Source organism: Carassius carassius, chromosome 12 (genome assembly GCF_963082965.1).
Source record: "Carassius carassius chromosome 12, fCarCar2.1, whole genome shotgun sequence".
In the NCBI taxonomy this organism is placed as follows: domain Eukaryota; kingdom Metazoa; phylum Chordata; class Actinopteri; order Cypriniformes; family Cyprinidae; genus Carassius; species Carassius carassius.
In genome coordinates, this window is record NC_081766.1 from 30,261,073 (window position 1) to 30,333,161 (window position 72,089).

At 37.2% G+C, this 72,089-nt stretch overlaps 2 protein-coding genes across 3 annotated transcripts; both read left to right on the forward strand.

Moving 5' to 3' along the window:
* Nucleotides 1-38,461: 38,461 nt before the first annotated feature.
* Nucleotides 38,462-47,405, forward strand: LOC132155203 (regulator of G-protein signaling 21-like). 2 transcript variants are annotated; one of them, XM_059564068.1, is made up of 6 exons: nucleotides 38,462-38,660; nucleotides 38,802-38,893; nucleotides 39,679-39,777; nucleotides 39,936-39,997; nucleotides 40,655-40,821; nucleotides 46,894-47,405. In XM_059564068.1, exons 2-6 carry the CDS (start codon nucleotides 38,841-38,843, stop codon nucleotides 47,137-47,139), a joined length of 627 nt encoding a protein of 208 aa, XP_059420051.1. In that variant the 5' UTR covers nucleotides 38,462-38,660; nucleotides 38,802-38,840; the 3' UTR covers nucleotides 47,140-47,405. The 2 variants fall into 2 exon arrangements, with proteins under 2 accessions (XP_059420051.1, XP_059420050.1); XM_059564067.1 differs by lacking the exon at nucleotides 38,462-38,660 and having other exon boundaries at nucleotides 38,735-38,893.
* Nucleotides 47,406-55,345: 7,940 nt separating this feature from the next.
* On the forward strand, nucleotides 55,346-58,647 carry LOC132154365 (regulator of G-protein signaling 21-like). Its single transcript, XM_059562894.1, has 4 exons — nucleotides 55,346-55,361; nucleotides 56,785-56,910; nucleotides 57,467-57,633; nucleotides 57,799-58,647. Exons 1-4 carry the CDS (start codon nucleotides 55,346-55,348, stop codon nucleotides 57,973-57,975), a joined length of 486 nt encoding a protein of 161 aa, XP_059418877.1. The 3' UTR covers nucleotides 57,976-58,647.
* The last annotated feature ends 13,442 nt before the right edge of the window (nucleotides 58,648-72,089 follow it).

Genomic DNA, 72,089 nt, shown 5'->3' on the forward strand with positions numbered 1-72,089 from the left:
GTCAGCTGTTTGGACTCTCATTCTGACGGCACCCATTCACTGCAGAGGATCCATTGATGAGCAAGTGACGTATAGTACTAAGTTTGTGTGGATAGTATTGCTTACTATAGGTAAACTATAGGTCACTGCTCTATATTCTGACTGAGGTATTTCTGTGCTCAGAATGAATTTACATAAATTATGTAAATATAAAACATGGCCTCAGAATGCAAAAAGATTTAGCGCTGTGCTGTAAAACTTAACTGGTGTGAGTGTCAGACAGAGCTTTGATAACTGCAGTTATCTGATAATGGTCTACTATGTTTACCCAGATTTGTTAATGAACTTTACATATTAGATCAAGCCAAATATTAAAAAAGCCCTTTAGTGAAATCACATTTGTGCTAAATCTGTGTCTTTGTTCATGTGAAGTTTTATCAGAACAGACGTTTCCTTCAGCATTTCAAATCTTTTGCACTAACTCTAAAGATCAAAGTGAATCACAATTCAGAAGCCAACGAACAAAGTAACATCCCTGCAGCAATTTCCTAACCCATAAATGCGAATAAGAAGCTATAAAGCCGCAATTCCTATGAGACGCAGTGGTGGAAAACAATATTCTGTAACACGCAGAAACAATATGAATTGCTGTCTGTTCTGTAGCATGCAAACTATCCAGATCTAAACCTGTGTGCAATGAGAACACTCGATCCAATTATAACGCATCTCGCAGATGTCCGTGTTGTTTGTGGCTCACCCGATGTAGGGTTTAGAAACTGTTACAATACATCATTGTCATTTCTTTGGCGAGCGAGGATGTGTATTAGCAATTTTCACTTTAACCACATATATTTTCCGATGTCTCAGACGGGAGCAATTATGCACAAAATGTGGTTTTGGTGCTTTTTGTACATCCTGCTTCTTTTGTGTGCATTTCAGCCTGTTCTACATTACTGTCTTGTAATCAAACACTGCATGAAAAAGAAACCGACATTGGAACAAATTGCATTACATTCTTGGAGCAAGATTACATGTCTTGTTATTGAGAGAGACACTCAGACTGCTGCAGACAAACATCAGTCAGACCAAAATGATGTCCCATCATCATCTGCTCACACTGGAGCTGTGTCATCCTGTCCATGGCAGGCCCTCTGCGCTCGCCACCCTGTACGAAAAGCGGTGAAGTGGAGCGAATTGCTGTCACAACTCGGACCAGCCTTTTCATCATTCTTCAAAGAGGTGTGAAGCATGGAGTGATTTCACTTTGGAGAACTGACCATGACGACATCTCTGGGCAAGAAGGCATTTCAGGTGTCAGTGTCTGAGGGTACAGCTTTGTGCAGGCAGGAGAGTGTCCAAAATGATGAAACAGCAATGTAGTTTGACATTGTATTTGTGTAAGAAACCTTTTTCTCCTTTTTGGGGAAGAAACCTTTGTTTTTGTGTTTTTTGTTTTGTTTTGTTTTTTCACTTATAGACTTTTGTTTGGAAAAGATCATCTTTTGATAGATTTGAAGCATAGTACATCATCCCAGTGCAAATGCTATTACACACAGGGATATTAAAACAGAAAAATCCAAGATGGCAGACAAACAGTTTAGCAACATGTAATACCAAACTTTCCTGAAATCAGTAGCGAGCCGAGTCTCCAAGGGAATTAATGGATGTAACTTTTTAAAAGAATACAAAGAATAAAATATATAATACAATTTTATATATTGTATTACAAAATATAATGTAAAGAATAAAAGATGTAATAATAGATCCATCAGTGGAGTTTGAGCATCTTTTAGTTGTTCAATGTAGCGGATTCATGTGAACATCTTGAAAATGAGCAAAATCTGCTTGGGGAAATTTTGACCTCTTATGGATTCATATTGAATGCATAGATAAATGTGACACGCACTTCACTCTCTTTTATCCAAATTCTCTTGTATTAATGTAAATTATGCCAATTAATAAATCAAGAAACCATAACAAACTTCAAATAAAGTTTTGAGTTACTTAGTAAAACTGTTTTCTAAGACTAAACTGTTGTCATTGACATTTGTAACTTGAGCTGATCATGTATCTGCACTTATTACTGTAGAATATCCCCCCAAAAATTCAATGGTGAAAATACAAAATAAAATGCTTAATAAATTAACATAAACATGTAATTTTAAGATAAAACCCATGAACACTCTTGAAATAAATGTTTTGACTCAGCGAAGAAAAGTAATGCAACATCTTTAATTAAACTTCTAATGAAATTCTAATTCAACCAACCATCTATATTGATTAAGAACATCATAAACACAAGCATAAATGCACATTTTTAAGTTTATTACTGAAATAAATAAGTAGTTTTAACTAATTTAAACAATTATTTTGTGGCCTGAGAAATAATGTATTATTTTAAGCCAGTTTTACAGCTAACATACAGCTAATGGTAAGTTTGATTTATTTAACACAAAAAATGATTGTAATGAACAGTATATTACTTGTCCCTGAAGTTGGTGTAATGATCAACATTGTGTCAACAAAAAAGTTTAAAACTTTTAGTTAAATAAATTAATTTAAATTTTAAACTTGCAACTCTGTGTTTATTTAAATGGGTCATATGATTGTGATAATGATCGTATAAATAGAGAAGAAAGAAGTCGGAGTTGGCGTTACTGAGGGTCGTGGCAATTTATTCGTGAGAACAAAATAAACAATATAAGCGTGGTCACACGCAACACACTAAAATAAACTCTGGGCACGTTGGTTTCTAACGAAGTCCCATCAGCACACGACAGGGAAACGCATAGAATTTTTACAAAGCTCATTGTTCTGAAAAGTGAGGTGTACTCTGATTGGCCAGCTATCCAGTGCTTTGTGATTGGCCGAATGCCTCAAGTGTGTGATTGACATGTTACGCCCCTTGCCATACTGTGATGTGTGTCCCGGTCAGAACACCAGCGAGACAGGACAAAAACAATGAAACCCATTACAAACAAGGCATTTGTTGCATCCATTTGGGACATAATTATAGACTATAATGAGTTATACTGTCTTTTTACGTGTTGCATTGCATCACGCTGCGTAAACATAAAACCATGTCTACGTTTGTGATTGGAGAAACGATAAACAACAAGCGTTACTCTACATTACTCAAAACTTAAGTTTGAATCATCAGTGGTAAATCCTTTACATATGTAAATGTACTTACAGACGTGAGTCAGAAGTGCCAGCATTGTAGTCTTCTCTCCAAGAATCAGGAGACAGTCCTCCATAAAATGTGCAGCATACATCTGAATATTTGGGTTGAACTGTTTTGGAACAGTGTTGTAAATACAACTTAACCATTGATTTCAAGTTTTGTCCTCTTTTGGAAGGCCAAACAAATATTTTTGCTTTCACATCAAAACAGCGTATCCACAACATGGTGTCGGCGGTAACAGCGAGAATCAAAGGCTACGCCTTCTTTCTTCGCGTGAACACTTGTGCAGTGTTAAGCAAATCTTCCTACATCGTGACGTAGCCATGTGGGGACATGTTTTATCAAGGCATTTTAGGAGGGTGTGGACGAGTCTTAAATTTAGCGGTATATAGAGTTTGTACGATATATTGATATTTTCTTTATAAGCGATTCGATATAAGGCAATACCGTGTATATCAACACAGTAGATATATGAGCGCATCTGAAAATATATCGAGGACACAGACTGAGCTGCTGCGGAGAAAGTGCTTAATCCAATTTGTTCTTAACATGTGACAAGTTTCATATTAAGACCTTAAAACTGGTAAGACAGTTTATAGTTTCATTTTCGCAGTAGTTTAAGCGTATTGGCCCGTCATATGCTTAGACAGAAAGGCTGTGTGTGCCTCTGACTGAGAAACAGGCTACACACGCTGTTTAATGTGTTTGAGATGTGCTGTCTTCCTGAATGCATAACTTACATATCACATGTATATCCTCCATCTGTAAATGTTAGAAAGGCATGGAAATATAAAAAAATTTCTGTCAGAAATACATGAGCCTTCTGTTCTAGGATTCTCCGCTAAACTTCAGTGAACGAGCACCACCTCGCGCATGCGCACCAAACAGACAGAGCTCAATTAAATAGGAGTGCTATAATTATAATTACACAAGGAGGCCTAAGTATAATTTTATGATTGCACTGACTGTAAAGAGTCTGCGATTGAATAATCAAAGTAGCCTAACACAACTCTGTGCTTTTGTTCTCATATTTTTTCATTTTTAATTTAGTGAATTTAACTTCTGCTTTAAAAGCCTTATTTTTGTTTTTAGATTGTAATGTTACAATTTTAGAATGAAATGTGATTTTATCCCTTTTTTGCACATAATATAAAGGCTTACATGGTTACATTAACTTTATTTGATTTCGTAGCCTTTAATATTTATCGTTTTGCTGGACATTTTGCAGTAAGTGAAATAAATATTAAATAGTTTTTTTTTTTTCTTTATCCAAATACAAAAATGAAAATACCAAGATAAATATTGGATATCGCAAATCGACCAAAAAATTTTTATAGCCCAGTCCTATCTCTCAGCATGTGCACTTGTTAGCTTTTTGGCAAACTCCGTAGAGCTCGCATAGAATTTTTTTTTTTTTAGTTTACAGTCTCATATTAAAACAAGATGCATTTTTGGATGAAATAAGAGTGGTGTTTGTCTGTTCCAAACTTGGCACTGCATGGCTAGGATGTTGGGAATAGATGGTAAGGCAGTAATTGCTGGAGTGTCATTGGAAACACATGCACATGGCAACATTTCTGTAAAACGTTTCTACTTGCACATTTCATAAAGTTATATGTCTAGAGAGTCACATTAAAAGCATGTTCTATCCAAAACAGGTGAATCTGGAATGTTTTTTTTTTTATTATTATTTTTTTTTATTGTTGGTTGATATTTGTATCACAGCAATTCAGAAATAAATAAAATTTACAGTGAGTTAATATTCCTGTTTCAACCGTGCCAAGTCTTTATTAATGACTAATTTGGTAACACTTTGCAATAAGGCTCCATTTGTTAACATTAGTTAACCACATTAGTTACCATAAACTAACAATTAAAAATACTTGCATTTATTTATTAATCTTAGATAATATTGATTCCAACATTTACTAATGCGTGATTAAAATCAAAAGTTGTATATATTAATGTAATTCAATGTAACTGAACAGTATTTTTTATTAAATAAAACTATAACAAATGTATTGCTCATTTTTGGTTACATCTTGTTTATGCATTAAATATAATTACTAAAAGAACCTTATTGTATATTTTCACCAAATAAATGAATAAAAATAAAAGGAATAAATGTGCATTTTACTGGCATTTATTTCAGCTGGAAACTGCAGTGAATTGTATTGGTATGTTTTTGGAATTTTGCTATCAATCAATCAATCAATCAATCCATCAATTCATCAATCAATCAATCAATCATCAGCCAAGTCAGTCAGTCAATAAATAAATAGTCCACATTAATACCAGCCTGACAAAGTAGTTTTCCTCATTAAGCCACATCATTTCTGTAGCAGAAGGCTTATTAAACAATTATCCAGTTAGTAAATATTAATTTTAGGTTTTATGTTTATAGAATTGAATGTTTATACAATTTCACAGACAGCTAATTTTCAATTCATAATTCACTACTGGTTAGGAGTCAAAAAATTCATGGAACTTTAAATGATAAAAAGAGTCTGTATAAGAAACTATTTGTGCACACATACCTCAAGAAGCTGCTCTCACGTACTGATGAGATGGTCCATGACCAATTAAAGAAAAAAAGCGGCAAGAAGCATTCCAAAGAGATAACAATGCTGCGTCTGTAATTGAATTCTCATTTTATAATGCAGTTCAGAAAGCTTGCAGCATCCTTACAGCATGGCATGTATTTGTTTATTAATTGGGGTGATGAAGAAAGAAAAAAAATCATCAAAATGTATTTGTGTAAATTCAATTATTCACTGAAACAATAACCATTTCTAGAGGCCATTTTGTCTTGACTCTAAAAATACTTAAAAAATACAGCAACTGAGGATCTGCTGAGTGCATCATCAAATAAGGTCTATTTAACGTCTGTTTGTTTGCACAAGCTGAAAAACTCTCTTAACACTTTCAATTTAATTAGCAAGGATGTGCAACAAAAGGATAGTAAAATCCTAATTAGAGATGCATTGAAAATGTTTGTTTTAATGGAAGTTTCTGGCTCATTTCTCGGTGTGAGATTTTCATGACACGTTCCAACCTACTTGCCCCAAAGAGCTGACCCACCCGGTAATTCAATTTGTGAAAAAGTGGCATTTATGGGGTTATTTCCCTGTCAAATGTCGAGAGCGCATAATTGTAGCGCAAAAGTACATTTATATAATGCGCGAGCGTGAATCTCTCTGCTCGCACACGGAATATAATGTGCGCGAGCGCAAATCTCTCTGCTTGCGCGCGGGAACTGGGCGCGCGCTCTCAGATACACGTTGCTCTTGTAAGAATGTTCTCTGGGCTCGCTCAGAGAGTATGCCTGCACTTAAAACGTGTTCAGTGCAATCGTGAATCTCTCCTCTTCGCTTAAAGTAAGCGTGTACGTGCTTAGACTGCGTCCTGTGCGTTCGCATTACATTACATTTACATTTATTCATTTAGCAGACGCTTTTATCCAAAGCGACTTACAAATGAGGACAGTGGAAGCAATCAAAAACAAGAAAAAGACCAATGAAATATAAGTGCTATAACAAGTCTCAGTTAGGTTAACACATACATGAAGCATGGGCTTTTAAATAATATAATAAATAAAAAGAAAACAGATTTTAAATACACACACACACACACACACATATAAACATATATATATATATATATATATATATATATATATATATATATATATATATATATATATATATATATATATATATATGTAACAATGTTCGTATGGCAGAGAAGGAAGGAGACCAGGGTCGGCGTACTGAGGCTCGTGGGAATTTTATTTACTCAAAATCAAAAAGAAAACAAACTCGCGCCACATGCGCATAATCAACAATATTCACTTTGATACTCTCAATGGCTTCTCGCGCTCTGTCAGCTGCTTCCTCCCACGAGTCCTCAGGTCTCTCTCTCGTCTCCGGTTAGCGGCTGGCTTAAATACTGCTTCCCCACACCAATCACTGCAATAAGAAGCAGGTGTCACTTGTCTCTCACTTAACCCACTTACCACTGCTGATCTCTTCACTCTATCTCCCATCGCAGACCTCGCTAAACCACGCCTCCCCTGCCACATACCCCCACCGCCCGACTCAGGCCGGGGAGCCGTCCGGCCTGCAGACCCCCCCCCCCACATTCCTGGAGAGGAAGTCGGCCACAGCCATCTGCGCCCCCGGCCTGTGAATCACCTTGAACTTAAATGGCTGTAAAGCTAGATACCAACGGGTGATTCGCGCGTTGGTATCCTTCATGCGGTGGAGCCATTGGAGGGGTGCATGGTCCGAGCAGAGGGTGAACTCCCGGCCCAGGAGGTAGTAGCGAAGGGTGATGACCGCCCACCTGATGGCCAAACACTCCTTGTCTATGGTGCTGTACTTAGTCTCTCTCTTAGAGAGCTTCCGACTAATTTACAGCACCGGGCAATCCCCCCCCCCCCCCCCCCCACCTCCTGGGACAGGACCGCGCCCAGCCCCCTGTCCGACGCGTCAGTCTGCAACAAAAAGGGGAGAGAAAAGTTAGGAGAGTGCAGGAGCGGTCCACCACACAGGGCAGCCTTAACTCGGGTAAAGGCCTGTTGGCACTGCTCCGTCCATTTGACCAAATCTGGTTGGTAAGCATCCAATTTTGACAATGCGTTCACCCTGCGATAGTCCACACAAAATCGCACCGAGCCGTCCGTTTTAGGGACCAAAACAATCGGGCTCGCCCAATTACTGTGGGACTCCTCGATTACTCCTAATCCCAGCATCGCTTCTAATTCTGTCTGAACCACTTTTTTCTTGTGTTCAGGTAATCTATATGGCCGGCTGCTAACCACCACGCCCGGCTCCGTCTCAATATGGTGCTATGTGATATATATGGTGCGATTTGTGAAAAAAACAGAGGGGGGATGTTTTGAAACATTTTAATTCATAAAAATAAACCATGAGGACATGAAATAGATGATGTCATGCGCTAATTAACATATTTTATTTATGACATAAGTGCGTCGTATTGTATTGCCTCCCTATGCTCACATACTGCAATTTAATTTAGCCATTTAATTAAATTCTCAATAAAACATTTTTTATTACTATATTTTAATGTTTCTGTTGTCAGACAACGAAATGAATATTATAATGCACGCCAGCCAAACAAGCGCATTTTAAAATAAAATTTACTTAATCAAACCACGGATCCGTGATAAGTTTTGTGATCCATTTCGCCACTAGTGTAGTAGCACTGATCACTTTGAGGGGGATAAATGTATCCCCACCGGGGATAAAAATAATTAAGCAGAGGCAGGGATACATTGACCAGAAAGGGGGAAATCCCACGCACCTAACCCCCACCCCCGGCAAATCGCACCCTGTATATATATACATATATGAGGGGTGTAACGGTTCACAAAATTCACGGTTCGGTTCGATACGATACACTGGTGTCACGGTTCGGTTCGGTACAGTTCGGTAAGTTTTAGATACAGCAAAAAGAAAAAATTGGCAGATAAATTTCCTTGATTTTTAAAAAAAAATGTTTTATTTATTAAAACTATCAAAGTATGTTTTAATTTTACATTGAACAATGATGGAGCTATTCTTTACCCATCTTCTATGGTGTTTTCTTAGCAGCATACTGTATAAAACAAAAACAGCTCCTTATAAAAAAAAATGAAAATGTTATATTATTGTAGTAGTTATGAACAAATACAAAGATGTAACTTTTTATATGGAACTTTAACTCTTTATATTGAGTGTGTTTTTACTCAATTGGTTCTCTATAGGGCTTATGTTTTTTGGAACAAAGCAGGAATTACGGTCTGTCTGAAATGGGTTCGTGAAGGAATATTTTAACGGGGCTCAATTACATTAAGCATGTTCTTAAAACCTACGTTTTCCACTCCCGAGTAAGGCGCTCGCTCACTCAGTACGCGCTGAAGGCTTGTTGCAAAATGGCTAATGCGTTAAAAAAACCAGAAATAGAAGATCCTCCAATAACCAACAGGTCTGGTGTTTGGGTGCACTTTGGATTCCCTGTAAGCTATAATGGTGATGATAGAATGAATGGTAAATAGTAAGGTCTCATATCCAAGGCTATAACGTAAATGTAGCCTACCAATCACCGTGGTGATGTCTTTTGACCTGTTTGAATCCGTTGGAAATGTCTGTCTAAATGCTGCGGGGATAGTTTGTTTCCTGTATGTTTCTCCTTTTTTTCGTCTTTTCCCAGATACTGACACACTAAGGTGATGTCGGCGTAAATGAGTTGACATGTTTCAAGTATTCCCGCTGGTGTTTTTTTTTTTTTTTTGTATACCCTAGATGCGACATATCGTTGTTTTTTTTATCCACCACTCTCTTGCCATCACCATTATAGCTTACAGGGAATCCAAAGTGCACCCAAACACCAGAACTGTTGGTTATTGGAGGATCTTCTATTTCTGGTCTGTTAAACGCATTGGCCATTTTGCAACGAGCCTTCAGCGTGTATTACTGAGTGAGCGAGCGCCTGACTGAGTAGCCTAACATAAACATATAAGTTGGTGTTTTTTTCTTCTTCGGGGGTGTCAGGGGCGTTGCCTGTTACGTCGTTTGGGTTATTGGGCCACCTTGTTGAACGCATATCATTATATTTCACTTTTTTTTTTTTTTTTTCAAATATAATTAATTAGTCCAACGGTTCAATACGAATACACATATCGTTACACCCCTAACATATATATATATATATATATATATATATATACACATACATATATACACACATACATACATACACACACACACACACACACACACACACACACATATACATATATACACATATACATATATATATATATATATATATATATACACATATACATATATAAACATATATATATATACATATACACATATACATATATATATACATATATACACATATACATATATATATAAACATATATATATAATATATATATATATATATATATATATATATATATATATATATATATATATATACATACACATGTACATACACATACATACATACTCACACAATTGCATAATAAATGAAAAGAAAATAGAATACAAAAATATTAGAAAAGTAGTTAGATTTTTTTTTTAAATAGAATTAGAATAGTGAGTGTTAGAGGGTGAAATAAAGATAGAACAGATGGGTTTTAAGCTGATTCTTGAAGATGGCTAAGGACTCAGCTGCTCAGATTGAGTTGGGGAGGTCATTCCACCAGGAGGGAACATTTAATTTAAAAGTCCGTAAAAGTGACTGTGCTTCTTTGGGATGACACAATCAAGCGACATTCACTTCCAGAACGCAAGCTTCTAGAGGGCACATAAGTCTGAAGTAACAAATTTAGGTAAATGGGTGCAGAGCCAGTGATAGTTTTGTAGGCAAACATCAATGCCTTGAATGCCTTGAAAGGTGTTACGTGTATTCTTTTTGGCTCATTAAAAATTAATCTTGCTGCTGCATTCTGGATTAATTGTAAAGGTTTTATAGAACTGTTTGGAAGACCTGCCAAGAGGGCATTGCAATAGTCCAGCCTGGACAGAACAAGAGCTTGAACAAGGAGTTGTGAAGCATGTTCTGAAAGAAAGGGCTTGATCTTCTTGATGTTGAATAAAGCAAATCTGCAGGACCGGACAGTTTTAGCAATGTGGTCTGAGAAAGTCAGCTGATCATCAATCATAACATGGCATAAATTCACTGACGTTCAGTCAAGACGAAACAAGATGGATCCGCCAAATCGGCAATCTCAGGTAACCAGTTTTATTTGTTTTGATGTTAAATATGTCAAATGTATGGTCTTGATTGAAGTTCAGTGAACTTATTCCATGTGTTCCATGTACGGTTCAATATCAACCAATAAGATTCCATGTACGATGTCGAGTTTTCATTGGTGAGTTGTTGAAGCCTTTTTCTGATTGGTTGTTGCCGTTTTGACAGCGTTTATGCCAAGACCAAAGAGAAAGAAATCGAAGAGAAGAGTACTTGGCCATGCGCAAACGCACGGGAAGCAGTCTAAGCGTACACGCTTGCTTTAAGCGAAGAGGAGAGATTTGCGATTGCACTGAACACATTTTAAGTGCAGGCATACTCTCTGAGCGAGCCCAGAGAACAGGGCCGGCTTTGCCGACAGGCGACACAGGCGACCGCCTGAGGCGCCATCTGCTGGACGGGGCGCAAAATTGCAGATTAATAAAAAAAAAAAGTTAATTAAATGTATCTATCGTATTATGAAAGCTGCGCACACGCTGTACACTTTTACTGTGCACTGCTTGTATTTGTCCATTTCTTTTGCTAGATTTACAATCCTAGAAAACTACTGAGTCACTCTGACAGGCAGCTGTCAAACTCGCGTACTCTCTCGCCTTGGGCACCAAATAACCTAGAGCCGGCCCTGCCAGAGAACATTCTTACAAGAGCAACGTGTATCTGAAAACGTGCGCCCAGTTCCCGCGCGGGAGCAGAGAGACGCTCCGCACATTATATTCCCCACGCGAGCAGAGAGATTCGCGCTCCGCACATTATATTCCGCGCGCGAGCTGAGAGATCACGCTCGCGCATTATATTAAAGTACTTTCGCGCTACAATTATGCGCTCTCGACATTTGACATGGAAATAACACCATAGGCATTCAATTTTAAAGTTCAAGTTCTACTCCACCATCATCGAATCCATCCTCTGCACTTCAGTAACTGTCTGGTTCAGCTCAGCTTCTAAATCGGACCTCAGAAGACTACAGAGGGTAGTCCGGACTGCTGAGCGAATCATCGGTTCAACTCTCCCATCTATTCAAGAACTGTACTTATCCAGAGTGAGCAAAAGGGCTGTTAAAATCACTCTGGACCCCTCACATCCAGCACACTCCCTCTTTGAACTGTTGCCATCTGGTCGATGCTACAGAGCACTGAGCACCAGAACGACCAGACACACGAACAGTTTCTTCCCTCAGGCAATCCATCTTATGAACAGCTGATACACACTGAACACACTACACTTTATATTTATATACACATACACTTAATTTATCTAACACACATACTTAGTATACACTTACATTTTGCACATAATATACATGTACATACATAACTGCATTTTTGTAATATACCTGCCTACAATTGTCAATTTGTATATTGTCATTCCTTGTCTACTTATTTTTTGTATTTTTATATTCTTTTATTATGTGTTTTATGTTCTGTCGCTGTCATTCTGTTGTACTGCGGAGCTTCTGTCACGAAAACAAATTCCTCGTATGTGTAAACATACCTGGCAATAAAAGCTGATTCTGATTCTGATTTTAGCGGGATGAGAGAAAATGAAGAAGGCTTTTTTAAAGGGGAAAATGTGCATCAAGGGGACTTGACATGTAAATTCTGATTTGTATGGGTGCTCTGTTTGGGCCAGGGGCGTTTCAGCTGCAGGGATCCATCACAATTGGCATCTGTATCTGATTACCACATGGACTGCGAAGCATTCATAGACCAGTAATAGAGAAAACTCTCCCAACCTTTTTACTAATGCATCACTCAGCAGGTCTGAAGAATGGCATGCTTCTAAGTGACAGAGCAACCAGTACTCTGTCATTTTTACACATACATCTCAGTTTAGACATCGGATAATCTGCTGAGCTCTCACTTACATGTCTGCTTGTCCAGAGGAGATGGATGTATATGCCGTTCACTACCAGTCTGAACAAATAGAATGTACTTAGCAAGTTCACACAAGGCTGAGGAGCTTGTCACTCATTCAGTGCACTTTCTTAGGCAATGTGTTTAACTGGTTGTCAGCATTTAGAATCACTGAGCATTGTGACTCAGATGGAGCACTGACGACTATTGGGGATATTGCATGAAAAGCTTTACATGAACCATAGAGAAAACATTGTGAATGAGATCTTTTTAATATTTCAGATGTTTATCTTAGAGAGGAATGAGATTAAGTGGAGAGCAAATGGAGATTTAGGCTTAAGTCTCCTGCTTCGCAGGCACCACAAATCTCAAATTTCACCAGTGCCACGCGCTGTGCTCAGATTTTCCAATATGGCTGTCTGTCACCAAATAGTAAATTATCTGAGCTATGCTTTGCTAATCATCAGTTTTATGTTAGTAATATTTACATACTATTATATATAGCTTTAAAAATTACATTTTCAGGTTTCATTTTGAAGTTGTAGCAATGTATGTGCTTTTGTAATTTTTATTTGCTTTTTTTATTTGCTTTTTTCCACCAAGTGGAAAAATCCACTGGTGGATTCGTTTCGGCATCATGCCACCACCCCAGTTTCTCCGGCAAGGACTCATCCACCACAACATCCTGCATCTTCTTCGTCGGCAAACATCGTCTATTCTAGTCCATTAATCCGACCAACACCATACTCCGGATCGGCAGAGGACTGCAACTGGTTTTTTCTCCAGTGTTCACTCGCAATTGAGACTCAATCACAGTTATATCCCAATGAACAATCGAAAATTGCCTATTTCATGTCATCACCCACAGGTCCCGCTCTACGATGGGCAGAGACCATTTGGACACAAGCTGGTCCGGCCACTCGATCCCTAGACAATTTCATTGCACACTTCCGGGAAGTATTTGGCACCACCGAGGGCGAGTAATTACCAAGTAATTACCATCACCGGAAAACCCCTCAACCATCATCACATTCGATACAGTGAAGGTCCCATCCAAATGTCAATCGGCTTACTTCATGAAGAATCCATTACCTTCCTAGTGTTAGAAGAATCAACAGCAGACATCATTTTCAGTCGGCCATGGCTCGTGCAACACAACCCAGTCGTCTCCTGGTCCTCAGGCGAAATCCTCCGGTGAGGTGACCAGTGTTTTCCATCCTGCTTCCCTCACAGACCCTCACCACTGCTCAGGACCTCTGAAGCCTTACCGATCAATGCCACCTCCGTTGAAAGCCCTAAAGATAAACGCTCCATTGATATTCCCTCTTGTTACCAAGAGTTCCAAGACGTATTTTGTCCACAAAAAGCCTCATAACTTCCTCCACACCGCCCTTGGGCCATAGACCTGATTCTGCGTGCGCCAGTCCCTCCCGGGAAAATGTACCCGCTCTCCTTTCCAGAACAGAAGGCCATGGAGGAGTATATTGAAGAGGCTCTGAAACAGGGATACATTGTTCCATCCACATCCCCTGCCGCTTCCAGCTTCTTCTTCGTGGCCAAGAAGGATGGAGGTCTGCAACCCTGCATCGACTACCGAGCCCTAAACCAAGTGGCAGTCAAATTCCGGTATCCTCTTCCCCTCGTCCCAGCAGCCCTAGAACAGCTCAGAGGAGCAGTTATCTTTTCTAAGTTAGATCTCAGAAGTGCTTATAACCTCATCCGTATTCGAGAGGGTGACGAATGGAAGACTGCATTTGTGACCCCTACTGGCTACTACGGGTATAGGGTGATGCCGTATGGTCTAGTTAACGCCCCCTCAGTCTTCCAAGATTTCATGCATGAGGTGCTCCGGGAGTACCTCAACCGCTTTGTTATTGTTTACATAGACGACATCCTCATCTACTCCCGGAGCCTGGCCGAACAACGCCAACATGTAAAAAGTCCTCACCCAAGTCCTCACCCAGTTACGCAAATACCAACTCTTCCTCAAGGCAGAAAAATGCACCTTCCATCAACCATCCGTTCAATTTCTAGTCTATATTATCAATAGTTCAGGCATTCATATGAGGGGAAGATCCAAGCAGTCACCGCCTGGCCACTCCTATCAACCATAAAAGAACTCCAATGCTTCCTAGGCTTTGCTAATTTCTATCGCCGTTTTATTAAAAATTGCAGTTCCATTACCAGTCCCATCACAGACCTCCTCCGTAACAAACGCAAATCTCTGTCCTGGACTCCTGCTGCCACCGAAGCCTTCGCGAATCTCAAACAAGCCTTCACCAGAGCCCCCATCCTTGTTCATCCTGACCCAGACCTTCCTTTCGAAGTGGAAGTGGCGGTACTATCTCAGCGGCAGGTCTTCTAAAACTCATCTCCACTACAAATAGGAAAAAGAGGCTACAATTTGCACGAGCTCACCAAAATTGGACAGTTGAAGACTGGAAAAATGTTGCCTAGTCTGATGAGTCTCGATTTCCTTTGAGACATTCAGATGTGTAAGGGAAAAGGTCAATTTAGCTCAAAGGGAATCATTTGAGATTTTAAAGGGAATTTGAACAGAATCACTGTTTCACGGCTGATCACTGAGGTGCCTTGCGATTCACTGAACGAGCCGTTTAACATCAAATCTGAACTGGATATTAATATCCAAACTATAGTGAAAACACAATTAATTAGCACAGTAACAAGATCGGCAGTTTAAGACATTAACTTGTAAGCACAAAACACAAGATACTTCTCTTTTCAATATGAATAAGGCTTTATTAGATAAATCTAAGACATATAAACCAATCTAACACATAAGCACATGCATTCACACATTCATATAAGTTGCAGGAAGATAGAAAGTTAGGGAAGAATGAGTTTAAGAGAACGAAAATTTGGAATCCCAAGTTTACAGCAATACTTGAAATTGCATAGACCTGAACAGCCATCAATCACTTAATTAACCCTCGCATTGAGTTCCTCAATGAGGTTAAAATTATATTAGATACACCAGTACAAATTTGAGTCTGGAGGAGTCTCCTGTATCTCCTGTGTAAAGGGGTTCCCTTTGTTGTCGTTGAAAGGGGGTTCCCCGAGGTTGCTTATTGGCTGGAAGCTCAGTAGTCATTGAAGTGACGTCTTGGGAATCCCATGGTTGGGCATTGGCTGAAGATGCGGAGTCGTAGGCTGGTTAAAGTTAAACAGGCACTCGAGGTCAGACTCTGAGACAGAGCGTTACAAAACTTAACTCAGAACACGAAACTCTCAAACGGAAAAGAAAAAAACTAAAGTAAAAGAACAGACGTAAGTTTGACGAGACTACGTGGTGTATCTTCTCATTGTGGCTATGAGTAGCAGCAGGCGTGGAGGCCGAAGCATGCTGGAACTGCGCTCAAAGAACGCTAACAGTGATGACTAAAAGCATGACTAAAAACAAAGCTACAAGCTAAAAGCAGACGTGTCTAATAGCAAAAGCTAAGAAGCAAAGCTAGAAGCTAAAAGCTAAAAGCCGGCATGACTGATGTGTGACACCTCAAATGTTGTCTTGAACAATTAGATATCATCTTTGCTCGGGGTATCATAAATCATATGTTATCTTATCAAGCACATGGTCCGAATTTTCCCAGTCTTGCAGGGTCTAATTTTGGACATGATTCCTATAACAAGAATTTGATACATTTGACAAATAACTGATGGTCAGGAATGTTTCAAGCTAATAGATTCAAAGAGATATTACGATTCACCATGGCAACAGCTCCCGCCAAAAATCCATCTGCATACTTCAGACTCGAAACAAATGTAATTCTTATCAGTGTTATAATATCACAGGTGAAAACTGGCAGAACATTAGATTAATGAATTAATAGCTAATCATTTTATGGTATCTCATGGGCAAAAAAAATACATAAGATAATCATATTAATAATAATATTTTAAGTGTATTTTTCTTATTTTACAAATGATCTGCCAATAGAGTTAGAAAAATACATCAGTGGCTATTTACACTTAGTGGAATTAACATATTTCTTAGCGATAGATCCTATTTACAGTAGGCTAAGTAGCTCTAGATGCTATTTACAGGAAAAAATGTACAGTGAAAATCGTGATATATTCTATTTACCATGTTAAAGTAGCAGTATTTTGCAACAGACTAAATGTAAATAATAATTAGATGCTAGTTATACTTTATACTGGCTGATACATTTGCACCACAGTATTGTTATACATTAACAGGATGCAATAATAACATTGTAAATGATTATATTTATTACAATTATAAATAGTTGTATCATTATTAAACACTCCTTAGGCACTTTACTTCCACTTTTAGTACATTTTGTTCATTTTATTGAAAATAAATTCTAATGTGACATGTGATGGGAAAAGTGAGAAGAATGAGCTCGGCAAAAGCTGTACTCTAACCCAATAAATAGCGTTACAAGCTAGTTTCCGTGCCAAAAACATTACTGCCTAGTGCCTACACCACTGAAGCCATTATTCACATGTGTCATATTTAACCTTATGTGTCGATGGAGGGCGGAGCTACAGTAGATTTGCACTTAGTAATAAACACTCAGAATAAGGTTTACCATTTGCATTAAGATTATTTTTATTACCACACTGGCATATAATTTTGCTTAAGTAAAATGCACTTAATTTAGATCCCCCCAGGAAACAAGACAAAATTTCTTATATCATTTTCTTATATAGAAAATCAATCTTTATTTTACTCTTTACTCTTTACTCTTACATCTTGTTTAGACACTGTTTGGCCCTTATCTTCCAGGCCAGCCCGTAACACCCCTTCTGCCCCTTGGTTATCTGATGTTCTACGTGAACACCGTTCTAAGCTTAGAGCTGCTGAAAGGGTGTGGCGTAAATCCAGAAATACTACTGACCTTAATATGTATCAGTCACTCCTATCTTCTTTCTCTGCTAATGTCTCCACTGCTAAAATGACATACTACCATAACAAAATTAACAATTTGTCTAACTCTCGCCTGCTTTTTAAAACATTTTCCTAACTTCTTTGTCCTCCTCCTCCCCCTCCTGCTTCATCTCTAATAGCTGAAGACTTTGCAACGTTTTTCATTAATAAAATTAAACACATTAGTGCACAATTTTCCACACCACAATCAGCTCATATCACCAGCAAACTTACACTCATTTACATCCTTCTCTTCACTCTCTGAGGCAGAAGTCTCAAAACTCATCCTTTCTAATCACCCAACAACTTGCCCGCTTGATCCTTTTCCATCTCATCTCCTTCAAGCCATTTCTCCTGCAGTTGTACCTGCACTCACTCACATCATCAACACATCCCTCCACACTGGTGTTTTTCCCTCATCATTTAGACAGGCACGTATAACTCCACTACTTAAGAAACCCAACCTCAACCCATCTCTTTTAGAGAACTACAGACAAGTTTCCCTTCTTCCTTTCATTGCAAAAACACTTGAACGAGCTGTGTTCAAACAAGTCTCTACATTTCTCACACATAACAACCTCCTTGACAGCAACCAATCTGGCTTCAGAAGTGGACATTCAACTGAAACTGCCTTGCTCTCAGTTGTTGAAGCTCTAAGACTGGCAAGAGCGGAATCCAAATCTTCAGTACTTATCCTGCTTGATCTGTCCGCTGCTTTTGACACGGTTAACCACCAGATCCTACTATCAACCCTACTGGCAAAAGGCATCTCAGGAACCACACTTCAATGGTTTGAGTCTTATCTATCAGATAGGTCCTTCAAAGTATACTTGGAGAGGTGAGGTGTCCAAGTCACAACATCTAACTACTGGGGTGCCTCAGGGCTCAGTTCTTGGACCACTTCTCTTCTGTGTCTACATGGCATCATTAGGTTCTGTCATTCAGAAACATGGCTTTTCATACCACTGCTATGCTGATGACACTCAACTCTACCTCTCATTCCACCCTGATGATCCGACGGTAGCTATTCGCATCTCAGCTTGTCTAACAGACATTTCTTCCTGGATGATGGACCATCACCTTCAACTCAACCTTGCCAAGACAGAACTGCTTGTGATTCCAGCAAACCCATTGTTTCATCACAATTTCACCATCAAGTTAGGCACATCAACCATAACTCCTTCAAAAACAGCTAGAAGCCTTGGAGTTATGATTAATGATCAGCTGACTTTCTCAGACCACATTGCTAAAACTGTCCGATCCTGCAGATTTGCTTTATTCAACATCAAGAAGATCAAGCCCTTTCTTTCGGAACATGCTTCACAACTCCTTGTTCAAGCTCTTGTTCTGTCCAGGCTGGACTATTGCAATGACCTCTTGGCAGGTCTTCCAGCCAATTCTATCAAACCTTTACAATTAATTCAGAACGCGGCAGCAAGATTAATTTTTAATGAGCCAAAAGGAATACATGTCACACCTCTGTTTATCAATTTGCACTGGCTTCCAATAGCTGCTCGTATAAAATTCAAGGCATTGATGTTTGCCTACAAAACTACCAATGGCTCTGCACCCATTTACCTAAATTTGTTACTTCAGACTTATGTGCCCTCTAGAAGCTTGCGCTCTGCAAGTGAACGTCGCTTGATTGTGCCATCCCAAAGAAGCACAAAGTCACTTTTATGGACTTTTAAATTAAATGTTCCCTCCTGGTGGAATGACCTCCCCAACTCAATCCGGGCAGCTGAGTCCGTAGCCATCTTCAAGAATCGGCTTAAAACACATTCTAATTCTATTCTTTTAAAAAAATCTAACTACCTTTATGATCTTTTTGTATTCTATTTTCTTTTCATTAATTATGCAATTGTATGTGCGTGTGTGTATGTGTAAAGACCTTTAACACTAGCTTGCTCTATTTTTTTTTTTTTATTATTCTATCTGTTTTCTTTATATTATTTAAATTCCCATGCTATGTGTACTGTGTTAACCTAACTGAGACTTGTTATAGCACTTCATTTATAGCATATCATTGCTCGTTTTGTTGTTTTTGATTGCTTCCACTGTCCTCATCTGTGAGATAAAAAAATAATCTTTGGATAAAAGTGTCTGCTAAATGAATAAATGTAAATGTAATGTAAATATATATATATAAACAAATAAATTAAACTTTATCTTGAGAAATATTAACTCTTTTAAATAATTCTTTTAATGATTGACATGTCTTCATTCACATGTATTGTAAGGAAAATAATTTTTTTTTTTCTTGCAAATAGTATTTTCGTGAAACCAACATGAATACATAGAGTACATTTCTAAGAACTTGGTGCATGTGTTTTAAACTAGATTTTTCCTTTTCTCTATCATTGATGCTTTTTTTTTGTTTTTGTTCTTAAAGAAGATCTGTCATCATGATCTGTATCAGACCAATTCAGTAAACACCACACAGAACATATCGAGTGTGTCTTTTTGTGACTGCAGCTTGAAGTTGTCAGTTTGGTATAGTATAGTATAGTACAGTCAGACAACTCTAACACTGTTGGTCAGTATTCAGCAAACTACTCATTGCCATGCATACATTCTCTAGATGCACAGATCCTTGTAATCGATGGCCTCTGTCTGTTTGGTTCCAAGCAAAAATGACAAAAATTGAACTTCAATTCACCTCTGCATACTAGGATAATGTTGCTTCTGTGGGATCCTGTTATTTTAGAGAGTATTTTAGAGTATACATTGCAGAGGTACAGGCTGTGCTGAGTGAAAGACCGGATATAAAATGGCCAATCATCTCCATTAATTGCCCCCGAGTGGATGCACTGTTCATGCCGCAGCAATTCAATGCCTGCTGAACAAGAGAATCTGTTCTGAAAAAGAGGGACACCACTGTCATAGAGAGAAACGATGAGCTGGTGAAATGCTTTTCACTTAACTGGATGCATTTAATCTGTTTTTCTCTCTCATTTCAACTTAATTTTTGATTGTCTGAGGCTTGCCATAACACATTAGGTTTCTCCATCATGAGCGTTCTTTATTAGTTTATCTTGAACAGCCAAAATTGATACTCCTTTTATTTACTCACACTCACATTGTTTTAAACCTGTATGCTGTTATTATCGAGTGTAACAAAACATATTTTTAGAGGGTCCCTACAGTATGGATATTTTTAGAGGGCCCCTACAGTGTCCAAGGACCTTTATTATGAAATAAAAGAATATACTGAAGTGTGTAGTGTGTGAACTAAATGTGGTAACACTTTAGAATACTATTCTGTTTGTAATGAATAACTACACAGGAACAAATAACTAATGCACTGATATTCTACTAACTATTATTAACTAAGAAGAAACTTTGATAGCAGGGGCAGAACCAGGGCCACCACTGACGAAAGCTTGGCCACCCAACTCAAAACAAGAAACTATGAACATACATACCTAGTCCTGTCATCAGCTAAGTCATGAAATCACCAAAAAGGAAATTAAAACTGCAGACATTGCATGTATACACAGCGCACAAGAACGTCTCTCAAATGCATTTACTAAAATATAATCAGTAGTTCGAGATCACAATATAAAGCACAAGCTGATGTGTATTTTTTATTTGTAATTTAACGCAATGTGAGAAAAGTGCATTAAAGTATGTGAAAATGAAACCACTTAAATACATAAAATAACTCATTTTATTATTTATTTATGTCTACTGTTGACTTCCTGCCTTTTTCACATTTTTATCACTATCTGCATGTCTCATCCATGAGTATGCAATGTTTGAGAGAAAGCATTTGGAAGTTATGAGAAGTTGAATGAGCAATAAAGCTATAGTGAGCCCCTTTATTAAAATACATACAGTACGGGGAGGTGAGGAATAATACAAAAATTGTCATATTCACTCAATATTACTACATCTAATTCACAAATATCTCAATTGCAGTTAAATAGAAATTAAATGTATTCAGTTGTGTTTTAGGCATTTAAACAGTCCAGTACATTATTGTTAAAACACATTTTTATATTGAAATAATGAAGAATTCTTTGCCACCCCAGATTGGTTGCTGGCCCCTCCCTGGCCACCCCTGTGATAACATCCTGGCTCCGCCACTGCTTGTTAGTTACTGGAGTGCTGATATTGGGTTACACATATGTTCTTGTGTACAGTAGTTATTCATTAATGATGGTACAGTATTCTAAAATGTTAGGGGGTACTTTGAATACTTGGTCATGCCCTTCGGGCTGTCCACCTCCCCAGCCGTCTTCCAGGCATTCGTCAACAATGTGCTGCGAGATATGGTCGATCAATTCATATATGTCTACCTAGACGACATATTGATTTTTTCCTCTTCTCTCCAGGAACATGTGCAGCACGTTCGACGAGTGCTTCAGAGGTTGCTAGAGAATGGGCTTTTTGTCAAGGCGGAGAAATGCGCTTTTCATGCACAGTCTGTTCCGTTTCTTGGATATATCGTGTCGACTGGGGGAAAACACATGGATCCCGAGAAGGTTAGGGCTGTGGTAGAGTGGCCAAGTCCAGATTCCCGTAAGGCCCTACAGAGGTTTCTGGGGTTCGCCAACTTCTACCAGCGTTTTATTCGCAACTTCAGCCAACTAGCCGCACCTCTGACCGCCTTGACCTCCCCCAGAACTACGTTCAGGTGGTCAGACACAGCCGAGGCTGTGTTTGCCAAACTGAAGGGCCTCTTCGTTTCGGCCCCTAACTTAATCACCCCTGATCCATCACATCACCATTTGTGGTGGAGGTCAACGCGTCAGAGGTGGGGGTAGGTGCGGTGTTATCCCAACGTTCTCCCTTAGATGACAAGATGCACCCGTGCACGTTTTTTCATACCGATTATCCCCTGCCGAACGTAATTATGATATTGGTAACCGAGAATTGTTGGCAGTCAAGATGGCATTGGAAGAATGGCGCCACTGGTTAGAAGGCTCAGGGGTTCCTTTTATAGTATGGACCGACCACAAGAATTTAGAATACATTAGAACTGCCAAAAGGTTGAACTCCAGGCAGGCTCGGTGGGCACTTTTTTCGGACGTTTTGATTTTACTCTCTCGTACCGCCTGGGTTCCAAGAACATCAAACCCGATTCATTGTCGTGCATTTTTGACCGTTCCGAACACCCGACTACTCCCGAGTGTATTTTACCTGAGACATTAGTGGTCTCCACGCTCACATGGGAGGTCGAATCGAAGGACAAGACGGCCTTAGAAGGGGTAACGCCTCTGCCCGGGTGCCCACCGAATCGATTATTTGTGCCGGAGGAATTACGGTCCAACGTTATTCAGTAGGGGCATTGTTCTAATGTGGCTTGTCATCCAGGAGTTAACCGTACTAAATTTTTGGTCCAAGCAACGATTCTGGTGGCCACTTATGGCTCGCGACATTCACAGTTTTGTTTTGGCTTGCTCGGTTTGTGCCACTGGTAAGATTTCCAATCGACCCCCTGATGGGTTACTTCAACCGCTGCCGGTCCCTTCGAGACCCTGGTCCCATATCGCACTAGATTTTATTACCGCCCTCCCGCCCTCTCAGGGCAACACGGTTGTTTTGACCGTGGTGGACCGGTTCTCAAAGGCGGCCCACTTTATTACCTTGCCCAAATTACCATCAGCCAAGGAGACAGCGTTGACCGTCATAGATCACGTCTTTCTTTTACATGGTCTCCCGACAGACGTGGTTTCCGACAGGGGACCCCAGTTTGTGTCCAAATTTTGGCGTGAGTTTTGTAGATAACTGGGAGCGACTGTAAGTCTGTCCTCAGGGTTTCATCCCCAGAGCAATGGTCAAACCGAGAGAGCCAACCAAGATCTGGAAAGGGTGTTGCGATGTCTGGTCTCCAAGAATCCTTCCTCCTGGAGCCAACAACTGTCGATGGTGGAGTACGCCCACAATACATTACCTATATCAGCTACGGGAATATCTCCGTTCGAGTGTAGTTTAGGATACCAGCCACCTATTTTTCCCAGTCTGGAATCCGAAGTCGCGGTCCCCTCCGTTCACGCCTTTGTCCATCGCACTTGGACCAGAGCCCGCGAGACTCTACTCTACTGTAGCGCACCAAGGCTAAAGCCGACCGCCACCGGTCTAGGCCTCCCGTATACGTCGTGGGTCAAAAAGTGTGGCTTTCTACCAAGAACATTCCTCTCTGTTCCGTCTCTAATAAGCTTGCTCCCAAATGTATTGGTCCGTTCACTGTCACCAAGATCATTAGTCCGGTGGCAGTCTGCCTTAAACTTCCTCCAGCGTACAGGAGAATTCATCCCGCCTTTCATGTTTCTAAAATAAAGCCTGTATTTCATTCTTCGATTAATCTGCCTGCCCCAGTCCGCCCGTAGATGGGGAACCTACTTATTCGGTCAATCGTATTCTGGACTCAAGACGGAGGGGACGCCGATTTCAGTTCTTGGTGGACTGGGAAGGTTACGGTCCGGAGGAGAGAAGTTGGGTGCCTGCTAGAGACATCCTGGATCACTCTCTTATCGATGATTACAATCGACAGGTAAAGGAGTCTGGGGACGCCAGGAGGCGTCTCTAGGCGGAGGGGTACTGTCACGGTTCATGAATGCACTGTTTCCTGCTCGTTTTATGTTACGTCATGTTGATTGTTTCACGTGGGTGTTACCGCTTATCATCTTGATCAGCGGCAGCTGCAGCTCATTACATCAGCCTATTTAATGCCCTGTCTTTCGTCTCTTGTTTGTCAGATCGTTGTTTGAGGTCCTCCGTGATCCTTGTCTGTGTCCCTTCTGCTCAGCATTACTCCTTGTGTCTTGTACTGTTCGGTCGTTGTGGATTACACCATCATCTCACGGATCCCTCATCATCACTCACCTGCGCACTCTATCACCTTCTCACCGGTCTGTGCTGCCATCGAGGTTCCTGCGCCACCACCAACCCAGCCTGACGTTACGTCTCTGATAAAGACTGTTTACTTGCAACTTGCTTCCTGTCTTTTATACGCCATGACAATTCATGATTGGGAGACTCTGGGTGTGCATATGAAAATCTGGGTGTGCCACATTTATTGTCAGATTACTGTGCAAAATCATGGGATAGTATTTTTGTCGCACTGCTTCCGTCTAACCATACTCCTAGTGGTAATTTGCAGGTCGTGTCAAAATGTAGTTAATTGTTAAATGTAATAATTTTCTTCTAAATAGATAATTTTGAACTTCTGGTACGATACTTGGACATTTCCAATCTGGCAACACTGTCTGTTGATTTTGGGCCCGGGGAGGGAGAAACATCCCCATCAGGTGTAATGTTAGCACGTCCTGATTTTGCTGAGTTAGATGTGTTCCTAGGTCAACATATTTTGTTGACCCTGGAACAACATTTTACTCCAAAAATGAATTCTTGACCATATCCCTACACCTAAACCTAACCTTAACCATGAGTAATCCCTAAAATCAGAGGAAATGATAGATGAATGACACTGATGTACAAGCACCAAACAGTGATTTTAAGCGTAAACTTCACAAAATCTATAAACTGGTTCTTCAAATCTGATTGGTTGATCACAATGTTGTTCCTGGGACAACAAAGATGTTGTCCCAGGAACATGTGTCATTTGGTAAAATCAGGTTCTGTGTAACGTTAGGTCTTGTGTCCGGCTGTCCATCAAGTCGAGGTTTTTTGCTAAAAAAAAAACTAAGGAGCTCTGCGACATACTGCTAGCTAGCAATGTGCAATCAAAAATGATCTTTTTATAACATAGACTGCTGGGGTCACAGTCAGCTGCTGTTTGCTGATTGGTTGGCAGTCCGAATGTCGGCAGATATATTTTAACAAAAATAATTTAAAATGTAAATTACATTTTAACAGTTTTAGTATTATTGCACCATATATTGGATTCTTATTTCTGTGCCCCTGAGAGTATGATTTAGAATGTTCAGTGGCATCACAGAACTGCCAGATTCAAACAGCTTTCGCGCTGGCTGGCACAGAGACGGACGCACTCAGCGCTTGTCATATATCACAATTAATATGCAGTGTTTTCAAACACATAATGTTTCATACATTTAAATATACATAATTACTAGTAAAAGAATACATTGGTAGTTTGTAAAATACACACTGATGTCTATGGAAGCAGCAAAAACTATCTAATCAAATGTAATTTGCCGACGTGTTTTATTCATATATCAGACACACATAGCAGAACAATAAAGTTTACTCTGTTCTTCGTCCCGTTCAACAGCCACTTTCATGTATTTCTGGAGAAACTGGGGAATTCAAGTGCTGTACGTTAAATCCAGCTGACAGGACTCTGAACTGCAGTGCTCATCTCGTTATAGATCAAGCTAATTTATAAAGGTTTTTAAACGAAGAATCGGAATATCAGATAGTTGACATGGTAAGCAAGTTTGTGTATATATTTGAATATAAAATGAAAAACGAAATAAAACGAATACCGATAGATCTGTTAGTGGCTGCGGTGTGTCACGTGACAATCATGACGCGTCGCCATGGAAACAAGGGGTCAGTTAAAATATTTGTAACTTACGCGTGAAAGGGTTTATTTAAAAATATATATATTTTATAAGTAAACAACAATAGCCCAAGTTTAGTAAACATTTTTTATTGAGACTATAAAAAATAATTCTGCATCTATTTTTAGGTGTGCCAGCTGCCACTGTGGTTGGCACAGGCACACCCTGGCACACCCATGGCTACACCACTGATTGGGATTTTATGATTTTGGGACTTAGTCATTATGTATTTGAAAAAAGCTATTTGTGCTCCACAAAAATAACAGCATCTGGTGTGAAATGACATAAGTGTGAGTAAATAATGACAGATTTTAATTTTTGGGTGAAGTTTTCTTTTCAGTGTTGACTTTGTGTTTTCTGGACTGGCAGCAAGCCCAGAGTGTCTGTAGCTGTTTTAGAGGCTGGCGGTGAAATATAATGTCTGAAATTATTTTCTGACCTCTTGGTACGCACTGTAATTGACAGCGTGGTGTCGCTGGCCTGTTCTTCACAGCAGATGTTTGGCTTCTGTGTTTAGTGCCAATTATAAACATCCTATTGACTCCCTTTGAAGCAAAACATTCATTTGGGTCTTAAAATATGAAATTTTGTTTATTCTAGCTCTAGCTGTAGCACTCTGGTCCTTCATCATCTCCTGAGGTATAATTTGCAGCTGTTTAGGTGATCATTATATGCAGAAAAGCATTATATGCAGATGATCTCACATCGCAGATGAAAATTAAAGAGCTTTTTATATGTTGCTCGAGATAGGGTTTTGTTAAATGCCTTGAATGCAAATGTGTGTGTGTCTGTGTGTGTGTGTGTGTGTGTGTGTGTAAATTTTCTTGTGGGAAAGCAGTGATGCAGACCTTTTTGTGGTTTATGTTTGTCACATTCAAGACATTTTCTTTTCTTATCATTGGTCTAATCCTGGAATAGCTTGTTTAAAAATCAAATCAGCAAGGTTTTTGTTGTTGTTGTTGTTGTTGTTGTTTTCCAGGTATACAACATCATTTTGTTGCTTCATAATGCTCTCTATATCTACTGTTCGAAAGTCTGGGGTCAGTAAGACTAATATAATATTAGTCGGAATGGCATATAATACTAAATACCAGCCCTAATGATGGTAATGCAACACTATCCAGCCTAAGCATCTCCACAGCATGGGGGTTTTGTAAATGGATATTTGAAGAAAACTTTTCAATGCTGAAAAAATACATCTAAACATTCATTTTGAAAGTTATGAAGTCTGATCTAAAGCAAGTATTAAGAGTCACAAGAGTGCTGCTGAATGCTTCTTATTCTCCAAACATTTTCCCCCAGGGAGACCTGGGTACTGTTTGACAACTACTGATACGTGAGGTGACACACGTCAAGCTTTCTGACTTGAATAATTATGTTTACAGCAAGTTTTGAAAGATGATTTTCTGTTCACAAATAACAAATGTGAGAGAAAAGACAATCATTCTGCTACTCCCTGCAATGACTGGCAGATAAACACAGCTGCATGCATTTTGGAAAGCATCTTTTATCTAACACAGCTGCACAACTGAGATAAAACCCATTACAACTTGAAAATGTCCCATCAGTATGGCATTAGCCACCCGTTTTATGTTAGTAAAGTAGGGAAAAAAGTTGTAGAAGTTATTATTAAGCTATATTTGTTACATTTCAGTTTAATTTGTTTATTTATTGGAGTAGCAAATAAAATTTGTAGAAAGTATAACCAGTGCACCACATATAAAAAAAGAAGAAGTCAATTTTCATTTCATGTCTGCTGTTCTGTTGTTGTGTTCTTTTCAGCTGAACATTTAAGTGAAATGTTGTGTTTAGGAATGACATTTGGTGAGTCAAACAAATAGTTGCTAAGTTGTTTACTTACTCAGGAGGTGAAGAGTGTTTCCTAGCAAATGGATTCTGTAAAAGCTTTTACATTCAGCCAACAAGTGAAAGGAAATATTTATGCTTTCACAGTATAAAGGTCAACAAATGAGAAAATGGTTTGCTTTAGCTTTAACGGTCACGTGACCTGTCAAGATCAAGGAGGAGTATAATGCCTGGACAAGCTATCTGTTAGCATTCAGGGTCATCTCAATGGATCAGACGCATCCTCGCGCGGGTCTAGAGACGCGATGCCCTGCGTTTGGTATGTATGCCCTATAATACTAATCTTTTGATCGTTATAATAGCATACGTTTTCTGTAAAGATACGAATCAAAACAACTCACCTGTCGAGTAAAACACAAGTGAGATCGGCATCTCTTTCTAGTTGAAGTTTGTGGCGAAGCTACTTCCGCATTTGTCCACGACACTGTTGTCATGTGGTTTCTACGTCAGTAAAGGCGGTAACAAAGGGGAACTAACGTCATTGACAGGCGACTACACTGCCCCATGTCACTGTTTAGAATGGGAATTTTCTCAAGATTTACAAGTAGTTGAAAACATTAGAGATATTGTTGGTAATCAGCTGGACAAAATATATAACACTAGCCTAGTGGTTTTTGGATATTTTACTGCAAATATCTTACAAATTGTATCTTTGATGTCACATAAAAATCAGCATGAGTGTGATCGCAAATGTTAAATTAATTTTATACAGCAATTCAATAGACAAGAAGTTAATTGAGTGAGTTAAATTTTAGTCACATTTTGACTTTTTTCCTGTCTTGCAAATGAAATAGTTCAGAGCAAAGCTGAGCTGTTGTGCATCTCAGAGCAATACTGCAGTGTTTCATTCCTGAATTAATTTGTTTTTGAGCAAACAGAGTGAGGCAATTATTCAATGATCTATTCATAAAGATTCTTATTGAATCAGCCATTTTGAATGAATCATTTGATTGAATGATTCAATGATTTAATGAATCACAGACACTTGTCGCCACCTACTGGGGGTTTTATTGTCATATTTATTTATACATGACAAGCATAAACTAGGACAAAAGCACACTCAGCAAAAAAATAAAAAATAAAAAAACGTATATCATTTTTGTCCATATCACACACACCCCAAAATAAGTGGCATATTTTAGTTCATCTGGAACACAGACACACAGAGATTGTGTGTGTGTGTGTGTGTGTGTGTGTGTGTGTGTGTGTGTGTGTGTGTGTGTGTGTGTGTGTGTGTGTGTGTGTGCTCTTGTTTTTGTGACATATCAGGACTCAACCCTGTATAATGACATGGGTATGACACAGGTATTACAAGGAGAGGGTGACTTATGAGGACATAACCCATGTCCCCATTTTTCAAAATGCTTATAAATCATACAGAATGAGTTTTTTTTTTTTTGAGAAAGTAAAAATGCAAAAAGTTTCCTTAGAGGGTTAGGTTTAGGTGTAGGGTTGGTGAAGGCCGATATAATATATAGTTTGTACAGTATAAAAACCATTACGCCTATGGGATGTCCCCACTTTTCACAAAAACAAACGAGTGTGTGTGTGTGTGAGAGAGAGAACATGTTGGTTTAACTAAACTACACTGTGTGGACCAAAAAAAAAAAAAAAACAGAACAAAAAAAAACAGCCGGAAATTTAAACCAGCTCATAAACCATAGGTCATTTAATAAAGGATTTTTTTTTTTTTTTATATATATATAAATGGGTTTAAAAATTAGAGACATTTTGTTATCACAGGTAATCTGTCATCATGTGTTCATCCTCATGTTGTTTTAGATAAAACCTTTATGAGTTACCCATACATATCAAATATATGTTTTTATAAAAAGATATATAAATATAGAATTCTCAGAAGATATATTGTTTCTTAATGTCTGCAATTTTACCTCTCAAGGGCAGTAAATGACATGAAAAAAATGAACATTTTTGGATGAACTATCCATTAACTGCACCATGCTGTAGATTATTGTTTGTACTGTATGTTTCAATGCACAGCAGCAGTGAATCACTGGAGGCTACAGAGGTTTGGTTGAAGAGTTCCTGAGACATCAGGGTCATTGCTAAACATCTACATGTATTGATGGCATCAGCTGGTACCATTAATAAGGCTTGCCCCTATGTGTCAAAAATTTGAACTGTTCCAGTAAATTAGTAAAAAGGTGTTTTCTTCAGGTGTCATATCCCTGAAAAAAAAAACATCTACTCATATGTTATTGATAATGGCTTGCTGGCATGTACTATGCATCTCTAATTTCTTCTCAGCTTTCTGTGAGAAAAAACCCTGCATCCTGTCTAATGAGTAATTTTTGTATCCAAATCTGTCAAGTGTGTTGGTAAGGAAGTGACGTCAGGAAGCTGACTGTCTTTTATGTTGTTGTTAAACAGGTGTCTGGGGTTATTTTGAACTGCTGGGGAAATGAATTTACTGAAAGTCACTGGCTTTCTCATCAGTGCGCAGAGGATCATAACACAAATATTATTTCATATAACAAATTATTTCTTTTTGACTGATGTGATAATATCTGATGATATATACAGTAATTTACACACTTGAATGAAGGAGCTTTTGTTAGGTTTTTGCTGTCAGCTGAATCAAATAACTTAAGACTACCATATTGGTGTTTTTTGTTTTTTTTTCACATTGAGTCATCCTTGGAAGTACCATGTAAATACCATAGTGCATAAACATGGTAATCATTAAGTGCTATATTATATATCATAACATAATTTTTACCACTACAGGACATTTTTATAAAGATATGGCTAACATGAATTCAGTTTACATTCTGCTTTACCTTCAGCTTTCCTTTGATATTGTAATGAACTGAAAATTCACACAAATAGGTAAATATCATATGTTGTTTCAGAATAATGAATGGCAAATAATATTTAAAGCAGCTGATGACTCATGAATGTAAATCAAGTCAGGGCTTGAATTCCCTCAGTCGAACACATGCCCTACTGACAGCTCTGTTTGCCTTCAATCAGCATGTGTGATGGGCAGAAAGAGAATGCTAAAACAAATGCATGATGAAAAGGTAGTTGCAGAGAAAGGAGACAGTAGGAAGTTGCTATAGTGCTACTTGGATAGATGAGAGCAGAGGGCCAGACTCTACCACATGAGGGTCCTTTTAAATGCAGGCCATTAACCATTAATTTTGAAGCCACTTCTGCTCTTGGAGGAATAAAAGTGATCCGCTGTGGAACAAGCTCTTTTAGTACTTGAAAAAAATATGGATGCACTGGATGGTTTTACCACATCAGTGATCAAAGTCTTATCCGTGGCAAGAGAACAGTCTGCTCAGACCTCCTCAAGATCTAATATTCTGAATTTAAGAATCAGCTTCCAGTCAGTTCATGAGTCTTTAGTTCACTGAATTGGCTGCATCACACAGAAATTAAACTGAAAAAAATGTAATTCAAAATTGCAAGTGCAAAAAGTAAACTGATATTATTATTATTATTATTATTATTATTATTATTATTATTATTATTATTATTATTATTAATAATAATAATAATAATAATAATAATAATAATAATAATAGCAATAATAATACCAATTTAATATTATTATGTTGATTAACTTCCATTAATACTGACAATTAAAATTAAACAAATTTTAATTTAATTCCGGATTGAAATCCAGCGCTATTATTATTGTTGTTATTATTGTTATTATTATTATTATTATTATTATTATGCACATTTTTAAGCTGATTAACATTTTCAATTGAACTTTGTTCTGATATTGACAATTAGCACAAAACAGATTTAAACCAAAAAAAAAAAAAATGCAACATAAACAAATAATACATTATAATAATAATAACTTACATTGCTAACAACAATAACTTACAACAAGCACGTTGCCAGTTTTGCTTTACTGAGTCCGTTGTTTTTTTTGTTTTTTTCACAAAATTGAATTATGTCAGAAAACTACTTTTGCGAATTAGTCCTAGATTATTTGCCCAATCTAAGCCAACCAACTCCAAAAATATACTCTGGACTGTGAATATTAATAAATATAAAAAAAAGTAAAATAAATAAATAAATAATAATAATTCAATTTCAATTTCCGTATGTAATAATACATAAAAACGTTTGATGCTAATTTTAGCCACGTGTAAATTTAGCTATAACTCCTGAAAGGAATGAGATATATTCACCAAACTTGGTACACATGTGTATGAGCTCAGTCTTTGGACAAATAAAAAAACCTGCAGTGCTTGGCTACTTGGTGGCGCTATAATATTGAAAAAAACAAAACAAAACAAAAACATCTATAACCGTGCAACCATGAGTCCAATTGACTTGAAACTTGGTATGCAGTGCCTTTGTCCAAAGTTTCACAAGTGAGGACATTCGCATATCTAAAAAAAACATGACCACCATTATCCAATGAATTTGAGGTCGATCAGAACGAAACTCTGTGGGCATGTTCAACTTATGGCCCTAAAGGTCTGCAAGAATTTTGAAAGAAATAGGCCCCTATTTGGCACTAACAAGTTTTATGCCTCTGTAATTGAATGGTGTTTCACACAACCATGCAATATACATATCATTTGACATCTCCTCATACTGACCAACTCTGCCTCAAGAACCATTGCTGTCAATGAAATTGTTCATTAAATGTTATATCTGTAACACGGTATCATCAGGTACTTTTCTCCACGTTTTGGGAATGTCCAATTGTTGTCAACCTATGGACACATGAATTCTGTTTCATCCTTTTTACTACAACTTAATTACATGTCTAATCCATGTTTATGTCTTCTCAATGAAGATTCTAACTCCTGTATAAGTCAATTAAAGAAAGGAATGTTGTTTGCTGGTTTTACAGCTGCAAAGAAGGCAATAATAAAAAAATTGGATTACTATGCACGTGTGCAAAAACATTTTGGATTCATAGTCTCCTTAAAATAGTGATTTATAAATGTACAACAGCACGAATGAACAAGGCTAAACCTAGTAAGTCAAGTCAAGTCACCTTTATTTATATAGTGCTTTAAACAAAAAAGATTCCATCAAAGCAACTGAACAACATTAATTTGGAAAACAGTGTGTCAATAATGCAAAATGACAGTTAAAGGCAGTTCATCATTGAATTCAGTGATGTCATCCTCTCAGTTCAGTTGAAATAATATCTGTGCAATCATTTGCAATCAAGTCAACGATATCGCTGTAAATGAAGTGACCCCAATTAAGCAAGCCAGAGGCGACAGCGGCAAGGAACCAAAACTCCATCGGTGACAGAATGGAGAAAAAAACCTTGGGAGAAACCAGGCTCAGTTGGGGGGCCAGTTCTCCTCTGACCAGACGAAACCAGTAGTTCAATTCCAGGCTGCAGCAAAGTCAGTTTGTGCAGAAGAATCATCTGTTTCCTGTGGTCTTGTCCCGGTGGTCGTCTGAGACAAGGTCTTTACAGGGGATCTGTATTTGGGGCTCTAGTTGTCCTGGTCTCCGCTGTCTTTCAGGGATGTATGATGTAGCAAGTACATCAGGTGTTATGGGAAGTGTTCCCGGTTCCAGTTTACCTAATTAATGCAGCCTAAAAATCCTTTAACGGATTTGGATATTAGAAGCATAATTAGTGTGTTATGTGTAAACCAGGTTAAAGAGATGGGTCTTTAATCTAGATTTAAACTGCAAGAGTGTGTCTGCCTCCCGAACAATGTTAGGTAGGTTATTCCAGAGTTTAGGCTCCAAATAGGAAAAGGATCTGTCGCCCGCAGCTGATTTTGATACTCTAGGTATTATCAATTTGCCTGAGTTTTGAGAACGCAGCGGACGTAGAGGATTATAATGTAACAGGAGCTCATTCAAATACTGAGGTGCTAAACCATTCAGGGCTTTATAAGTAATAAGCAAGATTTTAGAAATCTATATGATGTTAGATAGGGAGCCAGTGCAGTATTGACAGAACCGGGCTAATATGGTCATACTTCCTGGTTCTAGTAAGAACTCTAGCTGCTGCATTTTGGACTAACTGGAGTTTGTTTACTAAGCATGCAGAACAACCACCCAATAAAGTATTACAATAATCTAACCTTGAGGTCATAAACGCATGGATTAACATTTCTGCATTTCACATTGAGAGCATAGGCCATAAGTTAGATATATTTTTGAGATGGAAAAATGCAGTTTTACAAATGCTAGAAACGTGGCTTTCTAAGGAAAGATTACTATCAAATAGCACACCGAGGTTCCTAACTGATGACGAAAGAATTGACAGAGCAGCCATCAGGTCTTAGACAGCGTTCTAGGTTATTACATGCAGAGTTTTTAGGTCCTATAGTGAACACCTCTGGGGGTTTTTTCAGAATTTTGCAGTAAGAGATTACTCGTCATCCAGTTTCTTATATAGACTATGCATTCTGTTAGTTTTTCAAATTGGTATGTTTCGCCTGGCCACGAAGAAATATAGAGCTAAGTATCATCAGCATAACAGTGAAAGCTAACACCATGTTTCCTGATGATATCTCCCAAGGGTAACATATAAAGCGTGAAGAGTAGCGGCCCTAGTACTGAGCCTTGAGATACTCCATACTGTACTTGTGATCAATATGATACCTCTTCATTCACTGCTACGAACTGATGGCGGTCATATAAGTATGATTTAAACCATGCTAATGCACTTCCATTAATGCCAACAAAGTGTTCTAGTCTATGCAAAAGAATGTTGTGGTCAGTAGTGTCGAATGCAGCACTAAGATCCAGTAGCACTAATAGAGAGATACAACCACGATCAGATGATAAGAGCAGGTAATTTGTAACTCTAAGGAGAGCAGTCTCAGTACTATGAGATGGTCTAAATCCTGACTGAAAAATCCTCACAGATACCATTTTTCTCTAAGAAGGAATATAATTGTGAGGATACTACCTTTTCTAGTAGTGGCTAAATTAACGAAAAATAAAGCATCAAGAAGTGTTGACATTTCCCAGCATCACAGCATTAATGACTTTATGAACTACTTTACTTCTAAAATCGATGCTATTAGAGATAAAATTGTAACCATTCAGCCGTCAGCTACAGTATCGCATCAGACAGTGCACTACAGATCCCCTGAGGAACAGTTCCACTCATTCTCTACGGAATGAGGACGAATTGAATAAACTTGTTAAATCATCTATATACCAACAACATGTATGTTAGACCCTATTCCATCTAAGCTCCTAAAAGAGGTGCTTCCAGAAGTCATAGATCCTCTTCTGACTATTATTAATTCCTAATTGTCATTAGGATATGTCCCCAAAACCTTCAAACTGGCTGTTATTAAGCCTCTCATCAAAAAAACACAACTTGACCCCAAAGAACTAGTTAATTATAGACCGATCTCGAATCTCCCTTTTCTTCTAAAAGAGATGAAAAGTAATCAGATCTAGCAATTTTTAATGCATTTCTGTATGATAGGTTACTTTCCTGCCAAGCAATACGAGATACCTCTAGTTTTATTTTCCTCCAGCTGCGCTCAATTTTCTGGACTGCTCTCTTTAGGGTGCAAGTATGCTCATTTTACCATGGTGTCAGACTGTTTTCCTTAACCTTCCTTAAGTGTAAAGGGGCAACCATATCTAAAATTCTAGAAAAGAGAGAGTCCATAGTTTCTGTTACATCATCAAGTTGTTCTGAGGTTTTGGACATACTAAGGAATTAATTTCCGGATACATCAGGAATATTACTTACAAAGCAGTCTTTTGTGGTAGAAGTGATGGTTCTACTATACTTGTAACAAGAAGTAGAATTTACAGTTTTAGCTATATAAAGTTTGCACAAACCTAAATAATGATCTGAGATACCATCATTGCATGGCAATGTTTTTCTTCCAAAATTTTGGACTATACAAAGGAATAACCATAAGGTTTTTTTTTCTTCTTCTTCAGATTTTAAAAATATGGATGTGTCTGTTGCTTCCACTTCCATGTTTTGTTTGTTTGAATTGATGTTTTTTTTTTTTTTTTTGCTAAATAATTCTAGGTTTTTAACTCAATTTCAATCAAACCACTGCAGCACAATTCTCTGGACACTCAATAACACATGGACATCTTTAATTATTGTACCCAAAGGCCTATAAATCCTCAAAGAAAACTTAAAACTCTACAAAACTCTACAAAAGTCCATTCATGCTTCACACGATTCAAAACAAGCAATCGGACAAAAATGTGCACTATAATGGTTATAAAGGATAAAAACAGTATATCTCTAAGTTAAACTCCATGAAATAGCAATTATAACCACTAATTGTTTAGAATTTAACCCATTCTAAGCATACATATATACATTTAAATTGGAATGAATGCATATTTTTGCTGGCTGAATCCAGATTTAATTTAGGAAGTGAATTGGAATTTGAAAGGCATTCTCTATCCACTTCTAAATTATGCGAAATCCTGAAACTCCAAAACTTTAACTCACTGCAGTTTAAGTGCATATCAGGTGTCAAAGGGCTTTTGTTGATATCAGTACATGTGTTTTTGCCGGCGTAAAAGACAGGAAGTAGCTCATCTCATCTGCACATTTCACTTTCAATTTCTGTCTGTCTTGCATTTCCCTTTTTTGTCAAGAGCTTATGAGAATCTGATGGTTATGACAAATGATTCATGCTTGAGTAAAAGTAAAAAGTATTCTCAAGCTACTACTTCATAATAAAAACACAGGACTTATGATAATACTCATTGACAGATTAAAATTGCTCATTACCTTAACAATCAAGCCCCCAAAAGTGCTACTGTAAGTTTTTTTTTATGCAAGCAGAGAAGATGTTCTCTGAACTGTGAACACAAATGTTGCAATCTTTTCCACAGTTTAAGGTGTCACTTGTCATTCACAGCTTAAAACAAATTGTTTCACAGTTCCTCATGAAAAGCTGTTAAATGGTAATGGATGCTCTTAGTATCTAAAACGGGAAGATCGGACTGAGTCAAAAGCAGTGTACTGTATTGTTTACTATTTGACATAAAAGAGAAACATTTGCATAGCGTATGATTTTTTTATTTATTTTTCATGATGAAAATTGAGATTTAATCAGGTATAAAAAAAAATAGTTTAGTTTGCAATAATAAAAAAAAAATGATTTCTGTAAAGCCATACATTTTTTAAATGGAAGGTCAAAATATTATGATATTTAAAATTATATGTTAATATAGATGTTAGAATATGTTTTTAAATAATAATAAAAAAATCTTTCCTCCTATATTTTTGTCAATTTTTATATATTTTCAATTTTGGAATGTATTTTTAGAGTCCCAAATGTAGCTGGCCTGGCCAAGAAGTAACTGATGGCAGAAACTGTCAGCAAATAAAGAGTGTTTAATTCATCAAATGTGTGAATGGTTGATGTCTGAGTATGCAAATTGAAGAGTTGTACTAACCGCTGCCCAAATCCTTTAAATGATGCACTTGTGATCATGCTCTCAAAAAGACACTCTGAGGATTGTGTTGTTTTGTCTGTGAGCCTTTACGGCTGTTGATTAAATGAAGATGTCACCCTTGTCTCTTTCTGAGGACATTTCTATTCCCTCCTGTCATTTATTGTGCCAAAACGAATTTGCCCATCATTATAATGGCTCTGCAGAGGCAACAGCCACAGTAGGTATATAGTGTGCATCTTTCTCGACTGTTTCTTTGGTATAGGATTAGTTTCAGCTTGTTCTGAGGTCTTCAGAAGACCTCTCGAAAATCTTGAAAATTTAATTTATAAACTAATTAAAATGGCAACAGACATAATTGTTCTATGATGTTTTTTTTTTTTGTTTTTTTTTTATGGGGTGTAATTAAAAAATTACCAGAAAAGTAAAAATGTATATATATATATATATATATTATTATTTATAAAATAGTATTTATTTTGTTTTTAAAAATTAAAAAGTTTTTTTTTAAGTCACAGAGAAGACCTTACAGACCTTCATTATTTATTTATTAAAAAAAAATTATCTATTTATTTTTTTTATTTTTTATATATATATATATATATATATATATATATATATATATATATATATATATATATATATATATATATATAGTAATCGTGTGCACGTTTTAGTACATTGAGGGAACAAATTAGTGATTTGTGCATACGATTTAACCTAATATTTTTTTTCCTGCATGTCATGTGCGGGACTCCGTAGTTTTCCTGGGTTATGCCATGTTAAAGTATTCATTAAAAATCATATTTGATATGATCAAGACTTCATAATTACACCACATGGCATTTTAGTAATTAAAAAAAATTATAATAATAAAAAAAAAAGAATGGTTGAACAATACAGTATTTTAGTAAATTTGCATAAGTTATAGCATAAGTTAGTCAACTGCTGACTAGTTGAAAAACCTAACATAGTCCTCACAAGGTCTTCAGACCTCCCTCTGAGTACTTCAGAAACCTCTGGCCACACGCTGACAACCCACCATCCTGTTGTCGCTTAGAAGGAAGTAGGACGTTAAGTAAAACTTGACTCAAGCATATTGCCTGAAAATAAATGTAAAAACATGTAAAATTTGCCAGGAGATGGATGTCCTACAGCAAGAAAACCCAGGCAGTGAAATATTACAGTAAACGGCGGGTAGTTTCCCTGACAGGAAGTCATCTTAACAGGTATGGGAAATGATCTCTTAACACACAAATATAAGCTTCAGTATTTGATAGTTTGCATTAGACTAAGAATCTGCTGTGTTTGGTGTGTGAGTGTCAACAATAGGGAAGAGCATGAAGATTTTTGTGTTTCTGTTTCCTCAGTTTAACTTCTCTGCCCCCAAGGAGGAAGCATATTTCAAAATGCTCAGTGAGGACGAGCTGCTCGCATGCAGAATGAAAGACACACACTTGAGGTACAGTTTTATCACTTTTCTCATATTATCACTCAAAGCATTGGTTGAGGGAGGGAGATGTTGTCTTGTGCATTCACCCTCTGGGGTTTGTGGACATTCTTTTAGCAAGTGCACTGAAATTAAGTTTGGATAGTTTTCTCTTCGTTGTTTGAGACTTCCTTTATTTTTTGAGCTCATCGTTGTGACCAAACATGAAGAAGTTTGTCTTCACCTTTGGGATATAGTAAAGCAACATTTTATTCGTTTCATTGAACAAAAGCCAAGAGAATAAATTGTCCTACACAAGAGAACGTAGAGAACACCTGCTGATGTGTCTGCTTTACATGTTAGACTTATGCACCTTCTTTCATGAATATATCTTATATCAAGAACAATTGTGGTAGTATCTCAGTGGTGAACCAGAGATATGTCTGAAACCTTCTTTGTTAAGATGAAAACATGATATAGTGAGAACCAAAAGCAAAATTATTGCTGTAAATATAAATGCATGTAAAACATTGAGAGTTTAATATAAAAGCAGAAAATATTTTGTATTTGTTGTGTGTTTAACCATAACTACCATGTTGTTATTTATAGCTGTTGATCAGCCTGACTTTTGTGCTTCAGTACCTATAGCTAGCACTCTGGTGACACTTCCCCTTATAGCTGTCACGAATCTTTGGCTTGGTGCCTGGTGGAAGTAATACATGCAGTTTATGATTGCATATGTATAAGTTTATGCACAATGCAATATGATGCCATAGATAGATAGATTGACTGATTGATTTTGCTTTATCTCTTTGCAGGAATAAGGATAAAAAAGGTAGACTCAGTCTTCTTCTGGCAAAGTCTGGATCGCATGAAAATGTCAGTCCTGAAAAGAAGCCACCAGCTAAAACTAACCAGTAAGTCTTTAGCATGTATACACATCGATTCACAATGTTATTTAATTAAAACAATGTGGGGTATTTATTTAACTGCAGTATTGTCAAAGTGTCGCTGATTATTCATGAAGCACCTTTCCAACTCTTAAAGTAATAACTGATGAATGTGATTTGAACAGCATTGCACAAGACGTGGCTCTGAGATGGCGTGATTCTTTTGAGGAGCTGCTGAGTCACTCAGGTATGATCTCTTTGTCTTAGCAGTGTACCGTAGTTAACATACTGAATGCTTCTCATTGAGCTGAAGTAGAAGCGTGCATCTCATCATGACCACAGGATCAGAAACCTGCTTGTGACTACACAGGGTTCTGAACATTCTGGTTTGCATGTCAATCTATCCAATGAATAGTTTGATTCAAAACACACACGCACACACACTATTTGATGTGAGTGTGAGTCTACAAGCATACTTGTATAGATCAGATAATAATAAATATAGCTGCAAACAGCTATTATGAGCCCTCCAACAGGACATTATAAAGATGTGCACATTTGGTCATATATTGCAGATGGTGAATTGAAGAGAATTAGCTCAAATTTCCAAGAAAAACTTTTTTTTAACATTAGTTAACTAACATCAACAAAGATTAATTAAAACTGTAACAAATATAAAAATATTTTTTTTTTTCATACCATTTTCAGATGTTTTAACCATACAACTGCAATAGTCTATTGCATAGATATTCCAATGCAAAAAAAAACAAAAAAAAAAAAACACGTAGCACAACATGAAGAAGAATACTAACAGAAACATTTGTACAAATTATTTTGTCCAGTCGAATTTACTCAACTGTAACTCATGCATTTAGCGAATAATTATCAAATCATCTGGTTTCAGATGGGGTAGAAGTTTTCACACAGTTTCTACGCACTCAGTTCAGTGAGGAGAACATTGAGTTTTGGTTAGCCTGTGAAGACTTTAAGACCACTGAGTCTGCAACCAAACTGCAGTCTAAAGCCAAACAGATACATGCCATTTTCATCGACAAGGAAGCCCCCAAAGAGGTATGTGCACATTTGCATTTTGAACATAACGACAGGGTGGAAACATTTTTTTTCCATGACCTTACTGTAAAACATTAACAATTTACCATTATTGGGGGCCAAGCACCAAAGGTGTGTAGGCACCTATTGTATCCGTTGGCATTCTTATTCTTCTTCTTCTTACATTTCTTCTTCCGCTGTTGAGTCTATGGCAAGCCCATAGAACCGCTTGCGTGAAAGTTATGAAAGTTATGTTAGTGGCACACTAATAGAAAACAGTGAGAAAAGTCACCGTAGCAAATTTGGAGTCTCTAACTCAAAATCTCTAGCGCCGGCACTCTTCCGAAGTTTCACTTAACTTTATGCTAATATATTTTGAACCATAAGGCACAGAAGGAAAATTGAATGAACATCAAAATTCAAAAATCGCAAAGTGTAGTTTTTTTTTCTAATTTTAAATGTTTGAAAAACCTCCTTTTTCGAACTCGTCCTAGAGGCATTGTATAATTCGCAACAAAATTGTCTCAGATCATCTTCAGACCATGCTGGCAAAAAGTTGTGGAATTCAAGTTAATTCTTCAAACCGTTCTTGAATAACGCATAAACGAATTTGCAGAATTACGCAGAGAAATGGATGTGAGGCTATATCACCGCAACGGTTTGGTGTATTGGGACCAAACTTGGTGTGTGTTATTACAAGCATGACCTGAGGCTACTTAAGCCCCTTTCACACTGCACGTCGGACCCGGCATATTGCCGGAATACTGCCGGGTTGCCTTCTGTGTGAAAGCAAACACGTCTCGGGATTGATTCCGGCATTGAACCCGGGTCGGGGACCTAGTTACATTGCCGGGTTCAACCCGGGACGAGCGCTGTGTGAACAAAAGCCAGATCTAATGCCATGTCGAAGTGATGATGCGCGTTATTGCGCGACTCTTTTACCGGCTGTTTTGAAGGACGATCAACATTCGCGACAAAAATATATGTGCAAACTGTAATGAAGCAGAAATCAGTTGGTTCCTCACTTGCACGCTGACGCCGAGATCGTTCGCTTGCTTCAGTGAAAGTATAACGTGCCTAATGTTTTCGACTCGTACATTACACGTCACGCCCTGATGTCACGTGTCGTTACGGGATCTTTACCGTTGTGTGTGAAAGCACGCACATATCCCGGGTAATCACTGGCAGTGTGAAAGTGCAAAATCTAGCGACCCGGGAACAATTGCCGGAACACTTTACCTGTGTATTTGCTGGAATGGCAGTATGAAAGGGGCTTTACAGTGTTTCAGCACAGTGCCACCTAGTGGTCAGAAGATATGAAAAATGGCTATATTTGTTAATAACTTCTGAATCGTTTGACCAAAAATCACTGGTCTCTTTAGATTCAGTGTAGCATACAGAGTCGAACCATAACCAATTTTTCCATATTTCCCATTTTGGACATCTGCCATTTTGAATTTTGTAGCAAAATGCTATATTTTATTAATGCATTGATGTATTGTCAAGAAACTTGGTATGGGTCATCAGCTTGATTACCAACGAGCACCGTTACTCCGATCAACACGAAACCACCATAGGAAATTTGGAAACATATCATGCCGGCAAGATGCTAACACCAAATTGCCAAAATGGTGATAGAAAGTGGCAAGTAAATGCAAATAAAGTCTGCAATCAGTCATTTTTTCTGTACTCATATATAAAACTGTCAATAACAGCAAAACAAAATGATATATTTTCACTAAATTTGACACACATGTATGGGCACACTGTAAGGACACAAAAAAACTGTGTCTGTGCCTCTTGGTGGCATTATGATTGAGTAAAACATGAAATTGCCATTGACTACAATAGATTATTTTGATATAAAATGCTATATTTTACGAATGCATTGGTGTACCATTACAAAACTTTGTATGTACCATCGAGACCATGACCTGAAAGTACTCAAAAAAGTTTTCAGACAGCACCACCTTGTGGTCAAAAGTTATAATGAAATTTCAAATAAATGTTGATAGACAAAACCGTTTTCGCATACCACAGCAACGAATTTGAGGCATGATGCCAAAATTTCACTTGAGGCTGTATCTATACAATGCTTTGGCACATTAACACCAATTTTTTTTTTTTTATTAGCTTTATTATTTGGGACCAGTTGGTCGTACTGCAACTAATTTTGCGTTATGTTGTCATTGTAATGTAACAGTGATTTTTAGAACATTTCATGTCCGTAGATTTCCTCACTTCATGTTTGATGCCTTGATGGTCAAATTCTTCAAGGTATTTCTGGAGAACCATGTGTAACGCCAATAATTCAATATGTGACTGAAGGTTTTTGGTGATCTGAGACAATAAAAAAAAAACACGTGAAATGACATAAAATGACATTATTCCAAATGACGTTATCCATAATGTTATTCCAGAATTATATAATTTTTGCCTATATTTTCTGTATGTTGCAAATATAACAACAGTAGGGTGAATTTGAACAAGGAAGATCTAGTCAGGTAGAAATCTGTTACTGAAATCTGCACAATTCAAGGAACTGAACAAGGAAATTAGCCATTTAGGCTATTCAGTTCCAAAGTTTTAAGCAAAAACGTGCAACTTTCTGCTGTTGTAACACACTACAAGTAAAATGAGTTACATAATCAGATTACTTTTTTTTTCAAGCAACACATTACTTTTAAATTTACAAGAAAATATCTGAGGTATTTGTTATTAAAAATAAAAAAGCAAGCCTAGCCCAGGTGAAAAAGTAACACTAACACTAAGCAACAGAAGTAACAGAATTAGTTCCTTTTTTATGGTGCAATGCAATATTGTAATGCATTATGTTTAAAAGTAACTTTCCACAACACCGGTTCCATGTATTCAGAATTTTAATTTTTAAGAGATCTATTTTATGTCACTACAACCTGTTTATCATCCCCCACAACAAATAAACACATGCTATTTTGGAAAGCACCTTGTTGCTGGTAACGAATGATGCTACGTTTCTGTTAGCGAATCTTCACTTTGGTTAACCTCAGTGGGAGTCACATTAAAAGCAAACATGGCTCTGTTAAATGAAGTCTGTGGTAGTGCAGAGCTGCATCGCCATCAAAGACCTGCCATTGTGTTTGTGCAGAGGCCATTGTCGGCCCCCGGCCACATGACTGGGGGCAGATATGTGACTGTGTGGTTTTCCTGCTTTTGGCTGCAAACTCCCCCTCAGCCACCCACACAGCTGAGAAAATAGACTGTGAAAAACTGAGAAGTGAAAATGAGGCAGTGGGACCACTCACTCTAGTCTGACCAAAGTAAGAACGGATAAACAACTAAGAATGGAAGGTAGCACCGCTCAAAGTCAACTTTATCTTATCAGTGATGGTAAAGGAAAACTTTAAAATTGTAATACTTGTTTAATCATACACGAGGAGCAGTGCCTGCATAAAACTACAGACAGACACATGTGTTATATGTAATACTTTTGGAGAAATGCTTTTTAAGCAGCAACTGTGGCCTGGACAGAGGGAGAATGAGTCAGAGCAAATGCTGTGGACAGAAAAGATGTGTGTAAATAACAAATAAAACTTTTTTTAAAACCTAATTTCATGAACATGTTTGATCATTTTTTATTTCGTTTTATTATATAGTTTATTTGCCAAATGTTACTAACAACACAACAGTGTGAGCGAAAAGTGTAAATTAAAAATGTACACACATTTCAGAATGTCTTTGTATTTGGTTTTGCCAGTATATAGGTGAATGGCATGACACTCCCTTGTTTGTGCAGATCTATTAATTTATTCATAATTATTAAAATGTAATTCATGCATACACAGACTTGAGGGTTATGGAGTCAGAAATGTTACTGTACTGATAAAATGACAAAGAAAAAATTAATCACTAATTAATTCATTATGAATTTATATATATATATATATATATATATATATATATAACGGTGGCCGAGACAGCTCAATACGCTGCAACTTAAGAAAACACATGCAAATTGAAAAAACATCAGCAACACAAGTGTTGCAAATCCTCACAACACAAGCATATAGCAAAACGCGCTACAAATCCTCACAACACTTGCATACAAACGAAACACGCTGCAAATACTTCACAACACATAAATTAAGAAACGCAGCAAATCCTCACAGCAAATACACGTTAAGAAACAATTAATGAAGCATTACAAATTTATTTTCATTAACCTTGAAATTATATTTAGTTGAGAATATTAAAGTTAGCCATCTTAAAGGGTTAGTTCGCCCAATTTGCAAAATTATGTCATTAATAACTCACCCTCATGTTGTTCCAAACCCGTAAGACCTCCGTTTATTTTTTGAACACAGTTTAAGATATTTTAGATTTAGTCCGAGAGCTCTTAGTCCCTCCATTGAAGCTGTGTGTACAGTATACTGTCCATGTCCAGAAAGGTAAGAAAAACATCATCAAAGTTGTTCATGTGACATCAGAGGGTCAGTTAGAATTTTTTGAAGCATCGAAAATACATTTTGGTCCAAAAATAGCATAAACTACGACTTTATTCAGCATTGTCTTCTCTTCCATGTCTGTTGTAAGACAGTTCAAAACAAAGCAGTTTGTCATATCCGGTTCGCGAATGAATCATTCGATGTAACCGGATCTTTTTGAACCAGTTCACCAAATCGAACTGAATCGTTTTGTACTGTTTGAGTACATGAATTACTCCGGGATATTGGTTTGTTTGAACTCAGAGGGAGTGTCAGCCACATTAAAAAAGTTAACAGCTTAAGTCATTTGTGGATTAATGCGTATTGGAGACGCGAACCGTTTAAAACGATTCAGTTCGATTTGGTGAACTGGTTCAAAAAGATCCGGTTACATCGAATGATTCATTCGCGAACCGTATATGACAAACTGCTTTGTTTTGAACTCTCTCACAACAGACACGGAAGAGAAGACAATGCTGAATAAAGTCATAGTTTTTGCTAGTTTTGGACCAAAATGCATTTTCGATGCTTCAAAAAATTCTAACTGACCATCTGATGTCACCTGGTCTACTTTGATGATGTTTTTCTTACCTTTCTGGACATGGACAGTATACCGTACACACAGTTTCAATGGAGGGACTGAGAGCTCTCAGACTAAATCTAAAATATCTTAGACTGTGTTCCAAAAATAAACTGAGGTCTTACAGGTTTGGAACAACATGAGGGTGAGTTATTAATGACATAATTTAGCAAATTGGGCGAACTAACCCTTTAAGTAACGTTTTACATTTAATCATGTAATTATTCAGCTTATTTAGGCTAATAATATCCAAAAGATAAAGGAATCATGGTGTTTAAAAAACACATTGAAAAAAAAAAACTCACCTTTCAGTTCACCAACAACTCCACTGACAAGTAGCCACTGCACGATAAACAAATCCAAGTCGGGTCCGACACTTTTTGAGGTCTCCTTGAAACATTTACATTGTGGTCAGTGCTTTTTGCAGAGCGTTTGTTAATTGCATGTGTTGTGAGGATTTTCAGCGCATTTCGTTAATGCATGTGTTGTGAGGATTTGCTGCGTTTCTTTATATGTATGTGTTGTGAAGGATTTGCAGCGTGTTTCGTTTATGCATTTGTTGTGATGATTTGCAGCGCGTTTCGTTAAATGCATGTGTTGTGATGATTTGCAGCGCGTTTCGTTAAATGCATGTGTTGTGATGATTTGCAGCGCGTTTCGTTAAATGCATGTGTTGTGATGATTTGCAGCGCGTTTCGTTAAATGCATGTGTTGTGATGATTTGCAGCGCGTTTCGTTATATGCATGTTGTGATGATTTGCAGCGCATTTTGTTATATGCATGTGTTGTGATCATTTGCAACACTTGTGTTGTCAAAATGATTTGTGAGAAGAAAGTTTTACTACTAAGAATCTCCTCCTCATGAGATTTTTCTAAAGCTGAAGAAAACACAGATCAGCGATATGGCGAAATCATAGTTGGCCCACAAAAATGATCTTTCTACGACATTTTCATCTTGCATAACTTCATGAACCTTGTATTTCATCATAGTGTTCGAAAACCTAATTTTTTGACGTCCTCATGTTTTACGTTTTGCTCCTTTCCCATCAGATCAACATCGACCACTCAACCAAGGCCACTATTGAGAAGAACATCCTGAAGCCCACTACGTCCTGCTTTGATGTAGCACAAAGTAAAATCTACAGCTTAATGAAAAGAGACTGCTACCCACGATTCCTCACCTCCGATATCTACTTGACCCTGACCAAGAAGGCAGGCCCACCCACTATGATCAGAAGAAGGTCACGCTCCTTCGTTTTTAATGAACGTCCTGAAGGCACAGCGGACTGGTTGTAGATGTGTGATGCTAGGTTGTGTTGTTGTTGTATATTGTCAATAGCACTTGATCGTGTGGCACCTCTTAGCTATTTATTAACAATAGATCCTGTGGGCTGGTATTTAAATACTAATAATTCTGTTATGATTGTCAAATGCTCGATTATGCTTGAAGGATTTCATGCCAAGCTTAATTTAATCTACATGTTTAGAATGCCTAAACATTGTAAATAACTGTTTAAGGATTGTCTGTATAATAAACTGTACATATATGTATTTTAATTTGGCCTACAGCTAATTGTAACAACGGGCACTGTCACATCACTGTCAAAGACAGAGTAAAAAAGAGAGCAAAAAAAAACTTGAAAGAACTTTGAAGAATTGAAAAATAAAACCAAATGTCTGAGGAAAAATTGGGATGGGACTTTATAAAATCCATGTTTATGAAGGAGTTTTGATAGTGTAGCCAGACTTTTGGTTATCAGTTTAAAGTCTGGTCCAACAGAGCACTACACTGATCAGGTATTTTTAGGCTGACATTGAAGTTAGCATCACCCTGGTTCCCTCCATAAAAACCCAGTAAAAATGTTTCCATTGACTTTTTGGTTATTGCAGAAGAGAAGCTCTGTGACCAACAAAAGTTAACCCTATCAAGTCGATTAACGCGGATACGCGTTTTGAGTAATTTTCTCCTGATAACCCCGAAAATAACTTAAATTACACTTTCAGTTTTAATCGTACAGATAAGAGCAATACATCAATCGAATCTGTAAAGGATCTACTTTTTTTTGGATACAGACATAATAACAACAAAACTTTGTGCACTTATAAAATAAAGATAACAAACAAGGTGCGCTGTCTGCAGCCTTTGTCTGCGCTGATCTTCTTTTACAAACACGTCATTAAAATGAACTGTAACTCAGTTACATGGCATGACAAAACTTCTCCAGGCCCCAAAAATACCCTTAGACTCCAGAGGGTTAAAGATTCTTATACATTTTCTTCATAATGATAATCTTCACAAATTAACACAACTTTAAAGGGGTCCTATTATGGATTTTACAAATTCTTGATTTAGGTTTTGGGGTGTACTAGAATACATCTTCATGCTTGATTGTTCCAAAATATTATGTTTCACATATTTTACATTACATTCTGTCTCAAACACCCTGTTTAGTTCCTGTTTCAATTAATCCCCTCCTTCCGAAATATGAACTGTGCTCTGATTGGTTAGTTAATCCAGTGAGTTGTGATTGGTGAACCGTTTAGAGTGTGCTCTGAAAATGACACAGCCTTTACCATAACTGCAAGTTTCATCTGCTCAGCTGTAAATATTGATGAGGGTGTCAATTTTGCCACACTGCTATCCTCCATAAAATGTGCAGCACACAGATAAACGACAGGGTTGTAATGTTCAGGAACAATACGCCTTATGTGGGCCAACAAAAGGGGTTTTGGAATCAGGGTTGACATAAAGTTGCAAACTAAAGTTGTGGACCGTTTTAATGAATTTTGAAGCCTACGATCACAAAAATCTTAAAATGAACTCCACCACAGTTGCATGACTTCCTTTTTTTTTTTGCTAGAGCATCATTATAAACACAATGAGGCTATGAAAGCGAGTAGTAAGTAGATGTGTTTTTCTGTTTTGCATAATGACTTCTAATGTCCCTGTCAACCTCTGTAGTCCTATTTAGCCACTTATTAGCAACTTTTTCCAGGCAAGTAGAAGCTTTAAAAATCATGAAGGGTTATCCTGAGCTTGATCTGTTTTAACCACTGACATTATTTAAAGCATTTAGCCAAAAACCCATTCGAAGTGCTAAAATGCTAACAAAGTTCTAGGTTTTGTATAAAAAAATACATCATCACTGCAACACAGCTCATTTTAGCCAAGAACCACCCACTTTGACCACCAAATGAAATCTGTTTGGAGCTTGCAGTGGATTTGCGTGCACTCTGCAGACAGACTGTGGGAGGTGTGCTGCTCGAGGCTGACACTAGTTGTGCTATGCAAACATAGCTAACAGGTACTCAGTGTTTGCAATTTGTCGAGATTTCATCCCAGTGATGTATTTAAAAAAAATTTTCCACAAATCATTTTCTCAAAGGTGTCCACATTTACCTCCTGATGCGAGTCATTAGAGCTCATGTCAGATTTCCAGCTGTCTTCAGCGAGACCCGCGTCTGATTCACTGTCTTCCTATCAAACCAGACTGCTAGTGTCTCATAGCAATCATCGATTATGCATGCACAGACAGGCTACTGGAATGCATAATGTCTAACTTTGGGTGCCACCAAGCAGAACGCAGTCAGAGATGGAATTAAAAATATGTATATCCAACATTTTACTCAATTTCTATTTGCAGCATGTAGAATAATTTTGCTCCATTAATCAAACAGTTTACTTGAATAAGTGCATCATTCTGGTTCATTCTGAGCATTCTGAGGTCACATAGGCTACCAAACCAATTTCACAGGAAAACTTTTTTATAAAACTATTTTTAGGGGTATATTTATATATATATATATATATATATATATATAAGTAGTGAGTAATATTAACAGAGTGCAACATTCAGGTTACGGGAGTATAGGGGAGAGCAGGGGTGAAAGTACCATTTTTCAGAAAAACATCATTTTAAAAGATAATGTTGTAGACAGAGATATATTTCTGCTGTGGCCAGTAACTCAGAAGTGTGGTCTATCAATACCAGGTGGTATTTTGTAGAAATGTAGAAAGACTTCAGTATAATTTCACTTTGAACATACGTTGCACATTGTTACTTTCGACCCTGTCAGTTGGGACGAAAGTAACACAACATTATAAGCTAGATTTTTTTCTGTTACTCTTATTTTTCTTAAGTATACCTGATTGTGACCTTGTTAATATGTAACTGCATCTTTATCTTTGCAAAAAAAATATTAAATTACATTTTCATATTTTCATTTTAAATTTAAGTTTCATCAGATGTCTCAAAACCTGACTGTATTTTTTTTAATTGTCAATTTCAATGTATCTCATTTCAACTCGATTTAATTTAATACTGAAAAAATATGAAAATGCAAACTTTAGGATGTGTTAAAGCACTAAATAACCTGTAGATTGATCATTACTGTGACACATGAAACAAGAAAAACAACACGACTAATTTGAAAAGATTACCGCTTCAATAATTTCCTTTTTGTACTCGAAAACAGTTTTGAAAACTATGTTTAAAGTTGTTTATTGTATATATCAAAAAAATGTATTTATTGCAAATTATGCATATATGCATAATTAGAAATAATCTTAAAATACATATTTGAAATATACAATCAACAACTTCAAATGGATAGTTTTAGATTTCTCTGTTGTTTTTCATTTGATTATGTCATACGCAGTGGTTCATGGGATTGTAGTTCTTTTCCTCACTAAAGACTTAAACACAGTCTTCTCCTTTCGTCTTTTTGTCCGATTTTCAAATACTTTTTTTGCTTTAAATAAAAGTTTGTAATGTTGTTACTCATCTCAGATTTGGTTAGTTACAATTCTTACAAAACTTACAATACTAAAAAAGTGGGCGGCACTAATGCACTCTATTAACAATATGTACTTACTATAGGATTAAAACTAGGTTTTGGCTTACATATGGTTGCACGTTTTGGTAACACATAATTTTAAGGATTCCTTGTTACACATGTTACATGTACCTACTATTATAATAACAATTGATTATGCATAATTACATGCATAATCATTACATAAGTAACCCTAACCATATAGTAAGTACATGTAGTTAATTAATATTACTCAGTACTTAAATGTATAATTACACTGTAACAAGGACACCTTAAAATAAAGTGTAACCCACTTTTTATAAATAATTTATTGTTATACAGTAAGAAAACTGTTACCGTTACCATTGCTATTTATTCACTTCACTTGTCTAAGCACGTAAACTTCCCAAATTTCCCCCATTAGACACTCAAGGATGCAGTCCATACATTTTTAAGAAGCCTTATCAATCTTAAAGTTAATCAGACTAACACCATCAAACCATAATAATCATAATTAGCCCTAAATCGAGCATCTTGGTAGAACGATTATTTTAATATCTATTAAAGTGGAAGAACTGAGGTTTCATGAATCATAAATAGATGTTGACTAATGAACTGTTTCGGGGGCTGTGTGAGATCAGGCAGAATTGGGTCATCATCACAAACATAGAAGGCTGATTATTGCTCTGACTGTACAGAAGATGTCTTATACCGTAAGGTAACCCAAATGGACGCTTGCTCTATGTGACCATATGGAAACAAAGCTTTTGGTGGTGTAACACTTGTTACGGGAAATGTAATACAGACAAGTGTTAGCGTGGCATAATCAAATGTGTTGTTGTGTTTAACACCCCACAGTGCTACTTTGAGATACACCAGATGTTTCTGCAAAAGCATTTGACCCTGACAGGAAAGAGAAGCTAGTCTTAAAGGGATAGTTCACCTAAAATGAAAATACTGTCATTTATTCATCCTTATGTCGTTTCAGACTTGTTTGACTTTACTTCTTCCCTGGAACATGAAAAATATCTTCATTACACACGCATAGTGTACCGAGTTAATAAGGAATTTTCCACATTGATTTTTTCATTGTGTGGTGTTTTAGGATCGAAGGAAACCTTGGTAAAATAAATGTGCTGGTAATTTTCCACCAGGACAGTGTACAGTGAATGTCAGTGTGGCCCCAGTGCTGTTTAGACCCCATTGACTTTAATTCTATGAAACATTCTTCAAAACACCTTTGTTTGTGTTCTGCAGAAGAAAGTCATACATGTTTGGAATGACATGAGGGTGAGTAAATGATGATAGGATTATCATTTTTTAGAGAAAAAACAATGGGATTCTGCAGTATGCCTGAAATAAAATGATATAATTTGAATAAATGAATTATATTTAAAATATCCTCTCTGCTTTGTGAAATGAAAGCAAAATAATTTACTCCTTCAAATGACATATAAACCACCATCATCTTGCTAAGCTACACAAATGACAAAATGTGAAAAAGGATTATGAGTGTTTTTGCTGTAATCCTAGAGCAGATTATTAAACACTTACAGCATATCATCTCTCCATGTCACCATTATGAAGCCATGCAACAGATTAGTTAAGGTTATCTTCTAGCTGACACTAACAGGACACACTAGCGTGTGAAGATTTAAGACAAATTCATCCCTGTTGATGCTTGTAAGAGAGGTGGGGGTGTTTTGCACATGGATGTTTAGTGTGCAGCAGGCCAGGAGGAACAGAGGTGAGAGGAAGTTCGTTCAGGAAACACAGCTCCTCCTGCTGGAGGAAGGAGTTTGTACATTTTGACACATGATGAGAAATGAAAATGAAAATTCTGTCATCATTTACTCACCCTCCACTTTTTTTTTCTTTTTCTTCTGAACACAAAAGAAAACATTTTAAATAATGTTGTTAACTTAACAGTTGACAGTAGCCATTGACTTTTTAAATTTATTTTTCCATACTATGGAAGTCAATGGCTACCGTCAACTATTTGGCTTCCAACATTCTTCAAACTATCTTCTTTTGATCAACAGTTGAAAGAAATTCAAACCGGTTTGGAATAACTTGAGGGTGAGTAAATTATTTATATATAACACTCAAAAGTTTGGGGTCAGTAAAACTTTCAAATGTTTTTTGAAAGTAGTATCTTAGTTTCACCAAAGCTGCATTTATTTGATACACTAAAAGCAGTCATACTGTGAAATTGTATTCCTGTTTACAATAACTGTTTTCTATTTTGATGACAAAACTGAATATTCAGTGTCACGTGATCCTTCAGAGATCTTTGTAAAATGCTGATTTGGAGATCAAGATACATTTTCTGTTATCAATGTTGATCAATGTCAATGTTTTTTTAATAGAAATTTGATATAATATTATAAATGTCTTTATTGTCACTTTTGACCAATTGAATGTGTCCTTACTAAACATAAGTATATATATATATACATTTTTATGCATTTTTGTTTGATCAGGATTTACACATGGCTATCCCCGGGGTCCTTGACAGACCTGACTAAATGGGCAGACTGAATACTTTATGATACTGGGATGCTTTTCCAGGATCATTCCAGCCCAACTTTACTTTACCTCACATTACTGCCCAACTTTTTCAGTCTACATTATGCAGGCACAGTTTGATTCATGGCCGGCTTGTTATCTGGATTCTCCCAAAGAGAATTCTAAATATAGTATCTTGTTTTCAAGCTTGACAAAGGGATTGCCTGATCTTGTTGACCCTGTCGAACAGAAAAAAAACAGACATGCACAGGTGCTACAAGCAAATTCTACAGACAAATGAGTCAGTCTCCAGCAAGACTGTTTTCAGCTCTGCAGTCCCTTCACAGCCCAGTGTGAACGTAATGATGCATTACAGTCAATTCGACCCGGTCTGGAAATATGAAAATATGAATTATTAATGTTGTTACAGTTTTCTGAAACTGTGCTCATCTCTTCATTCAATTTTGGGGACGAATCGGAGTATGAACAGAAGTGTAGATGAACACAAAGTAGACTGGATACAAAGCAAAATGACAAGTGAAGTTGGATGTATGTGTTCATGTGTGTCACAGAAAATGACTAGCTTTGATTTCAGGAGTCAGCACAGGTGAGTGTGTCCTCGCCCTTGCCAGCTTTTTTGGAAACCAAATTCTCCTGGTCATGTGTAAGTCATTATGCATGTAAATCTGTCCGAGGATTTTTCCATTGCTTCTGGAGATTTACATGGCCATTGACAGACTAAGACAACACTAAAGGAGAGCACAGTGGGCATCATGTAGAAACCTTTGTTGTTGTTGTTGTTTTGGAGGGGGGGGGGGGGGGGGCTTAGTGAAGATATTCAGATAAAGGTTAGATAGGTGATTCATTTGCAGTTGTGGTACTTTTTTAAGTCCAAAATGAGAAAAAGTGGTGAACAAGGTTGAAAAAGGGGAAATTCATTTGTTCCCCAACCTTCATGTCTAGTGTTACCTGTGAATCAAACCATAACCTGTGGTAGGAAGTTTAAATACAACTTTTCCATTGGCCGCCCAAGGCCATCACTCCAAATTTTCAATAAACAAGACTCTTTAACTTTGGTGTAGCAGCCCCCGATCCCACAGTATTCAGAATCACTGCTCATTATCCAGTGAACAAAGAAACACACAAAATCAAATGGGAGAAGGAGTTGAACATGTAGGCCACACACACACACAGACAAAGTCAACGTAAAAGCAGAACAAGCACACTTCTGCATTATTAAGCATTAAAGCATTATAAAAAAAAAATAATGAAAGTAAACAATAGACCTATACTATTCAAAATGGAGATGTATTGTGATGCTTGCTTGTCAAACACTGATCATGTTCATAGTCAGTGTTGGGGAAAGTTACTTTTAAAAGTAATGCCTTACAATATTGCGTTACTCCCTAAAAAAGTAACTAAATACGTTACTTAGTTACTTTTTATGGAAAGTGATGTGTTACATTACTTTTGCGTTACTTTCATGTCACTTTTTAAATATGAGCAGGGCTTGATTGTTTTTAATATAAGACGTTCTATTTATAGCAAATGTAAAAGCCCTTTCAAACCAAAAAGTGTAATGAATAAACCTCAGGCTGAAGGAAAAGTAAATTCACGTCTGTACAGTAGAACACAGGAGAAGAAGGTTCAACACTCTTCAGCAATAAAAAAAAAACAATGAAGCACAATTGTTAGTTTATCTAAAGTCATTTTTTAATTATTAGTATGGTTGAACTTGATCATTAAAAGTCAGCAGCAAAGACACTGTTAATAAAATGGGAATAGATACATTTGTGTTATTTAATATATTTAGTTATTGCAGGTTTGCGTCATATTCTGAGTTTGCATTTCACAGTTTTGATTAATTTTGATGAATACTAAATCTGTTTTGTTTTTTGTTTTTTTGTGAGTGGGATGAATTAATGCACATTCACATTTAGTCTAGAACTACAGTAACATGTTCACACAGCGCACACAATGCCTCCATACTTCCGATTTCTCCCAATATGGGAACAGGAGGCTTGTCAGTCAAAAAATGGGAATACAAAGTAACTCAGATATTTTCTTGTAAATTAAAAAGTAATGCCTTACTTTACTAGTTACTTGAAAAAAGTAATCTGATTACGTAACTCGCGTTACTTGTAATGCATTACCCCCAACACTGTTCATAGTTAATGTGATGGAGTACACCTGTGGTTAGTCTGTTAGGACACCTGTGTGAATTTCATCCACTAAAATCACCTTGAAACCAGTCGGTTATAAATCATTGCAAAAAAGGCTTGAGTTATGAGAAAAGCTCCAGCATCATTTGTTTGCAGATTTACTTTTTGGTATCACTATGTGTTATATAATATTTGAGATGTAGCTTTGATTATGGGAAATGATGGAAAATTAAATATGAGATGGAGGGGTTTTCTGGTGCCATTAAAGGGATTAGATCATAAATAATAGGCAAATACTTCGATTTAGGTCTATTTCAACCACAAGCTATTTGGTTATGGCAGGATTTCCATTCTGTAATTTCAGTATTGAGGATAAATGTGGTGATGACCTAATAGAGACCCACGTGGACCATCACACAGGGAGGTGTTGCTGATCTGGGGCCGGCTGCACCAGCTGAATGTGAGCAAGCGCAGCACTGCTTAGTATTTGAGCGCATAACCTTATGTGACAAATTAATCAAATATTAAGTGAAGTATTTATGATATTAAATAATTTTGATACATTTATAATATTTATCAAAACATTCAATTTATTTAAAAATGCATTTATTAATTTTCAGCATAAATACATTTCATAGTAAATTAAAATAAATACATTTTCCAGCTTGAGAATTAAAATGAAATTATTTCCTTGACTGATTTTAGATGTAATTACTGAATATTTTATTTCCATATTGCACATATATATATATATATATATATATATATATATATATATATATATATATATATATATATATATATATATATATATATATATATATATATATATAATTTCCACTTTATTACATCTGTGGTATTTGGAATCATGGATCTGATTTTTCCAATGCTTTGAATTTTAGCAGCATTGCACCTAGAATTTTCCTTGCCTCATTATATACAGTATACTAAATGTGTCATTTAAATCACATTTTTTTTTAAATATTTACACAGATATACACAGGGATGCATGTATCAAAATATGATCATTAATTTGCATTCTGTTGTGCAAAAAAAAAAAGTCATAAAGCAAAGTTAACTAGTTGACTGATGAGCATGCCATCACTTCTGCACTGTAGATATTTCGTGACCTTACAAACTGAGGAGGTGACCCTGCCCAAAGCTTTGCATGCTGATTTCCATGTGTTCCATTCATGCCAGTAAATGTGTTTAGACCCTCCAGAGCCACACAGAGTCAGAGAGTGAAGGAGACTCCATGCAGAAGACACCGCTGTCAGAGATGGCCATAAAGTGAGTTCCTGATTATTAATGATTCCATCCAAATTCTTATTTTGAAATGATATTAACGACTAATATGCTTGGATTTACTGGTCACAAGGGATTTCAGATTCTAAGGATTTAAAGTTATAGCAATGTTATTAGCAGAACGCATAAATATATTTGAAATCTGTATCAGAATCAGCTTCACCAGTGAAGGATCTCCATGTAATTTTCAAGGGTAGATTTTGTTGCTTTCCTCAGGAACCCGTTGATGATGTGGACTCTTGGGGTGAGTCCATCGAGAAGCTTCTGTCCTGCAAATGTAAGAAAATTCAGCTCTGAATATATAAATGTTACTTCTAAAGATTTTTTTCTTATTCATGAAGCATATATATATATATATATATATATATATATATATATATATATATATATATATATATATATCATAAGCATGTTTATTGAGAAAAATATTCAGTACATTCTTTATACAGGTCATATATCTAGACAATAATTTGTAGATGTATCACAGTTTGCTTACTGTCTATTTGAAAGCATAAAGCATAAGAAGATACTTATGGATTACACACAGTTGATTTGTTATTAGAGTCCGATGGCATAATGCAAATGTTAAAAAAATAAATAAAGAGTTACCCTGTCATTTGTAAACGCTAGTCAGTGGATCATGTTGAAGTGATACATCTCAATCTCATTGCTGTATAAAGATGTATTAAATATTGAATCAGTCTTATATGAATTGTAGCTGTTTAAATTATGTTCAATTATCCATTTTGAAATTTCAGTTTCAACATTTAAATCGGAGAAGTAACACTTAACTATTTGTCCTAATAAACTTTAATATTGGTGTCATGCTGCAGCGGGACAGATGGCTTTCCAGGACTTCCTAAAGTCGGAATACAGTGAGGAGAATATTCTGTTCTGGCTGGCATGTGAAGAATACAAAAAGATCAAGAGCGCACCAGAGATGATCAGCAGGGCAAACCAAATCTACACTGAGTTTGTGCAAACGGAAGCACCCAGACAGGTGAACAACACCCCTCTGACTGAACTGTGCTACACTCCTGTAATGTCCTAGTGAGAGAATCAATTACTGTGGGGGGGGGGGGGGGGGGCATTCTGTATTTTAAGAAACAAATCAGATATTACTTTCATTCATTTAAAAAAACAAATGTGTTGCCCTTATTTTCAGGTAAACATTGATTCTGGGACTCGCACAAATATTACAAACAACATCTCGGAGCCAACCCTCAAATCGTTTGACATTGCACAGAAGATGATCTTCAGTCTAATGGCGAGAGACTGCTATCCCAGGTTTCTGAAGTCTGATATCTACCAGTCCATTCTGCAAAATCATGGAAAGAGTTGACTTCATAATGATTAATGATTCATGAACCTCAAGTTTAACAATTGCCAGCAGCTTTTTTTTTTTCTTTTTTTTTTTTTTATATTTGGTAAGCGTTACCTTTTTAGTTTTGGACTGAAATAGCTCATCGGTTTTCTTCATTATGTTGCTGTATAAAGTTTTTTGAAGGAAAAACATGTTTACAGTGTCACAATAGGATCTATTCTGTTTGTATTCTGCTGTTGTCTTTTTTCTTGTTTTTCCTGTTCACAGAAAATTAGACCAAATAACAACATCTCATTTTAAACATGAAAAATTCATGCATCACAAAAATGTGAGAAATCATTCTATATGGGATTAAACAGATTTGTTTTGGGGATTTGTAACAAATTCAGTAATTTCCTGGTTATCAGCATACTGTTGAGAAATCAAGAATAATAATAAGAAAATGATCATTTGAATGCTGCTTTTCAAACACAACTTGTATAGCTAATTCATCTAAAGTTCATTTCTATAATAGTGCAACTTATTGGTCAGAATTTTTTTTTTTATTATGTTATTATGATGATGATGACTATGATGATTATAGATGAAAATGATGCTATGTATTTTTTTTTATTCTAAAGAAACTTTATTGTTAAGGTTTTCTTATGATTGATGTTATGTCGTCAGGAGGAAATTTGTACAATTATTATTTTAATGATCCATTTATATATGACCACTTTCATGCAGGCACATCCTGGATTGCTTATATATATAAAAAAAATGAAATAAAATAAATAAATAAAACTCAGATCCTGGACCAGTCTTCTAAAGTTTTATATCAGCACTCTGTAAATGTGTAAAGTTTTTGTCTTTCTGTGAGTGAGAAGCAACAGACTCACATGTTCAGCATAGATCACTCATTCTTTACTTCCTATGTTGTACTACATAGCCTGTTCTGGGAAAAAGTGAATATATTAGACAGAGAGGACTGGTGGACTGGTTACAAAAACAACTCTCACATTAAGTTCACTTTCATCATCTCATGTTCCAGATCTATGGGAAGGACATCCGTACCTGACCTCTACAGAAGCATCGAATTGCGCCCATAGACTGTATAAAACATGGACGTAGTGTCCTTGACGACACCCGTAGGTTTCTGAAGAGAACACCTCTCTCGTTGGCTCTTGGAAGCCATCTCGCTGGTCTCCCAGAGGGCTTCAGAGCACACTCCACTAGGGGCATGGGGGTCTTGTGGGGTCTGTTTAAAATGGTTTCATTGAAGGACATATGTGCCACTGCAAACTGGGCCTCTCCACATAAATTTGTCAGATACCCGTACGTACCCCAGTAAATGGGGTCTAGCGACGCCCATTGGATGCTTTTGCAGAGGTCAGGCACGGATGCTCTTCCCATAAGTATGGTGGATCTCTCCACTCAATGTTTCAGAGAGCTGTGGTTGCAAACAGCAATCTATTGTTTCATGTGCAACGTTAAACAAAACACAGGTAAAATCAATATGGAAAATTTCTTAAAATTAAGAAGGTACACTGGGACATATTTTAATGACTTTTCTTAAGGTGATGATAAATGAACACAGGGCAATGTTGCCAAGTGATGTTGCTTGGACACTTTCCTATTGATAATGAGCAACAAACTTCTATCTGGATACTTTGGATTGGTCGTGGGCCCTGTTTCTCACCTGGCCACCCATTGACAGCAATATTCCTCAAAAATGTGCCCAGTGTTTCATTGCCTGTGGTATGCAGTCCCATTTACGTTGCATTATGGGAAATATAACTTCAGTGGTTGTTCATAGATCCACAGGGAGGTTTATATTAACAGGAGAAAACTATCCAGGAGTGACCTTGGACACAGCTATGGTCAGTAGCTACAGCTGAAGTTGGAGCAGCAGCTTAGTTTTTGCAAAATGGATTAGTACATATACTTGACCACTAGGTGGAGACAGATCACTACAATGAATTCTGTATTACAGCAACACCAGGCTGAACTGATTCACAGAAGCTCAAGATGTTTGTAGTTGACCCTCTAACAGATTCCTCTCAAAAGTAAAATTTTGTAAAATATCAATATTTCATTGTCATCCTTAGACTTTTTTTAATTCTAGCACAGTCATTTCAAATATTAATGGAGAAGATGACCTGCTGGAATGCAAGGCCTACTGTTACTTTTAGCCCTTGCTAAACATAATTTTTTTCTTTACCCATTTTACAGAAGACATTGGTACATAGAAGGTAAGGAGAGTGTTTAATATCCACAAGAAAAATAAATACAGTTATCAAACTTTCAAATGCATCTTATGAGAAAACATGTTAATGTACAATTTTATTTAGAAAAAATTTGCATGGGTTACAATATAGACATTGGGATGCAAAATCCGTGGCTGTTTTCACATCAGCACACCTAGAATCTGCAGAACAGTCACATATGAAACCAGTAACAACATCATGTGCTTTCGACCTAATAAGAGAACATAATACCATCAACTTGTGAGGTTTGAAGATAATAAAATAGCAATCTTACCAACAGTATATATGGTTTAAGTCAGTGTTATTATAATTTAGGTGGCTAACTTTAGGTTATTATACAGTCAACATGCTTTTAAATAGTTTGAAGGGTCAAGATTAAATAAGTCTAATGCAACTAAGAGTACAGTCATATCCAAAGGGGAAATGTTGGCTTCATCAACATGAGAACATGATATTTCGGTAGACATGATGTCATAGATATCATACGTGCTTTTTCCACAGAGCCTTTTTTTTATCAGTTTAATATTCATTATAGCATTTTCTTATTGGCAATGACACATTATTGACAATGATAAAAGAGTTACTATTAATTTGGATTAATTATTTCACTCAGCTTAATTCAAATGATGAAGGCTTTTGATAGTCTTGAGTACTAGTTTAACCCTGCCTGGTTTAAATGTTTGAAAATGATTACTAATGAATGAAAAATCACCCTCTTTAATAAAGTAATTTAAATAGTTACACTACTTATTATATTTTAAATAGGGTAACCTATTCCTTTCCAAAGTAAGCTTCCCAACACTTATTGTGTATATATGTAAGATGTATTTTTACAAATGTGTTTTATTTTATGTTGTGGCTGATCAGCATGTGGTCTCAAGTTATGGGGTTTAATTTTATTTTATTTTATTTTATTTTATTTTATTTTATTTTATTTTATTTTATTTTATTTTATTTTATTTTATTTTATTTTATTTTATTTTATTTTATTTTATATTTATTTTATTTTATTTTATTTTATTTTATTTTATTTTATTTTATTTTATTGTTGTCTGCCAGGCAAAAAAAATCCAAAAAGTTTGTTTTTGTGGTCTACGGGCTTAAAGGGTTAGTTCATCCAAAAATGAAAATTATGTCATTAATAACTCACCCTCAGTGTTGGTCATCTTACTTTGAAAAAGTAATTAGTTACAGTTACAAATTACTTCTCCCACAATGTAATTGAGTTAGTAACTCAGTTACCACATTGTAAAAGTAATTAGTTACTCAGCAAAGTAACTGTGATGTTATTTTTTATGTTTTATAACGCTATTACGTCCTATAACATCTTTAATATATGTTTATATTAACTGATTGAAGAATAAAAACACTATAAGTATTTTAGAAAATGTTGTATTGATTTGAACTCAATAGATTGCAGCCTGCCATATGATATGCATAGAAATAAAAGCATATAAAAAAATTATATTGAAAATAAAATTCAAGTACAAAATTAAGACAAACAAATTTAAACTTGGGTGAAAAGAAACAAAGGGAAACCTGGTCATTAGTGCAAATCTCTGTAACTGTATATTAGGCCTAACTACTGCACAATAAACAGAACACTATCCAACTCTTAAAGTGTAACTAAACCCCTGGTCAGAGCCTGACTCCACCCACTGGCAATATTTGAAAAATGCTGAAAAGTGGGCAGAGCACAGCGGAGATAGAGGGGACGAACCAAGGGCGGGGCTGAGCGGGTGGGGCGTGAACCTGAGACCCGCAGTGGCGGTTTAATTGCTAACAAGTAGCTTTGCAACAGAGCGTTCATTTGAAGTAGAGGACTTTTCTCCCCCACCTTCACCTGAAGTGGAGGATGTCGAGGTGTCTGTGGCCTGAGCCATATCAATTCGAGCTGCTGGCTCAAACTGCAGTCTTCACGCCCGCACCGCGTTGCTTTTCAGCGAGAGCTGTGTGGAGAAGCCCATTTCCACCTCCATTGCGTTGGAGAAGCAATCCCGCGTAAAATGCAGTTTGCACACTCCAGCTCTAGGTGGGAACTCGCGGTCTTCCAGGCCAAGTGCATGCAACCACTGGTGCCTAATTTTAAAGTCTGCTGGAAAACTACGCAGTCCAGCAGTGCTGTTGCACCAGTAACACTACACCTACGTCCCATCCTGACCACTGTACTAAATACAGATAAATCTAAGCCAACTTTAAGCTATCCTAACTGATGCAATACTATGCTACTAACTAACTATGCTTCTAACAATACTAACGTTACACTAACAACTATGCTAATTAACTACATTGGCTACACGAAATAATCTAAATAAGTATATAAAATGCTATGCTACACCGATGCTATAATAGTCTATCCTGGTCGTTTTCAATACTCGCAATTCCAACTCCTGACTCACTACAGTAATTTTGACGGAACAAGATGGTTTTATACTGCCAAGGGCGTGGTAGCTCGTACCAAGGGGCGTGGTGAGCTGGAAACTGCTTACGTCGCCTGCCAGCGCTTACGTCACTTGCCACCGCAACATCCAATAGGAAAAATCAACTGCAGTAGTCACCATTCAACCTGAAGAGGGCAGCACTCAGACGTTTTTACACCATATATTATAGAATTAAAACACTTTATACTCAAATGTCAAAAAAGTTACTCGAATCAATGAACAGCACTAATAAAGCCCCATTCTTACAGATCATTAACTTAAAAAAGTTGGTTTAGGGTTTAGTTACTCTTAAATGGTGCGTTCACACCAGACGCAAATAGAGCGTCTGGCGCAAGTGATTTAAATTTTAAGTAAATGCAAAGACGCTAATAGACAACCTCAGAAAATCGGCGAAACACATTTTTAAATAAACCGCATATTTAATAAACCGAGTCTAAAACAACTACATTCTCGCATGAAATACTTTTAAAACTACATTTCATGACATGATAACAGTAATATTTAGAAAACTTTCTGAATAAAAATGGAGGTACTCAACTGGCAGAAGCCCGCCCCCCCATGCCGGGAATTCGCGTCTGTTGTAAAGTTAATTTCACGCGCGAATGAAGCGTATGAACTCAAAATGTTCAAGCGTCCAACTACGCGCGAATAGCCCAAGTTATTCACACAAGTCGCATCTGGTGTGAACACAGCATTAAATATTCAGTACAGTAACATGTTAGCATGTGTTGATGTGAGGTGGTTCATAAGATTTGAGTTGCTTGAGGCAGATGTGGATTAAAGTCTTTTTTCCTGGGCATACCGTGCATGTTACAGAAACATTCTCGCCTTTAATTTCCGGTACTTTCAGTTCGAGAACGCCATTATCGCTGATGCCGTCTTGTGTTTAGTGGTTGTCAAAGCGTGCAGTGAGACAGTGTGAGCAGAGCACCGCCCACCCAGCCAATCATCATCGGATTTGCAACGGTGTCAAGCAGCTGATGTTTAGCCACTAGCCAAAGCATGACACCTCGCGCTTTATTCAACCAAATTGTAGTAACGCGACAATTTACATTATCAGTAAAGATAACGGCGTTGCAATGATGGGAAAAGCAATTAATTAGATTACTCCGTTACTGAAAATTAAACTCCGTTAGTAACGTTATACTTAAACGCCGTTACTCCCAACACTGCTCACCCTCATGTCATTCCAAACCCGTAAGATCCGTTCATCTTCAAAACACTGTTTATGATATTTTAGATTAATGACAGAATTTTTGAAAGTGACGTGACATTCAGCCAAGTATGGTGACCCATACTCAGAATTTGTGCTCTGCATTTAACCCATCCAAAGTAGTGAACACACACACACACACACACACACACTGTGAGCACACACCCGGAGCAGTGGGCAGCCATTTATGCTGCAGCGCCCGGGGAGCAGTTGGGGGTTCGATGCCTTGCTCAAGGGCACCTAAGTCATGGTATTGAAGGTGGAGAGAGAACTGTACATGCACTCCCCCCACCCACAGTTCCTGCCGGCCCAGGACTCGAACTCACAACCTTTCAATTGGGAGTCCGACTCTCTAACCATTAGGCCACGACTTCCCTTCCCTTTTTGGATGAACTAACCCTTTAAGTTTCATACTTTTTATATTTGAACAATATTTTTAATATAAATTTATATTTGAAAGTAAGCTCAAATATGTCACGTTTTAGATATTTTCTCAAAGCACGTGTACAGAGAGTGCTGCTTTGCATCAAGTACAGAAAACATTTCCATGTTTGCGCCTTAGGCAAGAACATTGTCATCTCCTGTGGCATTTTTGTCTGTCGTGAAGCTGTCTGATACTGTGTAATGGACAAATCAATGCAAACAGCACCTGATACCAGAAATGTGACTCTGCTTATCCAGCTTTTTCTAAGATGATACAATCACTGAAGTTCTGAGAAGATGCTGGATTCTGTGTGAACTAAAAAATAAATAAATGATATTCAAGAGGTTAAGAACAAGTCACAGTGATAATACTAATCTAAATCCATGGCAAACAGAGTTGCAATTGCAGTTTCCTGTCTGGCACTTTCATTTTTTGTCATTCTTTCCTCTCATTTACCACTAGTTAGTCAATTCAATATACATAGCTTCCGTGTGCAAGGTCAAACCAAATGCTTTGTTTCTTTTCACGCTGAAAACGTCAGTACCACATAGCATGTACAATGCATTGTACTGCAGGGTCCTAACACCCCCCTGCCACACACACACACACACACAAAATAGTCCATATGAAATCATAATGAAAAAAAATCTACATTTTCTTTCCTGTTGTGCACAATCTATCATTGCATGTTATTTTTTAAACAAAATGAAACTACTTTTTAGCTGAATTTACCAAGGCAGGAAAAATAATATTAACAGAATTATGCGAACAACACTGGAATTTTTAGGGGTTAAACCCCTGAAAATTAATGCATTTTTGGTAGTAATCATCACGACTGATGTCAGTGAAAGCTGAAAATACATTTTATATTTCTATATGAGCTGTAATGTCTGTGGATAGAGGTGTGTAGCATCACACAAACACACACACACACACACACACACTTAGGTCTCAGTTGTTGAATGATAATTAAAGAAGAAAAGAAAGAAAACTAATTTGAAAACTTTTTTAATTCTACATTTAAAATCAGATTTTTAATAGAACATTTTAAAAATAGAAATATGAAATCAAATGATACTTTTAATGATGAAATTAAAACCGCCAGTAGGTGATGTATAATCACTGTCTTGATGAGTGAGTCACAGAAGCATTCATTCATCTGATTCATTCAAAACTTTCCTTGTATTCAGGAACTAGGCAAGAATGGGTCACTGAATCACTCAACCAATTCATTTAAAACCTCAGATTCATTCAGTAAAGTGTTTAGTGTGTAGCTCGAAGACCCTGTGGCTGAACTGTTGGCGGCCGCGCTGATAAAAACAAACTCATACTAGGGCCATCTCTTCAAATTAAGTGCATTTGGGAGCAAGAGAAACATCTGTAAAAGATAAAAGGGATATTTGACAATAAAGCAATATGATCTGAGTGGCAACTGTCAGTGAATTTAAAGTTTGATGGCAAAACATGAGATTGATCATTTATAATTATTTTAATTTAGTGTGAGACTAATGAAGACCCATGTTGTTTTCACCATAATTCTCTCTCTAGATATTTAACTTCCGTCAAGGTTAGCTTACATACCTTTCCTTTTTGAAGTGACAGCATATGCTGACTTTGTAAATTGTGAATCAGTTTTATGTCCAGAAGAAACGATCTTGGATCTCGCTCCCTGGAGTGAATTTAGGGATTCATTTGTGGATTGGCACGACTTCTGGACAGGACTCTTGAGCTTGCATGAGAAAAGAAGGTGAAAGATTTGGAGGGTGCTCCATAGTGCATGGTAGCTCGGTGAAAAAAAAAAAAAAAAAAAATTCCATTGGGGAGCCACCTTGTGTCATGGAGAAGAGGAGGAGGCTGGAACTAAGGAAATATGGTGCTCATGCTGTTGTGCTTTCGGTGAAGGTCTGGTCTTCTGTCGGGGAACATAGTTTTTGTGAAACAACAATGGATTTATTGTGGAAATCAGTGCACAAGGCGATCACTGTATATGCAACAACAACAGTGTTAGGACGAGCTTTAATGTCTGTAGATGGAGGTGAGCACCACACACACACACTTATGGATCTCAGTTGTTAAATGATAATTAATGGCAGTCTTATCTTACAGGGTGAAGGTGAACATAACAGGAACTGGCGACTGGAGAAGGAAACCAGAGCTTCAGAGATGAGGAATAATCCAAAGGTGAGTAAAATAATGAAAGCAAACATAAAAACAGCTAGGATTCAAAAAATGACAATTGTACAACAATGACCTCAAAATTGTTCCTTCCTAGCTTTTCAGGAGGCAAAGTCACTGATGACATCGGGACAGCAGGATTGTATTGTTGTGCCCCCCTTCCTCAAATATGATGATGGAAAAAAAAACACCTACTATAGGGGTGAAAATAGAACTTTAATCAAATAAAAAAGTAAATGAATAAATTGTATTATTTACTAATTACAATTGTAGCTCTCGACATTTACCTATGGCTATAAGTTTATTATGACTAATTTATTTCATAGTCTTAAGCATTCAGAAATCATGCAAAAGGAAATTAAGCAGTTTTACTATGATAAAACCATGGTTTATTTTTGTAAGGGTTGTGATATGCACGTTTTTTGTTGAAGAAATTATATAGGCTGTGTCATCTATAGCAAAAATGTAACAGCAGCAATTACATGGCATTTGGCTCCCTGTGCAGGCATTTGTAATAACATGTAAATAAATTGTTTATTTTGTATGTGCCTACATTATGTATTTCAACAGTGTTATTATTAACCAATCATTATTGCCTCATTGTTTTTTTATATAATGCATTTTAAGTCATTTTAAAAAGTATTGATGGCTTAGGTCTGTTTTTATAGCAACAACAACAACAACAACAAAAGATTACAGTATATTAATACTTCTTTGTAAATTATTATTTGAAGTAACAAAACCATGGTTAATTTGCAGTTGCCATGGCTACAAGAACGATGATTTGTGGTGTTATTGATAAAACCATTGGTAGTTTCTGTAAGGGAACCTGAAGAAAAAAAAAAAACTTTAACAGGAATGTGCCTGAAAGTGATAAACTGGCCTCGTTTTTACCTAGATGATTTATAATTTATTTTAATATATATTAAAAATGTATAAGGTGTGCATTGTAGCTGACACCTGAATGAACACATTACAATTGTTTTATGACTGCAAGTCTTTCTCCTCAAATGCTACTGAGCTTCAAATTTGCCTTTGAGCCCATGTGAAAAAGTAGCATAATTTACATATGATTTACAGTTTATTTTAATAAATATTAAACATAATATTCAATTTTGCATTATAGCTGACACCTAGATGAACATTTACAGTTGTTTTTATGACTGTAAGTCATTCTCCTCAAATGCTACTGACGTTAGAAAAGTGTATACCAATATTGCATGTAACTTTAGAGACGGTCCCTAAATTTGAGACTCTCGAACGTCCAACGTCAAGCCACCTTTATGTCCTTTTCGTCTTTCTCTTTTCGGCACCAGAGGGATACATCCTTTTTGTGACATGGCTTATTATTTAATACGCGCCGGTGTTTCGGCCCTGTCAGTAGCTACAGCTGAAGTTGGAGCAGCAGCTTAGTTTTTGCAAAATGGATGAGTACATAAACTTGACCACTAGGTGGAGACAGATCACTACAATGAATTCTGTATTACAGCAACACCAAGCTGAACTGATTCACAGAAGCTCAAGATGTTTGTAGTTGACCCTCTAACAGATTCCTCTCAAAAGTAAAATTTTGTAAAAAAAAAAAAAAAAAAAAAAACATTGTCATCCTTAGACTTTTTTAATTCTAGCACAGTAATTTCAAATATTAATGGAGAAGATGGCCTGCTGGAATGCAAGGCCAACTGTTACTTTTAGCCCTTGCTAAACATAATTTTTTTTCTTTACCCATTTTACAAAAGACATTGGTACATAGAAGGTAAGCAGAGTGTTTAATATCCACAAGAAAAATACATACAGTTATCAAACTTTCAAATGCATCTTATGAGAAAACATGTTAATGTACAATTTTATTTAGAAAACATTTGCATGGGTTACAATATAGACATTGGGATGCAAAATCCGTGGCTGTTTTCACATCAGCACACCTAGAATCTGCAGAACAGTCACATATGAAACCAGTAACAACATCATGTGCTTTCGACCTAATAAGAGAACATAATACCATCAACATACCTAAATTAGGTGTGAGCAATTGCTTTAATGGCAACTTGTGAGGTTTGAAGATAATAATATAGCAATCTTAGCAACAGTATATATGGTTAATGTCAGTGTTATTATAATTTAGGTGGCTAATTTTTGGTTATTATACAGTCAACTTGGTTTTAAATAGTTTGAGGGGTCAAGATTAAATAAGTCTAATGCAACTAAGAAAGACAGCTGAGGGTTTGCGCTATGGTATAAGTCTAAAAAGGTTTGGGGTTTTTGCCTTAGTGGTTGGCATAACAGAATGATGTTATGTGTCTTTCTGTGTGGTTGTGTTTGTACCCTCCTGTGCACCACAGTGAACTCCTCTGTGTTATCTTTCTCTCTCTCTCTCTCCCTCTCTCTCTCTCTCTATCTCTCTCTCTCTCAGAGTACAGTCATATCCAAAGGGGAAATGTTGGCTTCATCAACATGAGAACATGATGTTTCGGTAGACATGATGTCATAGATATCATACGTGCTTTTTCCACAGAGCCTTTTTTTATCAGTTTAATATTCATTATAGCATTTTCTTATTGGCAATGACACATTATTGACAATGACAAAAGAGTTACTATTAATTTGGATTTTTAATTGTTATCCTTTATAATTCACATTTTATAATTATTTGCGTAATTAAATCTGCCAGAATGGTGATGTGGAAATAAAACACATCTGCAAAATAACCACATGGAAATTATGTGATGTTATTACTAAATAAATGTGATTGTAATCAGTAATATTTACTGAAGAAATAAGAAGTGTATTTAACCTCTGAAGTCTGATTTTGTGGTGCCTGTGCTTTAAAAATTTTTAATTTAATTATCACTCAGCTTAATTCAAATGATGAAGGCTTTTGATAGTCTTGAGTACTACTTTAACCCTGCCTGGATTAAATGTTTGAAAATGATTACTAATGAATGAAAAATCACCCTCTTTAATAAAGTTATTTAAATAGTTACACTACTTATTATATTTTAAATAGGGTAACCTATTCCTTTCCAAAGTAAGCTTCCCAACACTTGTTGTGTATATATTTGTAACATGTATTTTTACAAATAAATAATCATTTTATTTTCCCCCTTGTAACGGATCTGAGAGATCACTGATTCTATAAATGCAGCATGCAGCACAATTAGCACTGTGCAGCTATCGCTGGTTTAATTACCATCTTAAAAAAAAAAAAAAAAAACAGTCTTACTGACAGAAACCACAGGGCACATTCAGAGGTTCATTGGGGCTTTTTGGCAGCAAAAGGGGGACTTACATGATATTAGGCAGGTGTTTTTTTATGTTGTGGCTGATCAGCATGTGGTCTCAAGATATGGGGTTTATTTTTATTTTATTTTATTTTATTTTATTTACTTGTCTTGTTGTCTGCCAGGCAAAAAATCCAAAAGTTTGTTTTTGTGGTCTACGGGCTTAAAGGGTTAGTTCATCCAAAAATGAAAATTATGTCATTAATAACTCACCCTCAGTGTTGGTCATCTTACTTTGAAAAAGTAATTAGTTACAGTTACAAATTACTTCTCCCACAATGTAATTGAGTTAGTAACTCAGTTACCACATTGTAAAAGTATGCACAATGAACAGAACACTATCCAACTCTTACGCCTCATTCGCACTGCAAGACCTCCAGATGCGCGTAAACGCGCCTCTGCATTGACTTAACATTGAAATCATTCGCGCCATACGCTCAATTCGCGTTTGGTGTGAACACAGCATTATGGTGCGTTCACACCAGACGCAAATAGAGCATCTGGCGCGAGTGATTTCAATGTTAAGTCAATGCAAAGACGCGAATAGACAACCTCCGAAAAATGGCGAAACACATTTTTAAATAAACCGCATATTTGAGTTTAAAACAAATACATTCTCGCATGAAATACTTTTAAAACTACATTTCATGACAAGATAACAGTAATATTATAAAAAGCTATCTGAATAAAAATGGTGGTACTCAACTGGCAGAAGCCCCCCCCATGCCGGGAATTCGCGACTGTTGGGAAGTTAATTTCACGCGCGAATGAAGCATATGAACTCAAAATGTTCAAGCCTCCAACTGTGACGCTAGGTAAGTGAGACAGGAGGCAAAAGCAAGTAAACAGTGTTTATTGTAAATGACGTGCTGATGGAGGGTCGGAGAGTGACGCAGGAATCTGGATGGCAGCACAGACTGGTGAGTAGGTGCGTTGAGTGCGCTGGTACAGATGACGGTGGTGGTAGATCCGATAGAGGTGATGATAATCCGTGTACGAAGGGAACAATCCAGGACAAACCAAAACAGGAGACAAAGCAGGACAGGAACACGAGAACCAGACATCTAACACGGAGGACCTCAAACAACGATCTGACAAACAAGAGACGAAAGACAGGGCGTTATAAAGGCGGTGGGGATGAGATGCACCTGCCGCTGATCAGGCGATCAGTGGCCACACCCACATGAACCAATCAACATGACATAACCAGACTACAGCTGGAGACGGTGCGTTCACGAACCGTGACAGTACCCCTCCTCCTAAGGACGCCTCCTGGCGTCCCCAGAATCTCTTACCTGTCGATTGTAATCATCGATAAGGGAGTGATCCAGGATGTCCCTGGCAGGTACCCAACTTCTCTCCTCCGGACCGTAACCCTCCCAGTCCACCAAGTACTGAAATCCGCGTCCCCTCCTTCTAGAGTCCAGAATGCGATTTACCAAATAGGTGGTCTCCCCATCTACGAGACGCGGCGGGGGAGGAACCGGGGTAGGCGGATTAATGGGAGAATGAAATACGGGTTTAATTTTGGACACATGAAAGGCGGGATGAATTCTCCTGTACGTAGGAGGGAGTTTAAGGCGGACTGCCACCGGACTAATGATTTTGGTGACAGTAAACGGGCCAATAAATTTGGGAGCCAATTTATTAGATACGGAACGGAGAGGAATATTCTTGGTTGAAAGCCACACCCTTTGACCCACGACGTATACGGGAGGCCTAGACCGGTGGCGATCGGCCTTGGCCTTGGTGCGCGCCCCCGCTTGGAGTAGAGTCTCACGGGCTCTGGTCCAAGTGCGGTGGCACCTCTGGACGAAGGCGTGAGCGGAGGGGACCGCAACTTCGGATTCCATACTGGGAAAAATAGGTGGCTGGTAACCTACACTACACTCAAAAGGAGATAGGCCCGTAGCTGATACTGGTAAGGTATTGTGGGCGTACTCCACCATAGACAATTGTTGGCTCCAGGAGGAAGGATTCTTGGAGACCAAACATCGCAACACCCTTTCCAAATCTTGGTTGGCTCTCTCGGTTTGCCCATTGCTCTGGGGGTGAAACCCTGAGGACAGACTTACGGTCGCTCCCAGTAGTCTACAGAATTCTTGCCAAAATTTAGCCACAAATTGGGGTCCCCTGTCGGAAACCACGTCTATCGGGAGGCCATGTAACCGAAAGACGTGGTCTACGACGGTCAACGCTGTCTCCTTGGCTGAGGGTAATTTGGGCAAGGGAATAAAATGGGCCGCCTTCGAGAACCGGTCCACCACGGTTAAAACCACCGTGTTTCCCTGGGAGGGTGGGAGGGCGGTAATAAAATCTAGAGCGATGTGGGACCAGGGTCTCGAAGGAACC

What these genes read in the sequence shown, in the direction of transcription:
- LOC132155203 (XM_059564067.1), top strand. Translation starts at nt 38,772, where the DNA reads ATGAAGATTTTTGTGTTTCTGTTTCCTCAGTTTAACTTCTCTGCCCCC. An exon ending in CCACCAGCTAAAACTAACCA is followed by an intron (nt 39,778 to 39,935) that starts GTAAGTCTTTAG and finishes TGATTTGAACAG; the next exon opens with CATTGCACAAGACGTGGCTC. An exon ending in GGAGCTGCTGAGTCACTCAG is followed by an intron (nt 39,998 to 40,654) that starts GTATGATCTCTT and finishes ATCTGGTTTCAG; the next exon opens with ATGGGGTAGAAGTTTTCACA.
- LOC132154365 (XM_059562894.1), top strand. An exon ending in GAAGCTTCTGTCCTGCAAAT is followed by an intron (nt 56,911 to 57,466) that starts GTAAGAAAATTC and finishes GTCATGCTGCAG; the next exon opens with CGGGACAGATGGCTTTCCAG. An exon ending in AAACGGAAGCACCCAGACAG is followed by an intron (nt 57,634 to 57,798) that starts GTGAACAACACC and finishes CCTTATTTTCAG; the next exon opens with GTAAACATTGATTCTGGGAC.